At 29.6% G+C, this 72089-nt stretch overlaps 2 protein-coding genes and 1 long non-coding RNA gene across 6 annotated transcripts; 1 reads left to right on the top strand and 2 right to left on the bottom strand.

Moving 5' to 3' along the window:
* Nucleotides 1-14668: 14668 nt before the first annotated feature.
* On the bottom strand, nt 14669-29124 carry LOC107617580 (uncharacterized). 3 transcript variants are annotated; one of them, XM_088498220.1, is made up of 13 exons: nt 28922-29124; nt 27202-27396; nt 25217-25907; nt 17395-18218; nt 17224-17268; nt 17035-17076; nt 16894-16914; nt 16498-16590; nt 16189-16400; nt 15908-16118; nt 15588-15825; nt 15350-15503; nt 14669-15262 (listed from the first exon to the last, which is right to left on the bottom strand). In XM_088498220.1, the coding sequence occupies exons 3-13, from the start codon at nt 25555-25557 to the stop codon at nt 14954-14956; spliced, it is 2490 nt and encodes an 829-aa protein (XP_088354346.1). In that variant the 5' UTR covers nt 25558-25907; nt 27202-27396; nt 28922-29124; the 3' UTR covers nt 14669-14953. The 3 variants fall into 3 exon arrangements, with proteins under 3 accessions (XP_088354346.1, XP_016174850.2, XP_016174852.2); XM_016319364.3 differs by lacking the exons at nt 27202-27396; nt 28922-29124 and adding an exon at nt 26241-26521; XM_016319366.3 differs by lacking the exons at nt 17035-17076; nt 27202-27396; nt 28922-29124 and adding an exon at nt 26241-26513.
* Nucleotides 29125-33232: 4108 nt separating this feature from the next.
* Nucleotides 33233-37891, bottom strand: LOC107617581 (acidic endochitinase). 2 transcript variants are annotated; one of them, XM_021110892.2, is made up of 11 exons: nt 37396-37888; nt 35883-36928; nt 35712-35756; nt 35524-35568; nt 35383-35403; nt 34960-35052; nt 34651-34862; nt 34374-34584; nt 34054-34291; nt 33822-33975; nt 33233-33734 (listed from the first exon to the last, which is right to left on the bottom strand). In XM_021110892.2, exons 2-11 carry the CDS (start codon nt 36796-36798, stop codon nt 33426-33428), a joined length of 2244 nt encoding a protein of 747 aa, XP_020966551.1. In that variant the 5' UTR covers nt 36799-36928; nt 37396-37888; the 3' UTR covers nt 33233-33425. The 2 variants fall into 2 exon arrangements, with proteins under 2 accessions (XP_020966551.1, XP_088354347.1); XM_088498221.1 differs by lacking the exons at nt 33233-33734; nt 33822-33975; nt 34054-34291 and having other exon boundaries at nt 34441-34862; nt 35883-36923; nt 37396-37891.
* A 7451-nt stretch (nt 37892-45342) lies between these two features.
* LOC107617582 (uncharacterized) lies at nt 45343-46278 on the top strand. Its single transcript, XR_001614983.3, has 2 exons — nt 45343-45659; nt 45776-46278. It is a non-coding gene; the product is annotated as an uncharacterized LOC107617582 (long non-coding RNA).
* The last annotated feature ends 25811 nt before the right edge of the window (nt 46279-72089 follow it).

Below are 72089 nucleotides of genomic sequence, written 5' to 3'. Positions count from 1 at the left end.
ATCATTATTTATCACAGCACTGGGAAATAAATTAGAATCACAAAAAGTAACGTGTATGGATTCCTCTATAGTTCTATGTTCCTTGAGATAAACTCTATAGGCCTTGCTTGTGGTGGAATATCCAACAAACATTTCTTCATAGGATTTTGGATCAAACTTTCCAAGGTTTTCTTTACTGTTAAGTACAAAGCATTTGCATCCAAAAACATGAAAGTTCTTAAGATTTGGAGGAGTTCCTTTCCATAGCTCATAAGGGGTTTTCTTTAACCCTTTTCTAATGATTGTTCTATTCAAAATGTAACAAGCTGTATTCACAGCTTCAGCCCATAAAAGTTTAGGAATCTCATTCTCACATAGCATAGCCCTAGTCATCTCTTGAAGGCTTCTATTCCTTCTTTCAACCACCACATTTTGTTGGGGGGTTCTAGGGCATGAAAAGTTATGAGAAATTCCTAAGTCATCACAAAATTTTTCAAAATCTTGGTTTTCAAATTCTCTTCCGTGATCACTTCTTAAATGGGCAATCTTTAAATCCTTTTCATTTTGAATTTTCTTGCAAAGAGTGGAAAAGGCATGGAAAGCATCATTTTTATGAGCAAGAAAAAGTACCCAACCAAATCTAGAGTAATCATCTACCACCACAAGACCATAGTGTTTACCTCCTAAGCTTTGAGTTCTTGTTGGTCCAAAAAGATCAATATGTAACATCTCTAATGGCCTTTTGGTTGAAATTCCATCTTTGGGTTTAAAGGAAGATTTTACTTGTTTGCCCAATTGGCAAGCATCACAAGTAAGATCCTTATCAAATTTTATTTTTGGAATTCCTATAACCAGATTTTTCTTAACTAGCTTAGAAATTTGGTACATGCTTGCATGACCCAACTTTCTATGCCATAGCCATTTTTCAGATTCAAGAGATGTAAACCATGTCACATTTTGTTCTTTTAGGCCCTCAAGAGTCAATCCATACACATTATTGCATCTTTTAGCTTCAAATAAAATATCCCCAGTTTTCTCACAAACAACTAAACAAACAAACTTCCTAAAAATAACTTCAAAACCCAAATCACACAATTGACTAACACTAAGTAAATTATGTTTCAAACCATGTACAAGAAGAACATCATTTATACAAGAAGAAAAAATTTTACCAACTTTTCCAACAGCCACTATTTTTCCTTTCGCATCATCACCGAAAGTGACAAGTCCTCCATCATATTCATCAAGCTTTATGAAGAAGGTTGTCTTTCCGGTCATATGCCTAGAGCATCCGCTGTCCATATACCACATATTTTCTTTCCGTTTGGATGCTAGACATACCTACAAAACAAGCTTAAGTGACCTTAGGTATCCAAATCTTCTTGGATCCTTTCACGTTAAACCATCTCTTATGTCCTAAGCCATTATAATCAAAGACAACTTTACAAACTTTATCACCAATCATTCTTTCACCAAAAAAATATTGAATAAGAAAGTGTCCATTTCGATTGCATAGTCTACAAAATCTTGGAGTTGTTGTTTTGTTAAAGTAGGTGGGGTCTTGAAATCTTGTATCATTAGATGTTGAAGCAAAGTTTTCAAAATGAGATTTTTCAGCAGATTTATAAAACCCCAACCCAGCCTTATCATAAAGAGGTTTTTGACTAGCCAAGATTTGATTCAGATTTTCAGAACTTTGGGTGAACTTGGCTAAGTCTTCCTTAAGCCTCTTAACCTCTTTAAGCAACTCTTCATTTCTTTTAAAACAGTTTACATATGCAAAAATGGAATGATCACTTTCACAGCTCTTAATTTGGGCTTTTAACTGCTTATTTTCTTCAACAAGATCACGAGCAGTTTCGGCCTCCCTTACTTTTTCTTTAAGAAAACTGTTTTCAGCTTTAAGAATGGTGATTTGTTGTTCAAGTTCTTGATTTTCCAGCAGGAAGCATCTTATTTTTTCAAAAAGGTGGTCTATCATAAGATGAAGATCTTCAGTATTAGGATTATGAAAGACTACCTGATCTATGTGATCTGCCATGAGGCACGGTTGTGACTTGGTCTCGGATTCCTCATCATCATCATCTGAGTCATTTTCCAAATCTTCCCATGAAGCCATCAGTCCCTTCTTCTTTCCTCTTTTTGGCTTCTCGTCCTTCTTTAACTTGGGACAATCAGATTTGAAATGCCCCATTTTCTTGCAGTTGTAACAGGTTACTTTGCTAAGGTCTTTCTTCATTTTTCTTGAGCTGCTGCCTTTGCCTTTGAGCTTTACCATTTTCCTGAATTTTTTTGCAAACAACACAAATTCATTTTCAGATGAGTTATCACTGGATTCATCATCCAGAGGGTTAGTGACAGATGAAAAAGCTATTCCTTTCTTTCTTGAATCTTTTTTCAAGTAGGTGTTTTCAAAAGCAAGTAAATTTCCTCTCAAATCATCATAAGTCATAGAGTCAAGACCACTACTCTCAGAGATAATTAAAGCTTTTGTTTCCCACTCTTTTGTGAGACATCTCAACACTCTTCTCACAAGCACAGATTCAGGATACTTGATTCCCATAGCATCCAAGCCAACAATAATGGTGTTGAAGCGCTCAAACATCTCATCAATGGATTATCCTTCCTTCATTGCAAACATTTCGTACTCTCTGTTTAACATATTTATCCTAGTCTTTTTCACAATGGTTGTTCCTTCATGAGTAACTAGGAGTTTGTCCCAGATTTTCTTTGCTGTTGTGCAACGTGATACCCGTCGGTACTCCTCAAAGCTGATAGCACAGTTGAGCAGATTGATGGCCTTAGCGTTGAGCTCCACCTTTTTTCTATCTTCATCCGTCCAACTTGCTTCTGGTTTAAGAGAGACAACTCCTTCGGCACTTGTAACAGTTGGATATTGAGGGCCTTCCAGGATGATCTTCCAAAGTCTGTAATCCACTGCTTGTACAAATATCTTCATCCTCTCCTTCCAATAGGTATAGTTTTTCCCATTGAAAAGGGGGGGTCTGTTGCTTGATTGTCCTTCGGTCAGATTGTAGGACACCAAATTTGAGCCACTGTTTTCTTCCATGAGGATCTTTACTCCAAGCTGCAAAGCTTGATCTCTTTGAGACCAAGCTCTGATACCAATTGATGGTTATCAGTGGCTAAGAGAAGGGGGGTTGAATCTTAGCCCCATTTTTTTGCTTGATAGTACTTCCTGACCTTTGAAACCAATCTTGAAAACTTCTTGTATTTTTATCTCGTTACTAGCCACGAGACTTTTTCTTTTGTCTCGTCCCAACCACGAGACTTTTCTTTTTGTCTCGTCACTTGACACGAGATTTTTTTTTGGCTTTTGCTCCTGTGCAGTAAATACAGAAATGGAGTAGAGAAGAGAGAAAATTACACCCATATATATCCTGGTTCAGCTGCTAAGTGCAGTGCAGTGCAGCCGACTTCCAGTCTCCATCACAAACATGATGGAATTTTACTATAATCTTCCTTATTACAATCTGTAAAGTGCTAACCCAACTTACAAGGGGATTCCCACAGAATCATGAGACACAACATAGATGAACAAAGAAACTCTAAGGACATCTATGGCTTTTTCTTTTAATTTTGCACTCTCTGCCTTTTTCCACTCTATGGCTTTTTCATACAAACCTCACTATTTGCCTTTTTTCATGAGACTCAAGACATGACAAAATTAAACAGAAAAATTACAAAACAGAATACATTGAAGGAGAAGAGAAAACTGTTAGCTCAGGTAGCTCTGAGAATACTGTGCCTTGCATTCTCAAACTTTCTCCTTGAATCAAACCCTGACTGTTCACCCTTACTTATAGGGAGAGGCCTCCAAGGTTGAAACCAAAAATCTAGCCAACTTCTTCTTCTCCAAGTAACAGAAACCGGTTCGGCCAGAGAGAGAGAAGAGATAATCCATGCAATAACCAACATGCAATTACCTCTAGTCCTTCCTTGGTCATCACTCTTCATCAATCCGAGCTCTCCATCCTTGGCTTGCTCTCCAAGATGGATTTCTGGCCCTTGATGCTTCATGATGATGATGACTTCTTCTGCTCCACTTTTGCTTCCTTCCTCATGCAGCCACCCTAGCTACCTTCTGTGATGAGTGAACTCAAAAGTGGTGACAAGCCATCTCCTCCAAGATCTTCTTTCCTGCTGGCCGAATCTCCTTAACCATTTTTGGTATGGAGAGGCTGAGATCCCATCACCGTATTTTTTCTTTCATAGTTGCAGATCTTAGCCACTACATTTTTTATGTTTTCTTGCCATCATTGAGATGGTCTTGTAGCTTGCCTTCCCTTCTTTTTGATAGCTCAAAGTCTCCATGGTTTGCTGTGTAAGGACCGAAGAGAAGAAAAGAGATGAGAGAGAAGAAAGTATGAAGAAAAGCAATCAAGTGTGTTTGAATAAATTAAATAAAGTGAGTTGCTTTTACTTCCCTTAGGTGGAGTAGCGTGTAGTATTGATAATCACCATCAAATCAATTTGTCAATTTCTCTCTCATGTTTCCCATGCAATAAATGATAATTGAATGAATTTAAAATCCATCACATGGTTAGAATTGAGATCCGTTGGAATGCATAGGCAAATATCAACATTTGCTTTCCTGATGAATTATTTTCGGATCATGTATAGGAGTATCCATCCAAGATTTTGAGTTGGGCTAATGATAGTGTGAATTGAATCTGGCTCATTCAAAATATTTCAGCTACACTTCTTTGATTATTTATATCAAAGCTAATGATAAGATTAATTGGGCTTAATACATCAATTCTGGCCCAACTAGCACAACCATTATTTCAGCCATATAAATTCAGTTCTAAGGCTGAGTTTATAAATTGGGCTAGCTAATGTTTTTCGGCCCAACACTAAAATCTGCATTGCAAAAATATTTAAATCAACATATAAAAATTAAAATCAAAATAATAATCTTGCAATTAATCACATTAATAATGTTTGATCATCACTAAATTAAAAATAGAGTTTTCCAAACTCATCACTTTTTATAATATTACTACTAGAAATAAGATATTACATGTATAAATTTTTTTTTATCCAAGATACAAGTGATAGAGATTAGTAATTTCGAAAAAAGAAGGAGGAATAAAGAAATGAATTAAGGAAGAAAAGGAAAGTATAAACATATATAATAAAATATCCAAGAAAAAGTATATATATATATATATATATATATAGTGACGGAGCTTAGTTCCCCCCCAAACATTTTATAAAAAATTTAGTAGTACTTTTTCAAAAGATAAAAAATAGTTCAATTGACTTAAATACTTTACTATGACTTAAAATATCTAATAAGTTCAATAAACAACACTCTCTCTATCCTTAAGTTCAAATATAAAAAATTAGATATTTTTATTTATTTAATTTAATATTATTTTATATTTTACTATTTATTTAATTTAATTTTTTATATGATAAAAAATAATAAAATATTCAATAAGTATTAATATTATTGTATTTGTTTAAATTGATAAAAAAAATTCAATAAATATTATAAATTTTAATATTTGTCCTTCTAACTTCTTCTTTACATATTTTACAGGATATATATTCAAATTTTTATATAAAATAATAATAAAAAATCAAAGAATTGATACATTTTTTAAGAGAAAGGCTAATATTTAAGAAGGAGAACATATAACTTTTACAATATCAGCACCTGTAGATAGTTCTTCTACTTTAATAAATCACGAAAAAAGTGAGATATAATTTTCAAAAGTTCAAAAAGTTACATCTGATGACTTTAACCTTAACTTTTTGAAACGAGATCTTGAAAAACGGCTTTAAATTTGACAATATTACCCAAACAAGAGAGATGAGATTAGACGAATTTATCTTAAATGGAGTCCATATAAAAAATATTTTGACAATTATTTTCTATTTGGTCCCCCCAAAATTTTGTTTCAAGTTTCGCCACTATATATATATATATATATATATATATATAATAGCACATAATATCGTTGAAAGGTTAATGAAATTAAAGGTAAATATGTATCACTGAACACTAATGAAAAGTCAAGGAAAGTTTATATATATAATGTTTTTGAAATATCAAATGATAATACATGTATATCACTTAATATTTATGAACAGTTAATGAAAATTTAATATATTCTTGATAATTATTAAATGCATATAAGATTGTAAAAAAAAGCATTCTATAATGTTTCTTACAAAATTATTCTTCTATTAATTATTCTTCTGTTAATGTAATTGTACGTGTCCACAATAAAACTCATGGCATATGATAAAGGTAATCTTGGAAGAAAAATTAGTTTGCTTTTCCGCACCATTATTTAAAAATTTAAAAAGTAAATTACATATGAGCCAAAGTTTAGGAAGTAATTTTTATTTTCGTAGTTTATATTTAGGATAAATTTTTGGTCAATGAATTACAAATTTACAACCCACCTCCTTTCTATTAGATAAAAGGTAAGAACCTTTTGCTCTGAATTTCATAAAAATTCGATCATATTCCGCAATTAAATAGAGATGAATGATTGGAAAATTTATTAGTATAGGTTGTGTTTCACCTTCAGAATAGAATAATATAAAATATGATACTGAAAACAAGATATAAAAAATATAAACATAAAATTTAATATTTTAATATTTTATTTAGTAATAAATTAAAATTAATTATAAAAGTTCAATTTATTTTTATCATTTTTACAAAAATTAAAAAAATAATAAAAAATAAAATTATAAAATTTAATAAAAATAATAATAAAAATAAAAAATAAATTATTTTTTATTAGTATTTATATATTTTTTCTATTAAAAATAATATAAAATATACTAATTTAATATTTTTAAATATATTATTTTTATTTATATTTTATTTATCAAATATAATTTTATATTTTTATATTTCTATTTTAATGTTTTGTGTCTGTAAATAAACACAACTTAACATATAGAAAGAAAGACATTAATATATATTTGAACTTGTTAATAGTAAAAAAAAAAGTCAATTATTTAAAGAGGGTAATTTTAAGTTTTTCTTTTTATTAAAATATTTGTATCCAAAATACAGGTCCAAGACACTTTTGGTCCAATATAAAATATTATTGAAAAGCGATCCGCTAAGACCAATAAAGATCTTTAAGTATTGACACCCTTGACCAAAAAAAAAAAAAAGTATTGACACCTAAATTATCATATCCAAAACCCTCTACTTCTTTATAGATAGCCACTAAGTTATCATAACTCTAATTCTTGTAGATAGTGCATTTCTAGAGTCGGATGCCACCTAATTAATTTGGATTGGTTTAATAATTAATTTACTAATTTATTTAAATAAATATTGAGAATTTAAATTTTATATTATATATGTAATAATTTATTGATCAGCACTAAATTCTACTTAAATAGAATTCAGATGCGATGATATTGTCTGTGTTTGAATTTCCAAGAATGCCCTTTGCTTTATCTTCCAATAGAGACTATTTAATTTTGGGTTTAGAACTTACAATAATGAAATAATAGAGCTTAGCTTCCAAGGATTGGGAGATTGAAGAGTGGTGGATGAGTGTTACCGATAATGTTACATATGGATTCAAGATTCAAGACATACATCTAGTTGTGTTCAAATTATTATTTTCAAATTCCATAGCCGAACCAATTATAAAACGGACTAATCAAACCTATTTATCCAATTCAACTAGCTACTTTATTTTTGTGCTCCTATTGGATTCAATCAGTCAATAAATAAATTTGCTCAAATCAGAATCATAATATCTAATCTCTAAATATCTCTAATATAGATGACAATTAAGTATAACAATATTCATTCATTGCTTTATTTGGATAAAGTTTGAGTACAAATGCATACGAAAAATGAAAATGACTTAAATGCCTATTATTCATATATATATATATAATTAATAGGTGGTTTAAGCAAACCCTAATCAACATTGGTAGGAGCAATAACAATGGGGATAAGCGCAATATCCAACTGTTCCAATCCCTCCGTGAAGATTTTCACATATCGATTGACAAAAGTCAACTCTCTCGCACAAATAATTAGAGAAATTGTCGTGACATTCTCGACCTTCACCCACTTCAATTGTCACCGCAAACACAAAAACTGTAAACAAAACAACACACTTTATTTCATTCATGTACTTAAATCATTCAATTTTAGTAACACTTTTTACGTTATCTAAAATTAATATCACAATCTATTTGACAACATTATTCGCTATTTTTTTTTCAAATTTAAAAACATTTTCAAATAATAAAAATATTAGTTTAATTTTAATAACATATTTTAAGTGGTAGAAACTAAGGTGCAGTTAATTTCACAAGAAATTAATAATTCAGAACCGTTAATTAAATGAAAATTTAATCAAATCAGTCAAATTATTTAATCGCTCTCAACTATCAACTTCCGTGAAATTGACTGCGCCTGAGTTTTCACCATTTTAAATATGGTCAAAGATGTATAACCACTAGGGCTGGAAGTGAGCCGAGGTGAGCCGAGCTAGACCAAGCTCAAGCTCGGCTCACGAAAATTGAGCTTGGCTCACGGCTCGGCTCATTAACAATCGAGCTTATTTCTTAAGCTCAAGCTCGGCTAACCAAAAGCTCACGAGCTGGCTCGAGCTTACGAGCTGGCTCAAATAAGAGAACATAGATACATAATCTATAATTTTATATCAATAAATTATAACTTATATATTTTTAAAAATATTTGAAAAGATCAATTTTATATATTGTTTATCTATCAATAAATTATAAAATTTTTATTTATGTCCTATATTAAAATTATATGTAAAAAATAAATATAAATATTAAATAATTAAGATTGTTATAATATATATATATATATATATATATATATATATATATATATATATAATCGAGCAAGCTCACGAGCTAATGAGTTAAGCTTATCCAAGCTCAAGTTCGGCTCATTTAATTTATGAGCTCAATTTTAGGCTTAAGCTTGGCTCACCAGCTCACGAGCTTAGCTTATCAAGCTGTTAACGAGTCGAGCTCGAGCTGACTCATGAGCTGGCTTGACTCACTTCCAGCCCTAACATTAACCACTATAACGAGACGCATTTGTTAGTGGAGCTCCTTAGGGTCTAACAATTTTCATAAATAGGGAGTTAAAAGCTAACTCATTAAAATAAAAGCAATATTAATAAATGAAAATAGAAAAGAATGAAGAAATGATATATAAACCTGAAATCAGAAGAACACATGAAAACAAGTTTGCCATGGACTTAGCCATCTATTGAACACGATGAGAATTAACTTTTAGTTATATCAATATATATATTTTCTGAATTCAACTATGGAGATATATAGAGGGTGTATATATAGATGGAAATTAATTTCATTACGTGCTAGGAAAAAAATATTAAATTGAATAACAAAAAGGATAATCTTTTTACGCGTAAAGTTGCACAATTTAAATAAATATATGCGCTCAACTCAATCAAGGTTACACGCAACTTTAAAAAAAAAAAAAAAAGTCTTGTATATTCTTCAATCTTCATGCATGTGAGGTCTAAAGGTTAAAGACTTCCTCACTTTATCTTTATTATTATATTATATGAAGGTGATTATTAAGTTTAATTAACATAGTTATAAAGAATTGAATTGATAAAATTTTGTATTTTCATATAGGTATTTAAGGTAATCTCTTGGTGTTTATGAAAAGAACATTTTGCTCTTTCTACAATGAATGGTTTATTTTTTAGACGTGAATGTTGACTTAATTGTTAAGAACTTAAGATTCAATTATTTTTTATTATATTTATGTAAACATTTATATATTTTAATTCTAATTGAGTTACTAGCGTTTGAATTTTGTCATAAGAAACTTTGCTAATATGCCACGAATGTGTGTGTCTTGTACAAAATTTAATATTTAAAAGATCGCTCATTTTTTAAATTAATTTTTAAAAATTTTTTAATTAAATTTATTTTTTAGACGATATTTAGATGTACTATAAAGATAAAGACAAAAGACAATACTATATTTTGTAATATATTTAGTTTAAGAGATAAAGACAAAATAACATTGTACATATCTTTTAATCAAATTTTTTTATCAGCCTCTAATTGGGATATATAAAAATACGGAATTTAGAGATTATTTTAGTGATTTATTTCCTTTTTTATCTTAATATATTTTGTAAATATTAGACCTTGTCCTTCCTTTATCAAAATTCTAATTTCATCTTTTTTATTCTGCAGTTGCGCAACCAACAAAGAAAAAGAAAAGCTCATCCAATCTGATGTCATTTCTTCTTCTTCTTTATTTCATTTCTCTCTTTTTTTTTTTTTATCTTTTTTAAAGTGAAACTTCCAACTAAATATTTTAGTTTAAAAAAAAAATCAAAAGGTATATAATGTCTTTTGTTATGTATTTAGTAAATTGTATCTATCTTTTCAAACACAAAACAAAGACATTTGATAAATTTTTGTCCACTGCTTCCAAACATAATATAGAAACATAAAAATATTAGGTAGTCTTTGGTAAACAGACAGAGACTGAAAGACTGAGATTGAGAGATAGAGACTCAGAGACAGAGACTGAAATAAATCTCAATATTCTGTTTGGTGTAAAGTGAGAGATAAAAATTGAAACAAGAATGAAACTCTAATTTAATTTGTACAAAAGGTAAAATTAGAATTTTTTTTTGGTTTACCCAAACGGTAAAATTAGAATTAATTAATTGAAATGAGGGTATTTTACGTATAAAATGTTATTAAATTTTCAGTCTCCGTCTCTAAAAATTTCAATCCCCTGTGTTCCCACTTTTTGGAGGTACTGAAATATTGAAATTTTGGGGACATAGACATAAATTTTAGTACCAGTCTCTGAGGCAACAAACATGATACTAAGTCTCAGTCTCCCAGTCTCTATCCCAATACCTCAAAACAAACGCTACCTTAGAGACTGTCTCTGTCTTTCTGTCTTTGTATCTGTCTTTGTATTTTTGTCTTATGTACAATATCCAAACATAGCCTTAAAATTTTAAGTTAGTCATTTTAATCCTTCTGTCACTTCCATTGTTAACGGCATCAAAATTTGTTGATGTGACACGTTAAGAGACACCACAACACACATCTAATAGTCCTAATTAGCGGCTAACATAATAAGCTTATGAAATTAAATCAAATCAACCCCAAATTGAAGAATTTCACCTCAAGTTGTTCCATAAATTAGGTTTTGATTTGATTGAATTTTATAAACTTATCATGCTAATAGTCAATTAAAACTCCTATTTTTGTGTTGTAGTATTATTTAACATGCCACATAACAAATTATGGTGTCGTCAACAAAAAAAAAATGACAGAAGGACCAACACGATTAATTTAAAATCTTTGAAAGACGAATTTGATTAAAAAAATCTTGTAGAAACTAATTTGAAGAACAAGTGATATTTCAAAGACGAATTTGATTATTTAGCCAAGGTATAGGATTAGCATTATGTTTATTATAAAAAACGATTGGTTTAATTGATTGAATAGTTCTTAAAAATATGCCCTTTGTATTTACTAATAGTAATAGTGTACATTAACCTAACCAAATATTAAAACCTTATATTAGAAAAGCCAAATGTGAAGAAAACTTGTTTTTCTCTTTGAAACTATTTGCCCCACCTTCAGAAAGTGTCCACCTCCAATATTGCTTGTGTCTATATTATGGTTCAAATTAATTGTTTATGCCTTGTTATTTCACATCTCTATACTGAGTAGAAGTTTAGGATGAAGACTAATTTGGTCTAGCAACTAGCCAATAACCTTGGAATCATGACATGGCTTGGTTGTTTACAGCACTGGATAAAACTTAACAGATGTGATCATGCAGATAGACTCCAATTAACATAGCACTCAAGATTCAAAGATGATAAAACAGATGGAAACATAACAGTCTTTGCATCTTTATTTGGAGTTGGTGTAACAGACAAACAAACACATTTTCGTGCTCAACATGAATCTTATTAACAATCTTATTTTAGTTTTTAATTCATATTATTAACCAATTAACAGTCAGACAAAGTAAAACAATATTATTTTTCAGTTGAGGCACAGTTAAACCATTAACTTGGGCAGCACAATATCTAACTACATTACTAAGTTTGTGTGTACGAAATCCAAGAAAAGGAAAAGATGGAATTATCAGCAGTCAGGACCCAAGAAGGGCACACAGTAGAAATACAAATCAGTAACTTATTGGGAGTACACATCATGACATGCCTAGGTTCATTACCAACACTAACAACAAAAGTAGGTCACAATAAGAGATGTGCTCATGATAATTGTAATTACAGAGCTTAATGATGGAAGTATACTAATGTTAAGTATCATGGCTGAGAGCCCTCATTTCTTTCCACTCTTCTTGAGCCCAGAACCTCCAAATGAACCTTTCTGTTGCGCCTTGGCTTTCAATTCCTTTAGCGCCTGTTTAAGGGATGGAACAGGGTTAAGCATAAACAGGATTACCGTCCTAACAGAACAACTGAATGAAGCATGATACTAAATTAAAGTAAAATATCTAACCTTCTCCTCTTCTTTTTTCTTTTGGATGTTGGCCATGTCAACCTACAAAATAACAGAAATCAATTTTGTAAGATCACAAGCAGATTGAGAAGTTCAAAAAAGATAAATAACATTTGCACTAATTTGTGCAAGGCCTTGATTGCCTATCATACTTCAAGCATCATAAACTATCAAGCCAAAGATAAATAATTCGTTGTGAATGAAACCAAGGAGCAAGGTTTCAACAGTGAAGTCCTATGCATAACTAAATTTAGAACCACCCAACAAGTAAAACCCACTTCCATTTGTAGACAGTGCCATATTCATATACGAGCAACTGACCAGAAATAAGACTGGTTAAAGGAAAAAGAAGCTAACATGGTCATCATAATCGTAATCATCATGGGCAGACAGATCAAGGACACTTGCATAACAAGAGAGGAAAATGTTTCTTGAACATCTATATCATCACAGCGCTGTGCCAACACCTATGTTATTGCCTTAAGCTATGGTCTGAGCACTACTTCAACATTCAACCCTAGTTTTTCACCTTGGATCACGTAGGGTTCCCAATGACACGCTCTTGGATATTCATTTAAGATATAACATAAGAAAGAGCATCTTTTAACATAAAACATTGCCTTAGCTAAAAATAACCCCAAAGATTGAGCATGCTCGAGTCCAACCAACATCAAGAAATCATGAACTCCATTTTCCCTCTACTATGTCTAGGCCAGGAGATATAGAATGTAATATTTGTGAAGCCAACCAGAGACAGAAATCTTCTTACACCACACAAATAAGGTGATTTATAGGAGGCACCCAAGGTTCCAATCTTATTATATTAGTTCTAAACGAACACATTCCTATCTAGTTCTTGATTTTCAACTTAGTTCATCATCAAATAGCTAAAATCCACAAGAATGTAAATATGAATAACCTATCCAAGGTTACATATTAGAAACAATCAATAATCCAAAAGTACAAACCCTAAAGGCCCTTTGACCTTAGACTAATTACTAACTATAAGAACCAAAAGCGCATCAACCTTGGAAATTTTGTTTAAAAACAACAACAATCAAAATATGATATAGAAAAAGATTATTCCCAAAGAAAAGGGGTAATTATAGAAGTACCTCATCGTAGTCTTTCTTGTCAGACTTAGGTTTCTTCAAAGGCTTAGCCTTTCCACCTAAAATCCACACCAAAACATAAGAGAGAGAAATCAAGAATCAATCAATAAATTAGCCAATGAATTAATCAGATGAATTGTGAAATCAACATGAATAATGGTTAATTAACAGATCTAAAGAGGAAAGAAAGAAATCAAGAAGGAAGGAAGAAGAATGATTGATTGATACCTTGCTTGGTCGACATGGTTGAGATGCAAAAGGGGGATTAGGGTTGGGTCCGAATCGCAAAACCAAAGAACGTTGATGGCGCACGACACGAGACAAGCTTATACCCTCAGCGCTTCACGCTTTTTATTTACGCTTCTATTTTGCTATTTATAGGACTCACATAACCCAAACCACTAGATCCTCTTTCCATAATTCTATTTCTATCTATCTAAATTAATTATTTCTTAACCATCATTTTATAATTTTTCCTATGGAATTTTAATTTTTATCTTTTTAAGTATTAATAGAATTTATTCAGAAACCAAATATTTTTTATAAATTCTAAATTAAGAAAAAGAAGAGAATTCTCATAAATTAAAAAAAGAAAAATTGACTAATGTTAACTAACTAAAAGTTCATTTTTTATACTCTTTTTTAATTAATTGTATATTTAGATTTTTTATTGAAAAATAAAAATATATTAATTGTAAAGAAATTACTGATATTAGAATTTTAAAATAATATTTATAATAAAAAGTGTACGCTTGACAAAAAAAGTATAGAGAATTAACTTTCAGTTACTTAACATTAACTAATTTTGTTGCAAAATTTATAATTTAATGTCTAAAATTAAAGAATTATAATTTAGTATTTAAAATTTAAGATAAATAAATTTTTTTAAAAAAAATTAGCCAATATTGACTAAAAATTAACGAAATTCAAAGGTTAGGCCGTCTAAAGTAGAAAGTGTTACGTTTTTATGGAGTAGCATCCTTTTTTATTATCCACAAGGACTATGTTCGCAGCCACTAGTATAAAATGAAATATAAATACACGTTGAAAATAAATTAAATCACACATGTATCCACAATGTTAGTATTTCAGCAATATCATTCAAAAGATAGGTGACAACATCTATGTTAACATTTGAAAGATTAATGACAACATCTATCATAGTAGGTCTATATGTTGATCGTCTTTGTACACAATAATTAACCCATTTTTTTTTCCTCAGCAAAAAGCATGAAACAGTTATGAATGAAGAGTAACTTTGCCACTGCACTAATTAATTATCTAAATATTCCTCAAATTGCCATGTTTCATCTGCCATCCACATCAGATAATGTTAAACTATTTTTGGAGAAAATTTCTTGTGTGTTAGTATGCAATTGTTGTTGGTTTGTATCAACATTGATGAAGAATGCTGGCTGCTTTGGCTGAGCAAGTTGGATAGCATCATTTGACAAAAAAGAGACAACATCAACCATGGTGGGTCTATCTGTTGGAACGTTTTGCACACACAATAGGCCAATGTGGATACATCTCAATACTTCTTTAGGATTGCATGTTTCATTTAATCCATGGTCCATTAGCTCTAGAGCTTTACCTTCATTCCATAACTTCCATGCCTATAAGAAACTTAACATTGTTTATAAACTCTAAAATTGAGATAGTTGGAACTTGAATTTGATACACAAGAAGCTTTGAAGACTTACATTTCCAATGAGATTGAGTAGTGGAAAATCAGGGTTATAAGAGGAGTTATTCTTTTTTGCACTGAGAATCTCTAGCAGCAATACACCAAAGCTGAAAACGTCTACTTTTGGGGAGACGACGCCATTTAACATATACTCTGGAGACATGTAACCACTGAAAGTGATAACATACATAAGTATAAATATGTCATAGCATTTGAGACTAAAAAAGAGGTTATCAATGATTTTGCATACTTACTGTGTTCCAACAATTCGGTTTGTTTTTTCTTCAGAACCTGTTAGTCCTAGTATTCTAGCCATGCCAAAATCCGATATCTTAGGTTTCATCTCATCGTCAAGTAATATGTTGCCGGCTTTCAAATCACGATGAATCACTTTTAGCCTTGAATACTTGTGAAGATATAATAGTCCTTGAGCAATGCCTTCTATGATGTTAAGCCGCTTTTCCCAATCCAAAACATTCCTTCTTTCTGAATCTATTTGAGAACATAATGCATACTAATAAGCAATAAAACTTGTTAGGCTCATTCAAAAGTTAAGATAAAGAAGAAAGGCTACCAAATAAGTGCAAGTCTAAGCTTCCGTTGGACATGTACTCATAGACCAACATTCTCTCTTCTCTTTGGATGCAGAGCCCTATAAGCTTCACAAGATTAGTGTGCTGCAGTTTTGCAATGAGTTTAGCTTCATTCTTAAACTCTGTTAACCCTTGACCCGAACTTGTAGAGAGTCGCTTTATCGCAATTTCTTGTTGGTTTGTCAATCTACCCTGAAAGTGTCATGACATTACATACTTTCTTATGTAGATGGTTTCTAAACTTAATGCATCTAGGCAATACCATATAAACAGGTCCAAATCCTCCTTCACCAAGCTTATTTGAGCTTGAGAAATTGTTTGTAGCAGCGACCATGCTTTCAAAACTGAATATTTCAATCTCATCGCCTGCATTAGCCTCTCTTTTAAACTTTTTTGCTATGTAATTCATCCTGGAAAGCATTGCAGCACCTCCAATGTCATGTATTAGCTTCCTTTGCCTGTTTCTTGTATCCACTAGTGAAATGAAAATGGAGTTACATAGTATTCTTACTCTACAAGTCATCATAAGTTACTTGAGGATTAAAATTAGAAGGTATAAAGTGGTGATTACCTTCTGCTTTGTACTTCCTCCAACATACACAGCTCAAGTAGCAAATTAAACATATTGTAATGGCAGCTCCCACGCCAATAACTATCCTTATAACTGCAACTCATCAGAGGACAATATGCAGGTTGTGAAAGTATTTATGGCAACAATTTGAATTTACTTTCAAAGATCAGAAAACTATTGCAAAGAGACAACTGTGGATACTCCTCTAATCCTCTTCATCATTGCTTTTGATTTTTTATTATCATAGTTGTTTTAGCTTATTTGATTTCTGCAGTTAGCAACTATTGATTTACTGGTGACTAAACAGTAAATTAAATAACGAATTTTGTTCTAAAAGTGTACATTTCTATGAATAGTTATGGTTGTTTAATTAACCACTAATTGTTGTTTGCTCACCTAGATGGCGTTTTCCATTTCCTGCATACCAACCACAAAAACAGAAAACATGAGATGGTGAATTTAGCAGATAAATAAAGCACCAAAGTTCTTCTAGAAGTGTAAAAGACTATAAACTGTAAAACACACAGTGTTGTTAACCTGCATGAGGTTTGATGCTTTCCACAGGAATGGGTGCTTTCCCTTTTTTTAATTTGTACAACCAACAAACAAAGAAATAGTGAATTAAGCAGGATTGAATAACAACTTAGTTTTCTTCTAGACACAAAGTATACAACACTATAAACTATTGTGATCTTTCTATTAAACCGTTAAGTGCTATACACTAACCTGTGTGGGTTTTGTTCCTTTTGGCAGGCGTGGATGCTTGAGCTCCTGCATGCCACCAACAAATAGAGAAAAAAAGTGAACTTCTTAGAACTAAACAACAACTTTTCTTCTTCAATAATGCATACAAATTGTGGTGGTGGTTGTGTCAAAGAGCAAGTGTTATTTGCTGACCTGTATCGAATTCGATGGAATCACTATATCTGCTCTTAACATCGCTGTATCTGTCCCACAACATTATGCCTCCATAATTAGATGAGTTCCTTATGATAGGAAGGACCTGAGAATTTAACAAATTTGCAGGAATATAGCCAGATGCAGCTTCATCAGAAGATGCTGGCAACCCCAGAAATATTTTCTTCACTTTCAAATTGCTCCATTGGTGCCATGCATTTATGAAGCCACTAGTACTGCTACTCACAAAATTGCATGGAGGATTGTTGTAGAATTGTACCGAAAGATAATCGAAATATCCACTACTAAAGGTAGAGTTCTCAGCACTAACAAGGGGGCATTGAGGAGCTGCACCTATAGAAACATTTTGTGTTGAGTTGGACTTGAGGTAACGTGCAAGGTCCATCCAGTATATTGAGTATCCATTATCACCTGGGTTGAATTCTATCCCATCTAACACTGCATCCCCAAGAGGGCGCGAAGATGAGTTACCACCCAAGAAATTGTTCCAGAGATAATCAGAAACATTTTTAGCATCTTTAGAAGAAGTCAATTGGGATGTACTGGATCCTCCTCCGATCGAGAGCATGACCTTGATCCCTTGCTTCTGGCAACTTTTGATATCTAAGCTAAGACCAGTGCACCCTTTTGAAGAATGATTACAATGTCCTGCCAGGTTTAGTACCGGGGTTTCACCATTTCCAAATGTGGTAAGGAATGCTATGTTTACATAGGAGTACTTTCTTGATTCACATGTATTAGCAAGAGTTCCCTCATTACTATTTTGGCCCCAGTAAACACCAATATCATCAGCTTTTGTAGTGCTAATCAAGACACAAAAAAGGAAGTAAATGAGCAATAGTACATAGGAAAGATGAAGATTAACTCTGACCATGTATGGTCTCTATTTAGTCATCAAAGTCAGACAAATAAAATTAAGGATGAGATGTCATTAAATTGCAGGAGATGAATTAGATTTCAACTTGGTATGTCTTGAAAATTGTGGTTGCTAAAATCAAAGATCCACAGAACCTGTTCTGTCAATATATAACAAAACATTAGGCAAAAAGAACTCATTGCAATTTGCCAAAAGGTCCATATCTTTTTTTTAGCAGATAATTCTAATAAAGTTTTACTGCAATATCTTCAGAGTCTTCAATGCACTGGGGTGAATGGTTGTATAACATATTCACCAGGGATATTTCTATAAGTTAATCAATTTATCACTGATTTAGTAAACAAACGTATAACTATTTCTAAATAAGCAACTTCTGAAACGCAAAAACTGAAAAAGACTGAAACACTTTTTATATTAATTAATTGAGCTATAAGCAAGAAAAACAGCAAAGCTCTTTCTTTTTTAATTCATGATGAGATGCAAGCATAGTCAACATCCTCAATAGGTAATAAGAGAAATGCAAAAGAAAGAACTTTGAGTTTATGCTGGAGAATGATTGAAGTGAATCTGTGAAAATTAGGGATTGAAGCATCACGGTACCTTTACTTGGTTCACAATAGTTGAAGCTTCAGCGTCAAAACTAAGAAGGATCTGAATCGCTAATACCAGAAACCACAAAGTAAGTCTCAACACACCGCACTTTGACTTTATGCGCATTTCACTTCTATGATTTGGAAAATCATGTTCATACTTGGACCCGTTCTTTGACTTTTTTAGGTCAAATTGGGATTGGAATCTCAATGTCACTGTGCCATTAATTTAGACAAAAAAATTCAACACGTAAATCACCAAATACGAGAAAACTTTTGCCTTTTAAGCTGGTTTTTGAAGTTTAGTTACTATTCTATTCAATTCGTAATCTGTGTAGTCTAACAGCTAATAATCATAATCATAGATACTAGGTTTTTCTGTGTTTTTTAAGTTGCTTCAGGATGCAGATTAGATTAATGATTAGTACCAAATCATGAATTTAAAAAAAGAAATTAAATATTAGAGATCTTATGCTCAAAGTCAAAGCAAAAACATACTGGGTTGTTGTGTGTTTTTCAAAATGATAAGCATTTATTTCTTGAAAGAAGAGTGCTTCTGCACTGATAAGTGATAACCAAAGAGGCCATTGTTATCAAACTCTCGAGTTTACGAGTTTAGATATGAAATCGAGTTGGCTCCGACATAGACTTTATCCTAAGTAAACTTGGCTAGACTCGGTCAAACTCAGACAAACTCGTAAGTTTAGGACCAAGTTAGCGAGTTTGTGTTTTTCTTTATTTTTTTTTCAAAAGAGCCTCATTTTGAAACCCAAAAAAAAAATTATTAGGGTTTTGATAACACTCTCAAAAAACGAAAGAAAACTCATTCACAACTCACTCATATGTGTCGTTACTCTCAAGTCTCACTTTTTCTATGTTCTGTCGCAGTCGCTGTTCCCCGTCGAGCTGTCATTGTTCGCCTGCGTCTGCTACCTATGCTCTGATTTGCGCCATTGTCTTTGTGAATTTTACCTATGTTGCCCTCTGTTTTGTATTTCTTCACATCTCCACTATCCGCAACTCCATTGTGCTATCTCCACTATGCTCTGGTTTGCATCGTCATGAAATCTATGACTCTTTGTCGCCGTCGTTTCGTGCTGTGCTGCTGCACCCTTGTCTTCGATCTACTGTTGTTGGGACTTTGCCCCCTTCTTTTCTTCTGTATCTTCTATTTATTGTTTATGTTAGATGGCCAGATGGTTCATCCATTCATGGCTGATTAGTAATTAATTATTTTGACTAGAGTTAATTTGATTATTTGATATTGTTCGATGTTGAATTAAAGATTTAGTATTACAGATTTAGAATTTTTAATTTTGTGTGTTCTATGTTGTATTTGTATAAGAATAATTATAGAGGATTTGAATGTGTATTTTAAAATATTTGTTATAATGTGTGCTGTTATTTTAATTTATTATGTGCTTTAAGATTGATATTATTAATTTTGAAGGGTTAGAATTGAGTAAATATACATTATGTATGAATATATATAAAACAGGTGAACTCATACGAGTCTACGAGTTAACTCGCGAGTCAAGTCTAGGTCAGACGAGTTTACTTAGACTCGCGAGTTTGATAATCTTGAAAGAGGCAAAGACAGATTTTCATGGCTGATATTTTGTTGTTATAGATATAACTATGTTGTCTTTTTCTATGCTTAAACTTTTGAGATGAATGGTTTTATAATATGGTATTAAACTTCTATATCTGAAGGTCAAGAGTATTCGATCTTTAGTGACTATTCATATTGTCTCTTCTATCAGCTTAAATTTTTAAGACAAATGATTTAAGGATATAAGCTTTTGAATTTTAAGTACAAATATTCTTTGGGTACAACCCTTCTCTATACTCTTAATTTATCATATTATTTTATATATGTAAACTATGATTATTCTTGCATTCCACATATAGCTATGAGATATGGTGGATAGGATTTAGCAAAATTTTGATACTTTTCATTTACAATACCGTTAGGCAAATATATTATCCTTGCTGAGATTAAGATAGCAAATTTTTAGGTTGTAAAGTAAATTGTAATTTTTAGCATTTTTGAATCTTTGAATTAAATTTAAAATTCAGATATTACGTGCAAAAATTACAATGTGTCAGATTATGTTCTTTAATTTGTATTACTATTTTGTCTTTTTTAATTTGGCATGTGTCAAGTCAAGACTCCAGATAACCGAAAACATGAGAAAAATTAGTAATTGAGTATTATTAAATTAAATTTCATATGATGGTTCAAGATAAATATGATTATCTATCTGTATAGGTCCTTTTTTAATCATTACTATCCTAAAAACTGAAGCAGAAATGAAGGAGATGTAATTGAAAGTCATTTTGAATTCCACTATGGTCAAGTATGATGGTTTATAATGTTTTGAATTGATCTAAAGATCTAACATGATGGTTTATAATGTATATCACCTCTGTGTCATGTAATATAATGTAAATGTATCTCTAAGGCTTCTAAAACTATATAGTTATCATTGATCAGTTTCTTAAACTTAAGTTTAGTATTATCATATTATAATGTCTTTTTATTTGGGTTGGTCTTTGTGTGTTATTTTTATTATTATTATTATTCATTGAATCTTTTCTATATCAATTATCATATCAAGATTAGACTATGATTTTTTTTTTCAAATAATACTTAAACAAGATAAAAAAAATATCTTATCAAATGGTCCTTATATTGATTCATTTCTCCTTTCACCTTATAAATAAAAATAAATGAACTTTTCTAGCATTAGCACAAAATCTAAATTTGAATAGTAAAAAAAAAAAATCATGCATCATATGTACTCATCAAATCAATAGATTAATATGCACTTAATTCAACTAGAAAGTTATTTTTTATTTTTTTACGGTATCTCCTTTTTGATAGATTAAAGTCTAATTCGTCGCAGTACTGAACTTCATTTAAGAGTTTATTGTTGGCCAATAAATTACTATATGCACAAGACGGGATTCGAACCCTCAACATTTATTTAAGCGAGCTAATAAGCTCATCAGTAGACTAACCCAATTTGGTTCAATTAGAAAATTAAGGTCTTATTTGAATTCAAAAAATCATCGACCCTTGTTGGGTTTAACATTTTTATACACCAGTAATGGGTACGATAATCATATTCATATGTGCCTTATTATGTGATCATAATACACTAAAATAATATGGATTATGGTAGGTAATCAATAAATTTTTTGAACAACATAAACAATCACCAATCAAATCAAAACACACTAGACCTCTAAATTACTTATCTAAATCTTAATATTAGAATAATCATTTGCACACCTAGTAAAATAAACATCAAATATATCTATTGTTCACATTATTTAGTATTTTCATTATCTACCTATACTTTTCCAAATAATATTTATACACAGCTAAGTGTGCACTTGAAAAATATACTATCAGCAGATACAACTCATTTATATGAAGTTGCGTGATTTTACAAAATAGCCCCACTCGACCAACCAAGTGAAAACGAAGACGTTAGGCAACGTTTGTTTATTGTTTTTTAAATATATATATGGACGCAGACACAAATACACAAAGAGACATATACACAAAAATATACAAATTTTTTTATTGTGTTTAGTAATATTGGACAAAACACACCAATATAAATTAAATATCAATTTTATTCCTACATTACCACCAATACTTTATCACTACCACTACAATCACTATTACTTTTCAGTTTTTACCATCACCACCATTTAACATTAATCTAAATTATTTTCAACAAGAACCCTTTCAATAATCAATTCAACTATTTTTTTAGAAAAAAAATTTAAATTTGAAAAAAAATTTATTACAGGAAAAAATTTCTTTTTCCACGTTGTAACAATCTCCTCTTATTCTTTAAATCTGAAAAACAAATCTAAAAAAATAGATATGAAAAATTTTGAATCACGTAGAGAGATGAATGAGAAGGAGAGAACGAAGGTGGAATAGAAGACAGAGAGAGAAATGAGAAAGAGAGGACGACGATGGAATAGAGGCGAAAAAGCGAATGAGAAGGGGAGAACAAAGGTAGAGCAGAGGCGGAGAAAGGAGGGAGGCCAGGAGAGGAGGAAGAAGGTAGAGTAGACGCAGAGAGAAGAGTGAGAAGAGGAAGACGAAGAGAGGAGAGTGCGACGGCAATGGCGGTAGCAGTGGCAGAGAAAAAGGACAATGACAAAGGAAAAAAGGGAAAAGGAGGAGAGAAAAGGAGGAGGATAGAATCTGAACAGAAAATGAAAAAGGAAAAGAAGAAAGATGGATTAAAGTTAGGAATAAGAGTGGCATTTTAAAAAATTACTAAGGATAAAAGAGTAAAGATTTGTGTCTTATTCAATGTGTCTCAGTGTCTCATCTTTTTTTAAGGACACCAAATATATGTATTTTATGTATATTTGTGTGTCACCGTGTTCTTCAAAAATTTTTCAAAAATCCGTATCTCAGCAAACAAATAGTAGACGTGTATCACCATATCTATGTATTAGTATCTGTGTCCCATCAAACAAATACAACCTTAAAAAACAACAGAATAGTAACTGTACTTGCAACTTGCAAATGCAAGTGTCCAACCCAACGTTCATCTTTACAAATCTCAAAGCCAGTCAGTAGCAGGAAGCTTTTAGGGTGGTGAAAGTATTTTAAGGTCCTTAAGGTAGCGTTTGTTTTGAGATACTGAAACAGAGATTGAGAGACTGAGACTCAGTATCATATTTGTTGATTCAGAGACTGATACTAAAATTTCTGTCTCTATCTCTAAAATTTCAGTATTACAGTACCTCCAAAAAATAGGAACATAGGAGACTAAAATTTTTAGAGATAGAGAATGAAAGTCTAAAACTTTAATAACATTTTATACCTAAAATATCCTCATTTCAATTAATTAATTCCAATTTTACCTTTTGTGTAAATTAAATTAGAGTTTCATTCTTGTTTCAATTTCTATTTCCTACTTTGCACCAAACAGAATACTGAGATTTATTTCAATTTCTGTCTCTTAGTCTCTATATTTCAGTCTCAGTCTTTTCATCTCTATCTCTCCACCAAACGCTACCTTATAAGGACCAGGATATGTTAAGGAATTTAAAAAAATTTAGGGGTCGATTTATAAATATGACAATTTAGCATTAGCCTCCATTATTGTTGATGTGGACCGAAAATTATATCCTTAACTCCAATTAACGTTGATGTGATCAGAAATATTAAAATCAATGAAAGTAATAAACGGTGTTATTTCGTTTCTTGATTTCAATTGCAATGCTCGTCGTTCAGCCACCGCAGAACTAAGAACCCAGAGCAGTAAATCAACTTTACCCACTTCCGATCAATAGTGAAAAACGATAAAGAATCTCCTCCTTAAATGAAAAATAACCCAATTAATGACAGTGTTCAACGACACACTAACGCTTTCATTTTCCATCCCTTACCAGCAACAAATGATGAGATTGGTGAAAGTGTTCTTCGTTAATTTCTATAGAATATTGGGATCAGAAGTTTGAGGCAGCAAGTAAAAAGACGGAAATATAGCTGAAAAAGAAAGCGAGACCGATCAACTTAATGGAGTCATAAATTGAAGAACGGTCTAGAAGAAGTCATCATCATATCAGCAGAGGAAGTTTTCCTCAACCAAAACTCAAAGTCACCTCCTTCCGAGGTCATCAACGGGAGAGGATGGAAGGAAGATGCATTTGAATTTATTCCCCTTCAGTTAGTAGTTAGAGTTTAGGTGAGAGAATTAAAGTATTATGTTGAGATAATTATTTTGGGTGTGGTGTTCTTTTTTTGTGTTCTTCAACAGTATGGTGTTCTGGGTTTAGTTGGTGTGGTACACTCTAATCCAAAACAAAAAAAATCCCTTTAATCCAAGTAGCATTAACAATAAATCATGGCAAAAAAAAAAATATGCCCAACTGGACATTTTTAACAATTGTTGAAAAAAAATTTAAAATAATTTTATATAAATTTAAATCTTTTAAATTTTAAATTTTTATTTTAAAAGATAAAAATATAAAATATGATCTTTTATTTTTAAATATTTTTTTTTTATATTTTTTTTTATCCTATCTATAAAATAAATAATGAAAAATCACATCTTATCTTTTAAAATAAAATTCAAAATTTAAAAGATTCAAATTTATATACGGCTTACTTCTCATCCACTTATATAGCATCTTTTACTTTTGACCTTAAAGGTCCAACTTTCACACCATAGACAATTCCATTCCATAATTGCATGTATATAGTATGTAACAAATAGTGAACCTAATTAAAAGGACTAAACTACCCTTTAAAACCATTAAGCTTTAAGGAGTGTTGCGGATTACTAACCTTGTACTAGGGGCAGGGCAAAAGGTAATTGTGTAATCGGCATTCGCGCAAGTAAACGTGCTGGTCTTGTCGTCGTACGCGTAGCTATAGGCGCGTGGGCAAACGCTCTTGAATATTCGCGAGTAACTCGTTGGCTTGCAAGTCTCCGCCGTCTCATACGCGCCGGTGCAGCAATATTGAGGCGAACGGAACGCTTCACACGCGCTTTTACACGCGACTCCTTGTTTTCCATCCTCACTCATAACCCTCAGCTCCGAAGGACACGCGCCGTTCAAATCTCCAACGCATCCCGTGGCGGTGCAGTTTCCGGCGGAGGATCCGCCGATGGGTGCCACCAGCATGGGGACGTTGTAGCCGTCGACGAGGCTGACGTCGAAAAAATCGAGGCCGCCAAAGCTGCCAAGGGTGAACTCGGCCAGCGTGGCACCCGTGGCGCCGTTGCCGGAGCACTCAAGCTTTCCTGAGCCGCAGTCGCCAGTGACGCAGGAGAATTTCCCTGTGGAGTTTTGGGAGCAGAGGGTTCGGCCCCAGAAGCGGCCGCTCCAGCCAGCTGCGGCGGTGACTGGAGTGGACTTACCGGGTTGGAGGACGAAGCCGGTGGTGGAGAGAGGGGCTCCGGCGTTAGATTGAATTCCCGGCCACACTGTGTAGTCACATTTGTTAACCAATGTGAATTTGGTTGCAATTACTCCTGCATAATCAATATTCAATCATTCAAAAATCAAAACTGATTATTTCATCCTAATCAAATTGCCTACCAACTTTAGTTGTAATGTCAAATCATTTTACGGATTCAATGGTCATTCATGTTAACATGTTAGTCTTATTTGGTGGATTGTATAAATCTAGGTTGCACTATGTGCATAAAGTAACTTTTTATTTCATTAATTAATAATTAGTAGGAGTTTTATATAATTAAATGTTATAGGAGTATATTATTATTGTTAGAAATAAGTCGTAAAATAAATATATCAAAGGATGAAGAACAAAGATGGATGGGAGCATGGAGGTGTGATTTAATTACCTAATAATGAGAGATGAAGTGTTAATAACAAGGAAATGAATACCGAGACTTGACGATGATCCATATATAATACAAGGTGGGTGGGTTTGGGGAGAAGAAGAAGAGGAGGAGGTGATGAAGGAAGTTGTTGTTGCTTCTTCAAGTTGATGAGACAAAATAAAGGAGGGAAGAGATGAGAGAAGAATGGTATGAGTCTATGAGATCCAAACATTACTTATTTTTACCCTTTCCCTTTGTGGGTCCCTCCACCAGCTGACCAAAGTAACGTTGTTTCTTTCCTTCACTTCTTTTTATTTCTCATCATTAAACGGAAACATTCTTCTATCTCACTCCATAATTAAGAACTAGCTACATACTAGTTAATTACTCTACTTAATTTAGATAAAACTTTTTTTAATTATGTATATTAAAACTTTTTTTTATTATGTATATTATTATAAGAAGATGTTCATGTACGTCGATGTCCCTTCTTGAAATATGATATTTCAATAATTTTAACCATTTATATATAATAATTAAAAAAAATATAAAGTCCAAATTTGGCGAATCATATATGAACATGAAGGCTGGACCGTGCATGTAGGCATCGAACCGTTTTGTTTTTTTAACAAATTTTGTATGATTGAAGTTGTCAGTTTGTCGTTGTAGACAAATTTTAAAAGTCATTTTTTCCAACCGATATATGTAATATGTCTTGGCTGAGCTACACTAAAACATTTTTTGGATATAAAATGAAAAATGAGAGGAAAAAAATAAGAAAAATGAGAAAAAAATTAAAAAAAAAATATGTTGTTTAGATAAAAAAAAATAAATAAATAAAAGAAAAGAAAAATTTTCTTTTATAAAATACTTCCTCTGGAGTTCGTCCTTTCACATTTTTCATGCTTTCACAAGAGAATAAATAATGATGGTTACTTTCTTGAAAGAAGCATAATGGAAAAATTAAATGAACTAACCCAACCTTTACGTTCCAAGAACAAGAGTCAAGTCTTGCATGTGTGGTATGGTTCCACTCTCCAAGTCTTTGAGCAAGTCTATGTGAGTTTGTAATTATTGGTGGAGGAGTAACAAATACGTGTTGGAAAAAAATGTGTACCAATTTTTTTATCTGATTGAGATGTGTCAATGTGAACAGATCAAGTTGAAAGTAGCATCCCTTCAAGATACGCATAGCCAATGCAAAGCACCAAATTATTATAGTCAATGTCTAAGAACTTGCATCCTCAAGTTTAGGATTGTGCAGAAGATTTTATAATTAATCATACAACAACAATAATGAACGTAAATTTATTATTATATTAAAAAAAGGTTTTATTCAATACTCATGATATCAATGTTCGAAAAACCAGACTGGTTATCAAACCGTTTTAGCTACTGATCTATTGGTTTACTGATTCAACCGATAATTCAATCGAAAAAATTATTTTAAAATAAAATAATAAATAAATTATAAATAAACATCATAAAATATAATTATAGTCTAATATAAATTTTAAATATCTTCTAAATTTAAATATTACATGAAATGTCGTCAACCAAATCCATATGATCTTATCAAAATACAATCTCAAAAGTTAAATAATGAAAAGAAATATCTAAATATCATAAAGATTTATCAATCATCAAAATTCGCAAGAACTTGTTGCAGATTTACTTCAGTGAGACCATTTTTACCTTTATTTTTACCCTCTTAAGCATATGAATCAAGAGATGCAGTTTAAAAATCACTACTATCATTACCAAATATAAAAAATAGAACTTAACAGAACTAAAAAAAAAATCAACAACAAAAATTAAATCCCAACAATAAATAATCCATTAATCTAAAAGTATAATTACATAGTATAACTACCAACTTTGATGCCATGCCAATAATGTTTGCGATTTGTTAGTATATAAATAATTTTGATAAGTTGTTGATCACAATTAATAAGATTATGACTTTATTTCATACAATGTTAACAAATACAATAGCATCACATGTTGTCCCAAACTCCCAATATGCATGTCATATACATGTGTCAGTTTTCTTTAATATGCATGCAATTTATATGGTAGAAATAATAACATGGCTATTTTATACTCTATAAATCTAATATACACACGTGCACCGTCTAATACAGACTAATTAACCTCATATCGTTCCATTTGAAATAAAATACAAGAAGAATAGCTTTTATTAGATGCCATATATAACTTGGAGGAAAAGTAGTCATTAATTTCTAACTGTTGATGATGAAATCAATGGTGGGGAGTTTAGCCAAGAACAGATTGTGGTATATGCTTTATCTGTTGGGTGAATTGAATTCCAAAAAACATACTTGGATGGATCTAAGCAAGCACCTAAAATCTTGTTACACAAATAATCAATAACTATTTCAATGAAAATTCAAATTCAAATAATCACCCTTAAATTAATTTTTTTTTTTGGTGGCTCCCTTAAATTAATTTAAAAGTACAGCATAACAAATAATCACCCTAAATTAATTTAAAACAGGAACATAACAACAACAGCATAATAAATCACTGATCACAACTTTTAAAATTTAAAATATCACAAATTACTTAATTTCAGATTTAGAAATTACAAATCACTAATTAGAAACATTCAAAATTAAACTCAAAATCCTGAAACAGAATATCAGAGTCAACAAAAATCAGTAAATCACAGTGCCACTAACCTTTCACTAACAGCGGAAAGACGACGGCAACACCACGGACGACGTGCCAAACTAAAAGGGAAGGTCTCGCCGTATGGAATTGGGACAGGGGAAGGAGGAGGCTGCGGAGACGCCGACAACCACGGACGGCAGCGGCGGTTCCGTTCACAAAGCTGGGTTTTTGGTTTGGGAAGGAGCTAGGGCTTGCTGTGTGTTTCGATTTCGAAGGACGGGGTGTTTCGTGGGGTTGGGGGTAACTCGCGTGGGGTGGGGGGATTTTTTTTAACATCAACCAAAACGACGTCGTTTTATATGAACCGGTCGGTTTTTAATCCGTTCCAACCAGTCGATTATAGGCCGGTTCAACAATTTCTCTGCGGTTTGAAAATCGACGATTTAATGAGGAAAATTGGACTATTTTTCACGCTAATTTTCAGTTGAATCGGTTCGACCGACTAATTTGGTCCGATTCAGACCATTGCATGATGTAGTAAGTATTCATATTTCTTCATATAGTTGACCATATTTCTTGTATTTTTGTTTATTAAAGTATTTTTTTCGTCCCTAATATCTTGGGTGAAAATAAAAATCGTCCCCAACCTTTTTTTCTTATTAAAACCATCATCAACGTTACAAAACGTTGTAAAATCGTCATTTTTCAAATTTTTGGATTAAATTATCCTTTATCATCAACTCTCCCCTTTAGAAGAATGCAAGAGTTTATAAGAAAAAAATAAAAATTCTGTTTAATTATAATAAACACATTATAATATAATTGTATAATAAAATTGTGAACAAAACAATTTAATATTAAAGTCTCAGTAAAAAATTTAACTATAAAATTAAAATTTTAATGAACAAATTATTACCTTAATATAACAAAAAATATTTGTTATGCCATTTATTACAAAATTATAAAAAGATGGCGAAATTTTATTAACAAAAAACTACAATACAATGCAATATAATTATTACCGTATTTAGATAATAAACTTTCAAAAGTCATCATTTGAAATAAATAATATTATTATTTTTTTTTCAGTAGGTTATATTTTATTAATTTTTGAAAAATAAAATATAAAGATGTTTAAAAGCTGGACAGCATAATAAAAGATGGAAATTTCTTAAAAATACTGCACTGAAGGTATTCATCCAACGGTGCGTGATCGAAAAACGAAAAAAAATCTTAAAGAGAAGTACATGTGCAAATAAATCTTTCGTTTGCGGGAGTACGTACTCCTCATCTAGCCCCCATGAGTTCGTCCATGCTCTGCTAAGGTTTCACTGCGCCGCCTCCATGATTACACCTTTCATTATCTTTTCTTCGTCAAAGTCTTTTCCATCTTCTTCTACTTTTTTCTTTTAATTTCTTTCCCACTTAGTTCCCTAATTTTCGTTTCCTCTCCCAATTCATTCCTCTTTTAATTCATTCCGTTTTCTAATTCACTCATGCCATATATCTTATTTCTCTCTAGAATCATTAAATACCAATTCTGATTTTTTCTACACCATGAACAACAAATCAAAGACTCAAAACTCTCATATAATTGATAGTGATCAGGAGGATGATTTGATCATTTTAGCTTATGAAGATGTTTTCGAAGGAATTCAAGCATGTACACGGAGCCTGTCCAAAAGGATTTTCTCAGATCGGATCTTTTCCGTAGGTACCATGGAAGGAGCTCTCTATGAAATATGGAATAAACCAAAAGGATTCAGAGTAGTCGAAAAATCCAGGAACCAGTTTTAATTTTTCTTTGAGAATGACTCTAATGTGACTCGAATTGAAAGGAGTTCGCCTTGGTTATTTAAGAGTTTTGTTATTCATGTTCGCAGATGAAAGCAGTCAATAAACATGGAGGATAATCACATCTCTTCTTTTCCTGTATGGGCACAATTTTGGGGATTGTCTGAACAATACAAAACGCTTGAGGTTGGCCGAAAATTGGGTGGGAAACTTGGTCAAATTGAAGATGTTGCTCTATTTGAAGTTAGAGGCAAAGATACACGCATAGTGAAGGATAAAGTGGAACTGAACGATAATAAAAGAGTGAGGGATACACTGAAATTGCTTGATCCTAATTAGAAAATGCTGAAAATTGGAGTACACTATGAACGTATAGGTATGTTCTATACTTATTGTGCAAAATTGGGGCATGAAACTAAGAATTACCAATTTTTTATTGATGATTCTGCCCAAAACAATATCAAGGAAGATAGAGTTGGTGAACGGCTTAAGGCAGATCAAGTCGGTAGGCATTTAACTGAAAAGAGAGCGTCCTTCAATCCTAACTAACCTCAGGATGGTACTATTCCAGCTCAACCGAAGAAAAAATCTCCACCTGCTTGGCTTTTGATAGTTTCTCGAAATTGAGTGTGCAAAATGATCAGAAAAAACAGAATAATGAAAAAATTGCTGCCAATTCGAGTTCTAGAGCAGAAAATGAGGGTGAATCAGAAAACACAAGTATGGCTGCTGATACTAATTCTTCTTCTAATGTTTTATTGGAGATATCCTATCCCAGTATCCCATGAATAATGTCCAACACAATAACAACGTCATATCCAAGTTTATAAAGGAGAACAAAAAGTCAAACCTGAAACAACTTGCCAGAAAGTCTGTGATAGGTTTCAAACGGAGGAGTGGAGGTAATGGTACTGAAGATATTTCAAAGAAAATTTGTCTCAATGATATTGTCTCTGATACTATGATGGTGGAAGGTGCCAGCCTTCAAGTGGCACCCAAAGAAATATGAAACTGCTCTCGTGGAATTGTTGGAGTTTGGGGAGACCCCTGATAATCCACAATCTTAAAGGGATTTGCAAATCCTACTCTCCCGATGTTGGTTTTATCTGTGAAACGAAAAATCAATCTCGAAAAGTTGAAGGAAAACTAAGATCTTGTGGTTTCAAGGAATAGTTTATTGTGGATCTGGATGGATTATCAGGGGGTTTGGCAATGGCATGGAGGGATAGTTGCACTGTTCAGATTTTACAGCATGGTAAATTCTTCATTGTGGCATTAGTTCTGACAGCTGGTTCTAATGATTCCTATGGTGTTCTAGGTGTTTATCTAAGTTCAAATGATCAACATAGAATGGCTCAGTTTGCTGAATTAACTTCAGTCACCCAACAGTTCAATGGAAAGGTTGTGTTAATAGGTGATTTTAATGCCATTTCTAATTGATTGGAGAAAGCAAGTGGGGGTGCTAAATCTTCTTCTTCTATTGAAACTTTTAACAGTTTTATTGATGATAATTCTCTGATTGATATTGGTATGGTGGGAAGACCATTCACTTGGTCAAATAGACGGAATGGTGATGAGTTGATACAGGAAAGACTTGACCGATTCCTGGTAGGAGTTGATTGGTAGCAACTCTATCCCAATGCAATGGTTCTTAGACTGTCAGAATCAGGGTCGGATCACTCCCATCTTCTCTTAGACTCTAATCCGAGAACTGAGAGATCTAAATGGCGATTCGAATTTCAAGAAAGATGCTGTTCCAATGATGAAATAAGGCAGATTGTTTGAGAGGTTTGGTACGAATAGATTGATGGTTCAACCATGTATATCCTAACTAAAAAAATAAAGCGTTGTCGGCATAAGATTGTCAGATGGCAGCTAGAACACAGATCTAATTCGAAGGTAGAGATTGATTTACTACGGTTTGAATTAGAGGAACTTCGTTTAGCAGGAATTCATGGGGGCGACATCATTTCAGAAATAGAGGACAAACTTAAAAAAGCATTGCAAAATGAGGAATCTTATTGGAAAGATAACTCTAGAGTCAAATGGCTTAAATCCGGCAATCAGAATACAACTTTCTTCCATCAGAAATTTCAGAAATCGAACCCGAAGGAATAAAATTTGGCAACTAACGGACAGTTATGGTGAAGTGGCTACTTTTGCTCCTTTTTCACTATTCTTATTTTTTTCACTAATTATGTGTCTCTCCCATTATAAGTGAAGTTGCTTAGGTGTCAAGCAAACAAAATCTGTTATTTTTATTTAAGCTTATACAGTTAGTTAGTTAATTAATTGTTGTTGTTGTGTAGTTGTGCAGGAACGAATGAGCTATAGTTCAAATGACATAGTCTCTTTGTACTCATTTAATTACGGATTCCGAGTCTCCTTATCTTTAGTAAAAAAAAAATTAACATTTAAAATTTAAGATAAATAAAATAATTTTTAAAAAATTAGACAATGTTGGCTAAAAGTTAACGGAATTCAAATGTTAGGCCGTCTATAGTAGAAAGTGTTACACTTTTTATGGAGTAGCATCCTTCTTTATTATCCACAATGTTAGTATTTCAGCAATATCATTCAAAAGATAAGCAACAACATCTATGTAACCATTTGAAAGATTAATGATAACATCTATCATAGGTCTATATGTTGATCGGCTTTGTACACAATAATTAACCCATTTTTTTCCTCAGCAAAAAGCATGAAACAGTTATGAATGAAGAGTAACTTTGCCCCTGCACTAATTAATTATCTAAATGTTCCTCAAATTGCCATATTTCATCTGCCATCCACATAAGATAATGTTAAACTATTTTCGGAGAAAATTTCTCTTGTGTTAGTATGCAATTGTTGTTGGTTTGTATCAACATTGATGAAGAATGCTGGCTGCTTTGGCTGAGCAAGTTGGATAGCATCATTTGACAAAAAAGAGACAACATCAACCATGGTGGGTCTATCTGTTGGAACGTCTTGCACACACAATAGGCCAATGTGGATACATCTCAATACTTCTTTAGGATTGCATGTTTCATTTAATCCATGGTCCATTAGATCTAGAGCTTTACCTTCATTCCATAACTTCCATGCCTGTAAGAAACTCAACATTGTTTATAAACTCTAAAATTGAGATAGTTGGAACTTGAATTTGATACACAAGAAGCTTTGAAGACTTACATGTCCAATGAGATTGAGTAGTGGAAAATCAGGGTTGTAAGAGGAGTTATTCTTTTTTGCACTGAGAATCTCTAGCAGCAATACGCCAAAGCTGAAAACGTCTACTTTTGGGGAGACGACGCCATTTAACATATACTCTGGAGACATGTAACCACTGAAAGTGATAACATACGTAAGTATGTCATAGCATTTGAGACTAAAAGAGAGGTTATCAATGATTTTGCATACTTACTGTGTTCCAACAATGCGGTTTGTTTTTTCTTCAGAACCTGTTAGTCCTAGTATTCTAGCCATGCCAAAATCCGATATCTTAGGTTTCATCTCATCGTCAAGTAATATGTTGCCGGCTTTCAAATCACGATGAATCACTTTTAGCCTTGAATACTTGTGAAGATATAATAGTCCTTGAGCAATGCCTTCTATGATGTTAAGCCGCTTTTCCCAATCCAAAACATTCCTTCTTTCTGCATCTATTTGAGAACATAATGCATACTAATAAGCAATAAAACTTGTTAGGATCATTCAAAAGTTAAGATAAAGAAGAAAGGCTACCAAATAAGTGCAAGTCTAAGCTTCTGTTGGACATGTACTCATAGACCAACATTCTCTCTTCTCTTTGGATGCAGAGCCCTATAAGCTTCACAAGATTAGTGTGCTGGAGTTTTGCAATGACTTTAGCTTCATTCTTAAACTCTGTTAACCCTTGCCCCGAACTTTTAGAGAGTCGCTTTATTGCAATTTCTTGTTGGCTTGTCAATCTACCCTGAAAGTGTCATGACAGTACTTACTTATGTAGATGGTTTCCAAACTTAATGCATCTAGGCAATACCATATAAACAGGTCCAAATCCTCCTTCACCAAGCTTATTTGAGCTTGAGAAATTGTTTGTAGCAGTGACCATGTTTTCAAAACTGAATATTTCAATCTCATCGCTTGCGTTAGCCTCTCTTTTAAACTTTTTTGCTATGTAATTCATCCTGGAGAGCATTGCAGCACCTCCAATGTCATGTATTAGCTTCCTTTGCCTGTTTCTTGTATCCACTAGTGAAATGAAAATGGAGTTACATAGTATTCTTACTCTACAACTCATCATAAGTTACTTAAGGATTAAAATTAGAAGGTATAAAGTGGTGACTACCTTCTGCTTTGTACTTCCTCCAACATACACAGCTCAAGTAGCAAATTAAACATATTGTAATGGCAGCTCCCACGCCAATAACTATCCTTATAACTGCAACTCATCAGAGGACAATATGCAGGTTGTGAAAGTAGTTATGGCAACAATTTGAATTTACTTTCGAAGATCAGAAAACTAGTGCAAAGAGACAACTGTGGATACTCCTCTAATCCTCTTCATCATTGCTTTTGTTTTTTTATTATCATAGTTGTTTTAGCTTATTTGATTTCTGCAGTTAGCAACTATTGATTTACTGGTGACTAAACAGTAAATTAAATAACGAATTTTGTTCTAAAAGTGTACTAACCTAGATGGCGTTTTCCATTAAATTAAATAATGAATAGTTATGGTTGTTTAATTAACCACTAGTTGTTGTTTGCTCACCTAGATGGCGTTTTCCATTTCCTGCATACCAACCACAAAAACCGAAAACATGAGATGGTAAATTTAGCAGATAAATAAAGCACCAAAGTTCTTCTAGAAGTGTAAAAGACTATAAACTGTAAAACACAAAGTGTTGTTAACCTGCATGAGGTTTGATGCTTTCCACAGGAATGGGTGTTTTCCCTTCTTTAATTTGTACAACCAACAAACAAAGAAAAAGTGAATTAAGCAGAAATGAATAACAACTTAGTTTTCTTCGAGACACAAAGTATACAACACTATAAACTATTGTGATCTTTCTATTAAACCGTTAAGTGCTATATACTAACCTGTGTGGGTTTTGTTCCTTTCAGCAGGTGTGGATGCTTGGTCTCCTGCATGACACCAACAAATAGAGAAAAAAAGTGAACTTCTTAGAACTAAACAACAACTTTTCTTCTTCAATAATGCATACAAACTGTGGTGGTGGTTGTGTCAAAGAGCAAGTGTTATTTGCTGACCTGTATCAAATTTGATGGAATCACTATATCTGCTCTTAACATCGCTGTATCTGTCCCACAACATTATGCCTCCATAATTAGATGAGTTCCTTATGATAGGAAGGACCTGAGAATTTAACAGATTTGCAGGAATATAGCCAGATGCAGCTTCATCAGAAGATGCTGGCAACCCCAGAAATATTTTCTTCACTTTCAAATTGCTCCATTGGTGCCATGCATTTATGAAGCCACTAGTACTGCTACTCACAAAATTGCATGGAGGATTGTTGTAGAATTGTACCGAAAGATAATCGAAATATCCACTACTAAAGGTAGAGTTCTCAGCACTAACAAGGGGGCATTGAGGAGCTGCACCTATAGACACATTTTGTGTTGAGTTGGACTTGAGATAACGCGCAAGGTCCATCCAGTATATTGAGTATCCATTATCACCTGGGTTAAATTCTATCCCATCTAACACTGCATCCCCAAGAGGGCGCGAAGATGACTTACCACCCAAGAAATTGTTCCAGAGATAATCAGAAACATTTTTAGCATCTTTAGAAGAAGTCAATTGGGATGTACTGGATACTCCTCCGATTGAGAGCATGACCTTGATCCCTTGCTTCTGGCAACTTTTGATATCTAAGCTAAGACCAGTGCACCCTTTTGAAGAAGGATTACAATGTCCTTCCAGGTTTAGTACCGGGGTTTCACCATTTCCAAATGTGGTAAGGAATGCTATGTTTACATAGGAGTACTTTCTTGATTCACATGTATTAGCAAGAGTTCCCTCATCACTATTTTGGCCCCAGTAAACACCAATATCATCAGCTTTTGTAGTGTTAATCAAGACCCAAAAAAGGAAGTAAATGAGCAATAGTACATAGGAAAGATGAAGATTAACTCTGACCATGTATGGTTTCTGTTTAGTCATCAAAATCAGACAAATAAAAAATTAAGGATGAGATGTCATTAAATTGCAGGAGATGAATTAGATTTCAACTTGGTATGTCTTGAAAATTGTGGTTGCTAAAATCAAAGCTCTTCAATCCACAGAACCTGTTCTGCAATATATAACAAAACATTAGGCAAAAAGAACTCATTGCAATTTGTCAAAAGGTCCATATCTTTTATTGGCAACTAATAGAGTTATACTGCAATATTTTCCCTTTCTAGGCAGAGTCTTCATCAGGGACATTTCTATATTGTAAAGTGATCAAACCTTTGATAATTCTAATCAAAGTTAATCAATTTATCACTGACTTAGTAAACAAACGTATAACTATTTCTAGATAAGCAACTTCTGAAACACAAAAACTGAAAAAGACTGAAACACTTCTTATATTAATTAATTAAGCTCTAAGCAAGAAAAACAACAAAGCTCTTTCTCTTTAATTCATGATGAGATGCAAGCATAGTCAACATCCTCAATAGGTAATAAGAGAAATGCAAGAAAAGAAAAAACTTGAGTTTATGCTGAAGAATAATTGAAGTGAATCTGTGAAATTTAGGGATTGAAGAATCACGGTACCTTTACTTGGTTGACAATGGTTGAAGCTTTCGCGGCAAAACTAAGAAGGATCTGAATCGCTAATACCAGAAACCACAAAGTCTCAACACACCGCACTTTGACTTTACGCGCAAACCACTTCTATGAACTATGATCTGGAAAATCATGTTCATAATTGGACCCGTTCTTTGACTTTTTTAGGTCAAATTGGGATTGGAATGTCAATGTCTCCGTGCCGTCAATTTAGACAAAAAATTCAACACGTAAATCACCAAATTTACGAGAAAACTTTTGCCTTTTAAGCTGGTTTTTGAAGTTTAGTTACTATTCTATTCAATTCGTAATCTGTGTAGTCTAACAACTAATAATCATAATCATAGATACTAGGTTCTTCTGTGTTTTTTAAGTTGCTTCAGGATGCAAATTAGATTAATGATTAGTACCAAATCATGAATTTAAAAAAAGAAATTAACTACTAGAGGTCTTATGCTCAAAGTCAAAGCAAAAACATACTGAGTTGTCGTGTGTTTTTCAAAATGTTACGCATTTATTTCTTGAAAGAAGAATGTTTCTGTACTGATAAGCGATAACCAAAGAGGCAAAGACAGATTTTCATGGTTGATATTCTGATTGTTATAGATACAATTATGTTATCTTTTTTTTTATGCTTAAATTTTTAGGATGAATGATTTTATGACATAATATCAAATTTTTATATCTAAAAAGTCAAAAATATTCTATCTCTAATAATTATTTATATTGTCTCTTTTATCTATTTAAATTTTTGAAATGAATAATTTAATAATACTGATATAAGCTTTTAAATTTAAGTATAAATATTCTTTGGGTACGACCCTTCTCCATATTCTTAATTTATCAGATTATTTTATATATGTAAATTATGATCATTCTTACATTCTACGTGTGGTTATGAACTATGGTGGATAGTATTTTGTAAATTTTTTATACTTTTTATTTGCAATACTGTTAGGCAAATATATTATGATTGTTGAGATTAAGATAACAAATTTTTAAGTTGCGAAATAGATCGTAATTTTTAGTATTTTTGAATCTTTGAATTAATTTTAAAATTCAGATATTGCAAGGATTACAATGTGTTAGTTATATTCTTTAATTTGTATTACTGTTTTGTCTTTTTTTTAATTTAGCATGTGTCAAGTTAAGACTCCGGAGAACCGAAAGCATGAAAGAAATTAGTAATTGAGTATTATTAAATTAAATTTAATATGATGGTTGAAGATAAAGTATGATTATCTATCTGTATATAGGTCCTTTTTTTAATCATTACTATCCTAAAAGCTGAAGCAAAAATGAAGGATATGTAATTGAAAGTCATTTTGAATTCCACTATAGTCAAGTATGATGGTTTATAATGTTTTGAATTGATCTAAAATCTAACATATATCACCTCTGTGTGATGTAATATAATGTAAATGTATCTCTAAGGCTTCTAAAACTATATAGTTATCTTTGATCAGTTTCTTAAACTTAAGTTTAGTATTATCAAATTATAATGTCTTTTTATTTGGTTTGGTCTTTGTGTGTTGTTGTTGTTGTTATTATTATTATTATTATTATTATTATTATTATTATTATTATTATTATTATTATTATTATTATTATTATTATTATTATTATTATTCATTGAATCTTTTCTATATCAATTATCATATGACAAGATTAGAATATGATTTTTTTTTTTCAAATACTATTTAACGAGTTATAATTCAAATGGCATAATTTTTTAGACAATTTACATAAATAATTTTTTGTCTTTTAAATTTACGCAATTGCATTATATTCTTTCAAATATGAAGACGCAAATACATTGTTTCATATATTTACGTCAACACATAATCCGCTACAACCAGCCGCGGATTACATACAAATGGGGAAACACAGAAACCGCTAGAGGCTGTCGCCATTTCTATTTATTAATGCTTGGCCAATAGCGATTTATGTGTATTGGGAGACGTACGTAAACCACTAGAGGCTATAGCGGTTTAGGTGGAGAATGAATGCCTACATAAATTATAATCCCGTATTCACACATATCTTAATCTATCTTTATCTAATTCTAATCATTATTATTCCTATCATTTTACTTTAAATTATATTCATTAATATTAATTAAGAATATTATTACTATTTAAAGTTTATTTCTAACAAATAATATTACTATTCAAAATCTAATAATAAACAACAATAATTTTTTCATTTCTAATCTAACATGAAATTTTTTAAATTAAGTAAAAATTAATGAACTAACCTCCTTATTAATGTGTCTATTAAATTAGATGAAATCGTCTAGTCAATAAAAACGATCTATTTTATTTAAGATTCTACTTTCACACGATAATCGTATAAGTTCTTTTAAAATATTTTAAAAGAAAATATTTAAAATGGTATTTCGTCACTAAGAACCACAAACTTAAATTAAAGTTCTCTCCTCCTATTAGTTCAATACAAGGTTAGGTGAATTAATGTAACCCCTTCTCAAGTTAGTTAGCTGAGAGTAGAAAGAAATTATAGCTTCACGTAAGTAATAGGAACCTGCCACAAACAACTCTTTCCCTTCTATACTAATTTGTGACAGGATGTCGTTAATAATTCTAACCCTTCTAAATTATTTTTAGCTTTAAAAAATTATTTGTGATTTGTTGATTTAAATAATATGATATAAAATTCAACAAATTACATTTAAAAACTCATTTCGTACTAGCTTGCAGCAAATTATATAAAAATAAATCAAGAAATAAATATATCAAACTTTAGGACAATTGATTAATTTTGAGTTGAAAATATTTTATTTATAACATTTGTTTATTATTTTGTTTACAATATTCAAACAATATAACATGTTTAGGATGCTAATTATTTTTTATATCATAGATAAAACTGTGTAATACATTAATATAAATTTAAATTGGTGTATTCCACAAGTATAATATATAATATAAATTGCGAGTACCAATTTATATGACAAAAGAATTTATAATTTTACAATTTTATAAATTATAATTCTTTTAAATTAAAAGATTTAAAGAGTAAAGTATCGTTTTTGTCCCCAACGTTTGGAGTAAGTCCCAAAGTTATTCCTAACGTTTCAATCGTCCTATTTAAGTCCCTAACGTTTCAATCGTCCTATTTAAGTCCCTAACGTTTCAATCGTCCTATTTAAGTCCCTAACGTTTTAAAACTGACTCAATGTTGTCCTGCCGGGATCCGTTAACAAAATTGACGGCGAGACAAAATTGAGACGATTTTGAAACGTTAGGGACTTAAATAGGACGAAAACATTGAGGACAAAAATGATACATAGAAATAAATTTTAATTTTATCCTTCAATAATATCAATTTTTTAGTATACATAGTGTTCAGTTATTTTTTAGTCACATCTAAATAAATTACACTTAATCATATACTTTCATTTTAAATAAATTATTTTTTTTATTTTACTCTTAAAAATTTTTAGTTATCATGAAATGTTTGTAGAATGACTACTATATAAACTTGCAGAAAAGAAAAAAAAAATATATATACAATAAAATATAAATTATACCTTTTGTCTCTAATGTATCAATATTTTTTAAAATTATAAAAAAATAAATTTATTTAAAATGAAAATAATGTGATTAGTGTAATTTATTTAGATGTAATTAAAAAATAATTAAATACTATGTACAGTAAAAAAATAATATTATTGAAAGATAAAATTAAATTAAAATTTATTTTTATATATCGTTTTTGTCCCTAACGTTTCAAAATCGTCTCAATTTTGTCCCGCCGTCAATTCTGTTAACGAATCCCTAACGGCAGGACAACATTGAGTCAATTTTGAAACGTTAGGACTTAAATAGGACGATTGAAACATTAGGGACAACTTTAGAACTTACCCCAAATGTTGAGGACAAAAACGATACTTTACTTAAGATTTAAATTATGACTTACAATTTTTAATTATTTTTTGTTTTATTTAAAATCATAATTCATCATTTTTAATTATCTTTTTTAATTTTTTTTATCTTATTTAAAATCATTACATTTGTTTTTATCCTACATGCTTCTTGTATCATTATATTATATAATAATATTAACCAAAATTGTATTAAACCGCTGCTGCCTCCAGCGGTTTACGCACGTCTCCCAATACACATAAATCGCTACTACGAGAAGCGGTTTATGGCCAAGCATCAATAAACAGAAATTGCGACAGCCCTCTAGCGGTTTCTGTATTCTCCCATTTGCATGTAATTCATTGCTGGCTATAGCTGATTATGTGTTTACGTAAACCGCTATTGCCAACAGTGGTTTCTATAGATATGAAACAATGTATTTACGTCTTCATATTTGAAAGAATGCAATTGCGTAAATTTAAAGGACAAACAATTTATTTATGTAAATTATCCTAATTTTTTCATTTTCACCTAGAGATTTTGAATTTGAGTCAAAATTCTTAACTTAAAATATATATATAATATAAAAACATCTCTTATCAAATGGTCCTTATACTTTTCTAGCATTAGCACAAAATCTAAATTTGAATAGTGAAAAAAAAATCTCACTAATCAGTAATCACTTATCACTCATGTGATTTACCTTTCTTCATGTATAGTGATAACTCATATTCAACCTTTTAAAAGTCAAAACAGCTTCATATGATAGTAGTTAGTTTTCATAAAAAGCAATGGGCTCTCCCAAACCAATAGCCACATAGCAAACAGTTTTTACCATTTTTCTCCCAACAAAACTGAAGAAACATTAATTATTTAATTAGCCAAATAGTGTAAGCTTTTTTTGCCTCTTCACCTGAATAAATGTGGCATGTTATGCATTGCACCCACAGTTTTTATCAGGTGAAATTATCCTGGCATGTAGTTTGAAATTAACAAATCAACTAAACTAATTAAAGTGAAGATCCCAAACTATGGGGACTGTGTATTCTTCTTTTCTTTTGTTTTTTAAATCATCTAAAAGGTACATCTAAAAGTACATAGTAGTATAAAAGATTAAAAGTATCTAAAACAAGCAAATAGAAGAAGAAAAACAAGTGGCGGATAATGGAACTGATCTCAAATCTCAAACATTGTAATCTGCAAGGGCATTTAAAAATGCTGAAACAAAGGTATGCATATAATATATATATATTTCTTCAACATATGTTAATGATGTTATTATAATACCATCTGCAAGTAGGGTGGTAAACCGGTTTAAACTCGCCAAATCGGTTTGCGTAATCCGTAAAAAAAAGTGGGTTGGTCTGAAAAATTAAGACCGTCAAATAGCAAAAGTCCGCATAACGCACACCGCTTAAACCGCGGATTTTAGCGGGATGGAACAGACTTTTTCTCCGGGCTTAGTATTTTTTTTTTAGCGAAAGAGTATTTTTACAATTTTTTAGTCAAAATCCAATTTCCCCCGACCCAACTTACAAAACAAGAAAATGAACATGAAAATGGAATGTTTTGAATTATGTTTATTATATTTTGGAGACAATATTTATAATCATATTTTAGATTATGTTTATTTTGCTTTGAAAATAATATTTATAATTATGTTTATTAGATATTTATAATTATAAAGACTTTAATGTTTATGAATATAAAAATTATAAATTTTTTTATACTTTTAGAAATTATAAATTTATTAAATTAATTATAAAATTATATATATTATTTAATAGTTAATAATAAAAAAAAAGAGAGTAGGACAAAATTTTAAGATCGTCTTATTAGACGGGACAGCACAGGCCAGCCCGCCAAAAAACAGACTTTTAGCAAGGCGAGGCGAACTTTTTCGCTTGCCACACGCCCACACGTATATGCAAGAGAAGTATTTTATTATAATTCAAGTCATGTATTTTTTTTTTCTTTTTTAAATTATTTATCTTGATTTTTGGTCCATGACCAGGGTATTTATTTTCTTATAACAATAACTAATTTCTCGTTAATTTGTAAGCGCATTGATAAAGCAACAACCAACTTGAAATTTTAAATTAACTTAAGAGGAATGCTAGGGTCAGCAATTTTTAGTGTTTTGTAACCATCAATTGGTCATTAATAATATTTTTAATAGTGTGAGATTACATCTAATAGTAGGAGATCACTCACTTTTGTTTTGATAATTAAGTGCTGGCTAGAAAACACAAAAGTTGCTGGCTCTATACTTTTCCTTAACTTAATTCTACTACATGAAATTAATACATAATGATAAATATTAAATTTAAACCACTTGAACTAATCAAATATTAGCTTTTCAAAGATGTTTAACATTTATACGCTAATATGCATATTTTTAAGTCATTTTCAAATCGTTTTTAATATTTGATTTCTTTATCAAAGGTGGGAAAAAGTTACACCTGAAAGACTTTTAATCATGCTGTGATTTTTTTTTTTTATTTGTTTAATTTCAGCTCATAGTGGACCATTGAACTTCAATAAAAGGAAAAAGATCAGACATACTTCCTCGTCGACTCGTCGTCCATAAATACTAATCATTTTATTAGTTAAAAAAAATTCTTTAATATATTTCTCACTCTCATATTTAAATAATGAATGACTGAATGACAATTGAACAATTCTTAAATATATTATCAACATAATATTAATTACAAAAAATAATAAAAAAGTATTTTAATAAATTTTAGAATCAAGTATCAACCTTGATTTTGTGCTTTTGTAGAATAACACCTATACAAATGATTAAGTGACAAATAACATGAACCAAAATTCGAAAAGAATATCATATACTAACAATTTTTTTTAAATGTCTTTTTGTTATTTTCTGTTTTGTTTATACATATTAACATATAGTAAAGTATTTTGGATCCGATTTTTGGGTCCTTTCTCGGAATCGCCATCGAATTTGACAATTTTAAGATTGGGCCATCTTTACGGTCTAAAAACGGATTAATAACTTTTAATATTTTAACCCAATATTCAAATTCAAATCTATTTCTTATCTTACATAAACAAAGATAAGATAAGATAACTATTACAAGCTATATAAAGAAAAAGTCAAAAATCCTCTCAAATACTCACTCATTCATCACATACACACTTCTTAAATTTATTCTAACTTTAGTATCAGAGTATTTTTAAAGGTACCACCCCACTACTTCAGAATTCGAATCGCGCCATCATCTGGATCCGCAAATTTCCAATTTCTTACCCAACCAGTACGAATAACTTCCTATACACAAGGCATTTTTATTTTTGTACTTAAACAACTTGCATTGTGTGGTGAGGCTAGTGTCAAATATGAAAGCCTCATATACTATATCTTTAGATTTGGGTGTTAATGGAGACAATGAAATAAGAACCCTCAAGTAGAATGGAGTTAGTATGTAAGAGAGTTATATTATTATTATTATTATTATTATTATTATTATTATTATTATTATTTCTTACATTGTTGGTTGGTTATCAAGTTAAGACTATTAATGATTTTTTATTATTTTAATAAATTAAAAATTAATTCGTGGCAGTCTAAGTTCTACTTAAATTGATATATACATAAGGTATGATTTAAATTTTTTATATTTTTTTTAACAATAAATTTTTAATACTTATTTAAATGGAATAAGTGTGGGATTTTAATTTTGACTTGTATATATAATAACCTATTGAACAATGATAAATTTTTAAATAAAATTTAATTTTATAGCCGATATCCCGCGTCCTCCGATGGGTTGTTGTATGCATAAGGTAAAATTTGGACTCTCAATACTTGTTTAAGCGAACTAGTAAACTAACTACTAGACCAACCCAACTAGAATTGTAAAATAGGAGTTACTATGTTAAAAAAAAATTGAATATTCTATTTCGATAAGCCCTATGTTGGCAGCAACGAGGCCCAATTGTTGGCTTCACTCTTCCCCACACTCTCTCAACCCATTTTTGTTTTCTCTATATAAATTCTTGGCCACATTAGAGCACTCTAAAGTTTCCCACCCCAACACAGCAACACTTAACATTCTAACACTAAGCTTCTTCTTTGTTTTTTCTTTTTTATTTCTAATTTCTCTTTATCATTTTTCGGTTTTGTATTACAATTTGATTAATTAGATACATTTTTCAGGTGAAGTTGAAGGATACAATTTTTATCTTTCACTACTACTCTTCTCCCCTTATTCATAAGCATTATTGTGCTTCTTTCTCTTCCTCTACCATTCTTCTTCTCTTTGCTTTGATTTGGTGTCACCAAGTAGAAATTCATCAATTCCACATTATGATGAATTAATATATAAGACAACAATCACCATGGTATGTTAATGTTATAAATAAACTTCTTATAATTATTACTACAAATGTTATTATTATTATAGAATTAATTGAATTAAATTAAATAACATCCTATGTCTTAATTTATATATGTGCAGATTCTAATGGCAAGAATGATGCGGTCACTAGTGAAGCTAGCAAGATCACTAATGTGTGAACCAACATCAACACTCACAACCATTCTCTATTATGGGAACCTACTTCCAAGAAACCTTAACAACAACTTGAACCGGTTGGTCCGACCGGAATTCCTTCACCAAGAGAACCATTTCTTCCATTTTCTCATCGCTATATTAAGGTGTGTTTGGTAGTAGTTATTACTAGTAGCTTGGTCAGAGTTAAAATTAGGCCATGTTAGGTTGGGGTTCAGGTGTTTCATAAAGCAAGGAAATTAAAGGATACGGTCTCATCATAAGGTTAAGAACTTAAGACAAAAAACGAATTTAATTATTTGAGGAAACCAATTAGTAATGCATTTACTTTTTGAGGCACTCCATGTGGTAGCACAGTGTCTTAGTAAGAATTTTGGGAGCAACAAAATCATGCATCATATGTACTCATCAAATCAATAGATCAATGTGCACTTAATTCAACTAGAAAATGATTTTTTTGATTTTTCACGGTATCTCCTAATCCGACAGGCCAAAGAATAATTCGCTGCGACATTGAGCTATATTTAAAAGTTTGTCGTTGGCCAATAAATTGCCACAAACACAAACCGAGATTCGAACCCCGACAAACTAGTGAACTAACTACTAGACTAACCTAATTCGATTTCAACTAAAAAATTATGAGTTTGTTTGAATTTGAAAAATCATGAACCTATGTTGGGTTTAACATTTTTTAATTTATACAACTCATTCAATTAATTTAATCTTATAAGGCGCATACATATATAATATAATTAATATAATAGAATAATCAAATTTATTTATAATAGTATGATCAAATTTTTTTATGAATATTAACATGGATTTTTGAATAGTGACTAATTAATATGGTTGATTTTTTTTAAAATTTATGTAATATAATTGATTTTTTATTTAATAAATAATTATCTCAAATATATATAACCAAAATATAATTTTTTAAATATTAGACCCATGAAATCTACCCAATCAAATCTACCGATAAATATATTAGATTGGTTAGAATAAGGTTGAAAAAAAATATATAGCAAAACTTATCAAATCTAATCCATTAATTAAACAAATAGATTAGTTAAAAAAAAATTTCTTCAACGACCCACCTGAAGAACACCCTAAATTTCCTAATCGATATTTCCAATAAATTTATAATAATAACTAGCTGCTACCACCTCCATTTAAAAAAAAAAGGCTTAAACGTATATAATTATCAAAAAAAGTTCATATAGACATATACCCTCGGATCATAACTAGAAATCTCGACGATAGTTACTAGATTATTTTTTTTTTCGGAAAATGTTTGGTAATAAAAAAAAATAACCAAAAACAACATAATTTATCTTATTTAATATTTATTAATTGTTACGACAATTAATGAATGCTAAATAAAATAAGTTTTGACGGTTTTTTTTGTCTCCGTAACATTACCATTTTTTTCATTGGAAATCATAGTTAATTTTAAAGCGAGTACAAAAATCTGATTAATTTATGAAATTTTAAAATTACGTCAAAATATGTAAAAACATTAAAATCATGCTTATGATGTATAGTTCTGGGCCTTGGTGGGTTTTTTATTGGGTTCATTTAAAGGACCGAGTGACCAACTTGAACGTTGAGCCCAAAATCATAAACAAAATATTCCTCAACTTTACTAGATTGCTCTGTCCAATATTAACCACAAAAAAAAAAAAAAAAAAAAGATTGCTCTGTCCAAATACAAAAACTTGACTAGATTATTGAGAGACTCTGCCTAATATTGACCAATGAACAAGGACTGCAACTTATTTTAGTTTGTAGGCTAAAATAACTTATAGTTTTTTAAATATTTCATGTTACTTAAAGTCGAATTTGCTACTTAAAATATTTTAAAATTTAAAATTATAATTTAATAAGTAGAAAAATATAACTAAATTGAGTTAATTTAGACTCTAGTTGTTAGTTCACTAATCCTAATAATATATTGGTCAATCATAAACTCTTAAATAGAATTTCAATTTTCGTCTTTAATCTGTCGGTTAGTAAATACCGTAAAAAAATAAAAAATTAAATAAAAAAATATAATAAAATAATAGAAACACAATTTTATGACATTAAATTAAGTATATATAAATATTCTTTTAATTAAACAATATAATTGCGGTCCAATAAGAAAATCATTCATGAGCAATAACTTTTCATGAGTAGCAAGAGAGAAGTACTTTAATTTCATTAACACACCAAATTTTATTATTTTAATTTTGCTTATATATACATCCCAAAACGCATTGAGATTGGTAGATAGATTAAGCATCGTTATATTGAGAAGGGGCCGCCAATGGTTTGATAAATAATGGCAAAATTAAGCATGGCAAAGTTTTTTTCACTTTTTCTTTTGGTTTCAGGTTTGTTCACATACATATCTAATATCTTGATTCATATATCATGCATGTTAATATGTTCTTGTCCTAGTTTTATTAAAGAAAAAATGGTAACATTTACATGAAATGTGTTATTTATAAGAGTAATTGATGAATCGTAGTGTGTTTGCGGTGTTGTATGTGTCAGTGATGAGAAGTGAAGTGGGTGTGGGTCAAAGACTTGCTATTGAATGTCGGCGTCAGTTTTGGTACAGGGATAACTGCGTACGTGAAGATTGCCAGCAGCTTTGTCTAAGGTTTTCTGAACCTGCAGCAGTAGCTGTATCGTCTGAGTGCCCGGCATCTCACACTTGTTTTTGCCAATATTGGTGCTTGGACAAATAATAATAATAATAATAATAATAATAATAATAATAATAATAATACTCACCATACGAAGGTATAACTTGAAAAATATTAAGATATTGATAAATATGATATGTATGTGGCGGAATTAGACTAAATCGCCAAAAATAAATTTTGTAATATATGAAAAAGATTAAATTAAACATTTTAAGGGACTAAATTATTATTGTTATTATTAATTCATTTGAAATACCATAAACGATTCCTATTAATTCTCAATTACAAATTCTTCTTAAATGTTTTGAAAATAAATATGATTCAACAACAATAAAAGCATTACATGCAAGAAACATAAATCTCTTTCTTTTGTGGGTTAAAACTCTCTTTCTTTTCACTAAGACGATCATAAATTGCAAAACATCAAGAAAATCTTTACACTACGTGGTTTCCAAAGGGTTTGGGCGCGAAACCAATGCACCGTCGTTTAAGTAGTGTCCACCATGTCATACAATTGCGCTAGATCAGTATTCCAGTGACGAATAAGATGATCGCAGGGACAAGGCGGAGCCACGATTACAAATTTAGGGATTCTAATTGGGGCCAACAAAATTGTGAGGGATCATTCTGAACATCAACCCATATTTCAGGGACCAAATTGAGATTTAACTCATGAAAGAGAGAAGGAAAAAGATGGGTGGAGGTAGCGATAGGACTAGCAGGGTTAAAGTGACAAATTTGTGTGTGTTTAGATTAGCATTTGTCAAACTGGAGTTTGAATGAGAGTGATTTTGTAGAATTGATTTTGGATAGAAGTGAGTCTATGCCAACATGATTTATGTTTGGCAATTTTATACTAAAATTGATTTTGATAAAATTAATATTGTTTAGATAATATTAGTTAAAATCACTTTTAGATAGATAATTAGTTAATTATTAAAAAAATATAATATTAAATTATAATGTTATTTTTTTTAGTATATTTAATTTTTTTAGTATATTTTTTATATAGTATTTTTTATATCTATTTTAGCATGTTATAATTTTTATTATTATAATAAAAATTAATTAAAAAAATAAAATATAAAGAATATTAAAAATTGATAAAAAAAATTTAAAAATTTAAAATGACTTGAAACAAATTTAAAAATTTTTTTGGAAAAAACTATTAAAACCAATAATGATCATCAAAGTAAACACACATTTAAGTGAACGCAGAAGTAACAATTTCTTGCTTCAATTAAACATGATTTTAGGTTGCAAAATCAATTATGCATTTAGAGGAAAAAAGTTGCTAAACATAAAAAACAGCGTTCAAAAAATTTAAACGCACTCTTATCCTTTTCAATGCGTTTGCCAAACACACCAAGTCTAGAGACAACAGAGGCAGGTTTGTCTTGCACGTAACTTGAATTATCAGGTATCAATGTGCATGCCTAAAGTAGGTATTAGGGTTAAGTACTTTTTTCGCCCTTAACCTCTTGGGTGAAAATCAAAATCATTCCCAACCTTTTTTTGTTATTAAAATTATTCTCAACATTACAAAACGCTATTAAATCATCCTTTTTATATAGAATATTAGTACTCGCATGTTGCAAACTCGCAGCAATGGCGACAAGCCGACAACGATAGGAGCTTTTGTCTGACGATATAGCAAGGAAACGCCTGAGGCTGTGACTTTGTGAAGAATAGTTGTGTTGTGTTCTGGAAATTTCATCACTCAATTGTTTAAACCTCTTTCTGAACCCTATCTATATTTTGAAACCTTCTGATTAGCATCGCAACAACGATTCTGTCAAAAACCACATTTTTTACCCACCTTAAAGCCGTCGTGATACTGCACAAGCACCACCATCCTCCATCCTCCATCCTCCACGGTCTCTCCCCGCCTTCTCTGATTCTTCTCCCTAAAAGAAGCTGGCGCCGACGCAAGCACCAACTCTGCATAGAGGCTCCTTTCTCCGCCCTCAACCGTTCCCAACATCAACAATAGCAAACTCATAAATCGCAATTTCTTTCGTACTACTTGAACCCTAACAACTCCAAACTACCCCAATTTTTTTAGGGCCTGATTAGGGTCAAGACCTTCACGAATTGTTCCTTGTTTTATACTTGCAGTGAAGGTGGTGGTGTTATTGTTGCGACAGTGATGATTGTGGATTGTATGAGAATGTTAATTGGGGGTGGCGGTGCATGACAGGTGACCATGGGGTGAAGATAGAGATGGTGCAAAATTAGTGATAGGTAATAAATCTTGTGAAGAAGATGATGATGGAAGTATAGTGGTGGTGGTAATGGTAATGGTGATGATGACAGTGATGGTGGTGAAGGAAATGAGATGGTGATGAGGAATGGTGTTTAAGTTGAGAGAGAACAGAAAAGGAAGAACAATGGACTAGGTTGAAATTTTTTTAAAAAAAAAAAATTTATAATTATTAGAAGGGTAAAATCATCCATAAATTAATGTTTTGTACGAAAAGGATGATTTTAAAACGATTTGTAATATTGAAGATGATATTAATTAAAAAAAAAATGGAGATGATTTTGATTTTAACCCAAGACATTAGAGACGAAAAAAGTACTTATCCCTAAATATTATATATATGATTTTGATTCTACAAAGTTGAAAATTCGTTTTTTTTTTTTTTGTTCCTTGGAAATCATGGTTAATTTTAGAGCAAAGAGTACAAAAGTCTGATTAATTTTTTATGAAATTTTAAAATTATGCCAAAATATGTAAAAATATTTTTTTTGGATCAATGGATTGGACAACTCCTAATTCTAAGTTACACACTCACACATGCTACAGTAAAAACATTAAAATCATGCTTATGATATATAGTTCTGGGTCTTGGTGGGTTTTTTTATTGGGTTCATTTAAAAGGACCGAGTGACTGACCAACTTGAACGTTAAGCCCAAAATCATAAAAAAAAAAAAATATGTTCTTCAACTTTCTCTGTCCAAATACAAAAAACTTGACTAGATTAAAATACTGTGCCTAATATTGAACAATGAACAAGGACTACTAAAAAAAAAAAAAAAAAAAACAAGGACTACTAATTATTTTTGTTTTGTAGGATAAAATAACTTTAAAAACATTTTTTTACGAATTTGTTTTATAAATTTTGTTTTGAGTTTAAAAAATAATTACTACCGAATAAAAGAAATTATTTGTTCATTTAAGGATGAAAACTACTTACATGTACTTTATTTCAGTATAACTTTTTGTAAATACCAAGTGACAAGTACTTTATTAGCCTTTCGCACATACAAAGTTTTATTAATTCAATTGTTATTATAGCTATTTTAATAGGTTCTTTGATTAAGTGGTGTGAATTTGATTTATTCTAATAATAAATGCATGGACTGCATTTTGCTATCAGTGGATACTTTGAAAATTCAGACAACTAAAAAATTAGTCACCGATCTTCAAGGTGGATACTTGGCTAAAAAAAGTAACTATTTACCTTTAGACAATTAAATTAAAAAAAAATATCAATTAATTAAAAAAAAATTAGATGTGGTGAAATAATGAATTTTCACTTATATATGCACTAAACATCTCCCGGAGTCACATACAAATTAAGAGATATATGTTGACACTAATATTTGATAGATGGCTAAGTTAACTTTAACAAGCATGTTTTCACTTTTCCTTATGATGTCACGTACATCTATCATCTTCTAATCTCATTTATATTAACATGTTACATTTAGGGCTGAAAGTGAGTTAAGACGGTTCATAAGTCAATTCGAACTCGACTCATTAATAGTTTGATAAGATGAATTTGTGAGCTGATAAACTGAGCTTGAGTTTGGATTTAACCTCATAAATTAAATGAGCCGAACTTGAGCATAAATAAACTCAACTCATTAACTCGTGAACTGGCTCAATTATATATATAATATTTAAAGTATAGATTAAATAAATATAGGATATGCATATTAATAATGTAAAATATACATATAAAATAGTAATATACAATATTACATATATATCAATGTTTTTAATTGTTTAAAATTATATAGATATTTTTTATATATAATTTTGATGTAGGACATAAATAAAAAATTTATAATTGATAAATAGATAATATATTAAATTTATCTTTTTTAATATTTTTTAATATATATAAGTTATAATTTATTGATATAGAATTATAGATTATGTTCCTATTATTTGAGCCAACTCGTGAGCTCGAGCCAGCTTGTGAGCTTTCGTTGAGCCGAACTTGAGCTTATGAAATAGACTCGATTGTTAATGAGTCGAGTCATGAGCCAAACTTAATTTTCGTGAGCCGAGCTTGATCTTGGTCTAGCTCGACTTAGCTCTATTCACTTTCAGTCCTAGAATTATTATTATTATTATTATTATTGGATTAATAGTTAAGACAATTCTTAAAAGATTAAATGTTTTAAATTTATATTGTAAAAAATATAATTGTGAATGTAATTTAATCTTTTTATTAGTTAGATAATGTCACGTGACATAATTATTCTGTAATGCGTTATCTAATTAGTAAAAGAACCCATTTGATATATAATTATATTTTTTAGGTACCAATTTAGAACATTCGATCTTTCAATAGTTAAATTAATGAACACATATCTTTGAAGAACTATATTTTGAGTATTAAAGCTATTATATATTATTTTATATATTTTGTTCTTGTTCTATATATGATCTATATATTACTATACATCAAATTAAAATGTCTTCTTGTTTTAAATCAATTGACAGTTGTGTTGATGATGAGAATTGAAATGGATGCAGAAAAAACTGAAGTTTGTGAGGATAGTTGGCTTAGACTTAAATCATGTGGAAGTGTGATTTGTTACAAAGAATGTGTGAAAAAATGGCCTACCTTCATATCTGCACGTTGCACATTTCTCAATTGCGTTTGTGCCTACGCTTGTTAATTAATTGATTATTATTAACTAAGAATTTTGAACAATGAACAAGGACTACGAATTATTTTAGTTTTGTAGGCTAAAATAACTTAAACTTTCTTAAATATTTCATGTTACTTAAAAGTCGAATTTGCTATTTAAAATATTTTAAAATTTAAAACTGTGATTTAATAAATAAGAAAATATAAGTAAATTGGGTTAGTCTATATTCTAGTAGTTAGTTTACTAGTCCTAATAATGTATTGATCAATCACAAACTTTTAAATAGAGCTTCGAATTTCGATTTTCGACGAATTAATTCTTGATCTGTCAATTAGAAGATACCGTAAAAAAAATTGAATAAAAAAATATAATAAAATAATAAAAACACAGTTTTATCAAATTAAATTAAGTATATATAAATATTCTTTTAATTAAACAATATAATTGCGGTCCAATAAGAAAATCTTTCATGAGCAATAACTTTTCATGAGTAGCAAGAGATAAGTACTTTAATTTCATTAACACACCAAATTTTATTATTTTAATTTTGCTTATATATACATCCCAAAACGCATCGAGATCGGTAGATAGATTAAGCATTGTTATATTGAGAACAGGGCACCAATTTGTTTGATAAATAATGGCAAAATTAAGCATGGCAAAGTTTTTTTCACTTTTTCTTTTGGTTTCAGGTTTGTTCAAATACATATCTAATATCTTGATTCATATCTCATGCATGTTAATATCTTCTTGTCCTAGCTTTATTAAAGAAAAAATGGTAACGTTTATGTTACCTAGATTATTTCTTTATCAATAATAGGCTTATCATTGTAATTATTTTTTAGCGAGTGTATATAAAGAGTATATAGTATATAAAGTGTAATAACTCAACAAACATTCTTTAAGAGAGATTTTTCATTCTATTCAACAATAAGAAGAACTTACCATCAACATTACAACTTGAGCAGCTTAGAACATGAAATTTTCTCCAATTTACATGAAAATGTGTTATTATAAGACTAATTGATGAATTGTAGTGTGTTTGCGGTGTTGTATGTGTCAGTGATGAGAAGTGAAGTGGGTGTGGTTAAAGGAAACAAATGTGGGCTTAAGATTTGGTACCTGGATAACTGCGTACCTGAAGATTGCTCTCAGCTTTGTGATAGGGATTTTGTACCTGGAGTAGTAGCTGTAATCTCAGATTGCCAGGCATCCACTTGTTTTTGCCAATATTTGTGCCAATAATAATAATGCGAAGATTTATATGCAATTATTTTCATATAAAGTTAATAGGTAAAAATTGTTAGATAAATTGATAGATTTGACTATATTATTGTCTAATGATTTTTTATTATTAATTTCACATGAAGATAACTGTATACAAATTTTTATCTAATAATAATAATAATATTTACATACATTTATTTTTATATAAAGTTGATAAATAAAAATTATTAGATAATTTAATAAATTTGACTAAATTATTATCTAATAATTTTTTACTATTAATTTTATATAAAGATAATTGTATATAAACTTTTGTTTAGTAATAATAATGATGATGAGGGAATGAAATGTCTATTTGTCTATCAATGCAAGAAGCAAAGAATAGAGATTTAAATCAATCTTCATTATTACATGTGTTAAAGTGTGTTATTCTTTCTTGATATATTAGAATGATTAGAATAGATATATCTCCTTAAGTAATTTTCTGCTCAAATTAAAGGCTATAGTATATATATTGAAGGTAAATTTAGCTATCAAACATTTAAGAAAAATAAAATACTCACCATACGAAGATGTGGTATAACTTGAAAAATATTAAGATATCGATAAATATATATGATATGTATGTGGCGGAATTAGACTAAATCTTGGAAATAGTAAAAAATTAATTTTGTAATATATGAAAAAAATTAAATTAAATATTTTAAAGGACTAAATTATTATTGTTGTTATTAATTCATTTGAAATACCATAAACGATTCCTATTATTTCTCAATTACAAATTCTTCTTAAATATTTTGAAAATAAATATGATTCAACAACAATAAAAGCATTACATGCATTTCAATGTTAATAAGACTGAAGGTAGAAGCGAAAGTGAAATATGATAAAATTATATAACTAACAATTATGTTTAAAATGGAAGCAGGAAAAAAAAAAGAATAAAGACCTGTAGAAAAAAAGAAAGAGGAGTTAAATCTCAATTTGACCCTTAAAATTTAGTTCAATGTCCAGAATAATTCTTACTATTTTATTGGCCTCAATTAGAATTCCCAAATTTGTAATTGTGGCTCCGACTTACTTTTGTGATTATCTCCGTCATTGGAATGCTGATCTGACGCAATTACATGACATGACGAACACTACTTAAACAACGGCGTATTGGTTTTGCACCCAAACCCTTTGGAAGCTACGTCATTTCAGTTTTTTGTGGGTTAAAACTCTCTTTCTTTTTACTACGACGATCATAAGTTGCAAAACATCAAGAAAATCTTTACACTACGTTGTTTCCAAAGGGTTTGGGCGCGAAACCAATGCACCGTCGTTTAAGTAGTGTCCACCATGTCATGCGATTGCGCCAGATCAGTATTCCAGTGATGAATAAGATGATCGCAGGGATAAGGCAGGGCCACAATTGCAAATTTAGGGGTTCTAATTGGGGCCAACAAAATTGTAGGGGATCATTCTGAGCATCCACCCATATTTCAGGGCCAAATTGAGATTTAACTCAAGAAAGAAAGAAGGAGAAAGATGGGTGGTGGTGGCAATGGGACTAGCAGTGTCAAAGTGATAAATTTGTGTGTGTTTGTATTAACGTTTGTCAAACTAGAGTTTGAATGAGAGTGGTTCTGTAGAATTGATTTTGGGTAGAAGTGAGTCTGTGCCAACATAATTTATGTTTGGCAATTTTATACTAAAATTGATTTTAATAAAATGAATATTGTTTAGATAATAGTAGTTAAAATTACTTTTAGATAGATAATTAGTTAATTACTAAAAAAATATTATATTTAATTATAATGTTATTTTTTTAGTATATTTAATTTTTTTATACTTCTTTTAATATATTTTTTATATAGTATTTTTTATAATACTCTATTTTAGTATGTTATAATTTTTATTATTATAATAAAATTAATAAAAAAACAAAATATACAAAAATACTAAAAATTGATAAAAAAAAATTAAAATATTTAAAATGACTTAAAACAAATTTCAATTTTTTTTTGAAAAAAACTATTAAAATTAATAATGATCATCAAAGTAAACACACGTTTAAGCTAATGCAGAAGCAACAATTTCTTGCTTCAAGTAAACTCAGTTTAGGTTACAAAATTACTCATGCGTTTAGAGAAAAAATGTTGCCAAACATAAAAAAATAACATTCAAAAAACTTAAAGGCACTCTTATCCTCTTAAATGCGTTTGTCAAACACACCAAATTTAGAGATAACAGAGATAAATTTATCTTGTACGTAACTTGAATTATCACGTATCAATATGTGGATGCCTAAAGTAAATATTATATATATGATTTTGATTCTATGAAGTTGAAAATTCGTTCCGTTTTTTTTTTTTTTTTTTTTTTTTTTTGATTCATTGGAAATCATGGTTAATTTTAGAGCAAAGAATACAAAAGTCTGATTAATTTTTTATGAAATTTTAAAATTATGTCAAAATATGTAAAAACATTAAAATCATGCTTATGATGTATAGTTTTGGGCCTTGGTGGGTTTTTTATTGGGTTCATTTAAAAGGACGAGTGACTGACCAACTTAAACGTTAAGCCCAAAATCATAAAAAAAAATTATGCTCTTCAACTAAACTAGAATACTCTGTACAAATACAAAACCTTGACTAGATTGAAATACTGTGCCTAATATTGAACAATGAACAAGGACTGCTAATTAATTATTTTAGGTTTGTAGGATAAAATAACTTAAAAAACATTTAAAAAAAAACATTTTTTTACGAATTTGTTTTATAAATTTTGTTTGAGTTTAAAAAATAATTATTGCCGAATAAAAGAAATTATTTGTTCATTTAAGGATGAAAACTACTTACATGTACTTTATTTCAGAATAACTTTTTGTAAATACCAAGTGACAAGTACTTTATTAGCCTTTCGCACATACAAAGTTTTATTAATTCAATTGTTATTATAGCTATTTTAAATTTTTAATAGGTTCTTTAATTAAGTGGTGTGAATTTGATTTATTCTAATAATAAATGCATGGACTGCATTTTGCTATTAGTGGATACTTTGAAAATTCCGACAACAAAAAAATTAGTCACCGATCTTCAAGGTGGTTACTTGGAAAAAAAAATAACTATTTACCTTTAGACAATTGAATTTAAAAATAAAATAAAATAAAATAAAATAAAATATCAATTAATTAAAAAAAAATTTAGATGTGGTGAAATAATGAATTTTCACTTATATATACACTAAACATCTCCCAGGGTCACATACAAGTTAAGAGATATATGTTGACACTAATATTTGATAGATGGGTAAGTTAAGTTTAACAAGCATGTTTTCACTTTTCCTTATAATGTCAGGTACATCTATCATCTTTTAATCTCATTTATATTAACATGTTACATTTAGGATTGGAAGTGAGTCAAGATAGCTTATAAGCCAGTTCGAATTCAATTCATTAATAGCTTGATAAGATGAACTTGTGAACTGGTGAGCTAAGTTTGAGCTTGGATTTGAGCTCATAAATTAAATGAGTCGAGTTTGAACATAGATAAATTCAGCTCATTAGCTCATGAACTGGTTCAATTATATATATAATATTAAAAGTATAAATTAAATACATATAGAATATACATATTAATAATGTAATATATAATGTTATATATATATATATACCAATGTTCTGAATTGTTTAAAATTTTACAGATATTTTTTATGTATAATTTTAATGTAGGACATAAATAAAAAATTTATAATTGATAGATAGACAATATATTAAATTTATCTTTTTAAATATATTTTAATATATATAAGTTATAATTTATTGATATAGAATTATAGATTATGTTCCTATTATTTGAGTCAACTCGTGAGCCCGAACTAGCTTGTGAGCTTTCGTTGAGTCGAGTTTGAGCTTATGAAATAGGTTCGATTATTAATGAGTTGAACTGTGAACCAAGCTTAATTTTCATGAGCCGAGCTTGATCTTGGTCTAGTTCGACTCACTTCCAGCCCTATTATTATTATTATTATTATTATTATTATTATTAGATTAATAGTTAAGACAATTCTTAAAAGATTAAATGTCTTAAATTTATATTGTAAAAAATATAATTGTGAATTCAATTTAATCTTTTTATTAATTAGATAATGTCACGTGACATAATTATTCTGTTATGCGTTATTTAATTAGTAAAAGAACCAATTTGATATATAATTGTATTTTTTAGGTACCAATTTAAAATATTCGATCTTTCAATAATTAAATTAATGAACACATATTTTGAAGAACTATATTTTGACAATTAAAGCTATTAAATATTATTTTATATATTTTGTTCTTGTTCTATGATCTATTACTATACATCAAATTAAAATGTCTTCTTGTTTTAAATCAATTGACAGTTGTGTTGATGATGAGAATTGAAGTGGATGGACAAAAAACTGAAGTTTGTGAAGATAGTTGGCTTAGACTTAAATCATGTGGAGGTGTGATTTGTTACAAAGAATGTGTGAAAAAATGGCCAACCTTCATATCTGCACGTTGCACATTTCTCAATTGCGTTTGTGCCTACGCTTGTTAATTAATTGATTATTATTAACTAAGATTTTTGATTTGCTTGGTTGTGATAAAAAGCAAAATTTTTCTTTTAACTTTGAAGTTAAAAATTGTGGTTATTATCTAAAGTAGTAACAAGTGCTGGTATGTGTGTAACTTGATCATTGTTAAAGAAATAAGTTGGTGGTGGTGATTTGAATAATTAAGTTAATTAAGTTGTAATTGTTGACTTTATCAAAATTGAATGAATAACTAGTTTAGCTATAATATTTGACCTCCGTTTTGAAAGTTTTAAAAATAATTTTTATGAATTTTTAATTTATAAAAAGTAGTAGTATTAATGTCTGATGTAATTTTTAAAATTAAATTGTAACTTTTTAAAAAATTATTTAGGAGATTATAAAAAAATTAAAAAAAAGATTTCTTTCATAATACTATTACTTTTTATCATATTTTTATAAAATAAGCACTTTTAATACTAAAAACTCAAACACAAAATAACTTATTTATAAGCTATTTTTAATATAACTATTTATTATTTAAACTATATTTTTAAAAAGAACTTAATTAAGTTGTTTGCCTAAACTAAACCTTAATGATTTAGGGTGATAGTGGTTGGTCCTGGTGGGGATTAAGATTAGTTGGGATAGGTTAGGAACTAAGGGATAAGAATTAGGATTAAGGATAAATTAAAAAAAAATGACCATTAAAAATTGAACAATACAGATAAAATTAAAATTTAATTTTAACATTAAGAGTAAAATTAAAGCAAATTAAATATTAAAGATATATTTGAAAAGATTAAAAAATATTAAGGAAAAAAAAAACGTATTTTATCCAAGTTTTAGATGGGTTTTAGGTACCAAAACTTGAAAATATGCTTGAATTAATATTAAATGAACTTAATTCAATTCCAAAAAATATAATTTAAAAGATAAAAATTATCTCACACTTACAAAATATTTAAAAATTATATTCTTAAGAGATATAAGATTTATAATAAAGTGAAAGACTTAAGTGGGTGGTCATTCGGCGAGCAAATAAATTAGAAATATTATCATCACCAACAATGTATTTTTACTCTTTTTTGTTATTCATACCTAATAACCTAAAGCTCACAAATGACTGTAATCTTGATCATTGACTTGAGAAACAAGAAAGATAAATTTGTAAAAAAGAAGAAATCGGATAAGAACACAGAAATAAGATTAAATGAAAACAATTTATATGAATTAACAACAAATATTTTTTGGAATTTTTTCTCTTTATTCATTCATATATCTAAAAGTTCACAAAACATCGAACAGACACAATACTCAACTACACTAGCTAAATCACTGTGGACATTTTTTGCAACATACATGAGCTTGGGATGAATAAAATAGTTTTAGTAAATTTTGTTGATTTTTGTTAAAAAATAAAATGTTTTTCTTTCAAATAAAAAAATTGGTTAATAATGACATGATTTCAATGCACTTGCTATTTGTTAATGGTGCTTGTAACAAATTGTAACGGATCAAACAAGAAGATTATCGTCAAACAGCACAAAATAAGATAGTTAATGCCATAATATAAGTTAGTTTAACGCGTAGCCACAACAGCACAAATTAAAATGTAGTCATCATAATATATATGAGTATAGGTTAATCAGTGTATTCCTATGCATGTTAGAATATCATCTTTCGAATAAAACATTTTTTATTATATTGTAACTTCGTTATTAGTTAAATATTCACTTTTAGATATTTTTGAAATAAACAAATGACTAGCATAATGTTAGAAAAAAAAAAAAAACAGTGCGAATTTATTTTATTTAATATTTATTAATTATTATAATAATTAATAAATATTAAATAAGATAAATTATGACTTTTTATTATTATTTTTTAATTATTAAACATTATCACATGTTAATTATTTTCACAATTATAATAGTGCATTATAAATTTTATAATAGGTTAGATTTTCTATGTCTTTTGTTAATTCTCTCCATTTTAGATTAAGTTTCACTTTGAGAGTTCTCTCTCTATAAGAGATTTGTCTTTATTTAGAAAACAAATTAAATTTTAACTTTAAAATTAGGCCAATATATATTTTGATGATAGGCTAATTTGATTTAGTAATTTTAGACAATAAATTAATTTGTGGGTTAATTTCTAATTGCAAGAATTTTCAATCTTAATAAAAACTGACTTTAGTTTTAAAATTAAGCAAAAAGCATATGTATGGATGATGGATTGAATGATTGATCATTATGATCTTATAATTTTGAACTGTGTTACAATTTTTTATTATAATAGTCAATAAATAATTATTAAAAAATATTTAAAGAACAAAAAATAATAAAACATTCATAACATACATAACTAAAAAACATTTGAAAGTAAAAAAAATTAGGATAAAAAACTATAATATTTAAAATTTAGAATATAAAATTAGAATTTATAATTAAGTATCCCTAGTAACGGGTGGCTGGTGGGATATTATTGGCCAAGGATGGTAGTAGTTGATTGGCAATAGTGGATGAAATGATAGTATTAAAACAAAAAAATAAATAAATAATAAAAGAATAATTTTTAAAAAAATTATGATTAAATAAGTGATGAAATTTTTTTGTGAAGGTTCGCGATGTTGATGGTGGTAGTGCTAGTGGTTTGAACTTTGTATCGGATGACCTTCCACTCGCATTATGATCGTTGCACTGTGCTAGTTTAATGCAAGACATGGATGTTGAGGATGAGAAATCCGATGAAGAGTATATTGTTGATGGCCACAAAAGTGGTTCTTCTGACGATGACAACGACAATGAGTTTATACCTAAGACTCCTATTGGTGGATCAATTCGATTTTTGCTTGCTCCGCATCAAATTCCAGAGTTATCATCTGTACCTAGTCACTACTATACATTGAATTTGGATGCGATCCACGAGGAAATTTCGTATTTGAATATGGGAACCGATGATTAGAACACCGACAATGGTGTGGAGTTTTGTGTTGGTCACAGATTCAGGAGCAGAGAGGTAGTGTTGCAAGGCCTGAAGAATTACTGCATTCGGAGAAGTGTCGAGTATCGAGTAGTCGAGTCGGATCGGTTAACATACCACGTACGTTGCCGGCAATTTATGGAAAGTTGTTCTTGAAGTCTCTATGTCGTCCTCTGACAGAATATGGGATATTGGTGAGTGTTATTGTATTTTAATTCGTTGTCTTCTTCGTCGTTCTTATTTTGGTTAGATTTTAATTTGACTATATTTCAAATGGTTAGGAAGGTGTGTAAATTTGGTGGACCACACAAGTGTCTGGCCCCTACCATGTCACAAGATCACCAACAGTTGGACAGCAACCTCATATGCAGAATCATCCTGCCACTCATACAGTCTAGTCCATCAATGATTATTCCTGTTCTATAGAGTACAGTGAGACAGAGCTATCACTTTAAGCTGTCGTACAGAAAAATTTGGGTGGAAAACAAAAGGCACTTGCACAAATATACGATGATTGGGAGGAGTCATACAACAAGGTACCAGGGTTGCTCTAAGCATTGCAGACTTGTCTCCCTGGAACGGTATGTGACATCAGTGCGGTGACGTATTATCATGGCCACTTGATGGTGAGCGATTGTGGTCAGTTCGACAAGGTGTTCTGGTCATACCCTTTATGCATTGAAGCTTTCAAGCATTGTAAGTTATTCGTTTATGTAGATAGCACGCACTTGTATGACAAATATAGTGGAGTGTTGCTAATTACAATTGCACAGGATAGTAACAGTAATAACCCACAGAGGATATTTAGCAATTGCATAATTTGTGTTGCATTTCATATGTACTAGTAGCGTACTATTCATTTGAGGTTACATTATGTATCGTTGTTATTTTGTTTTATTTAGCAATCAAACTGCCTATGTTTTATGTTCTATTACGATAATTTGCATACATAACCTTAATTAAGGCATGGATAGTAACTAAAAAACAAGATACATAAAACAAAGACAAAAATAAAAGAGTACATCATCATTATAATGTAAAATTTTGGTACAAAATATTGTACTTTGGAGTAATACAGGATAAATTACTAACTAATCTAACAACATGTACTGTCGATTATGGATGCTGGTCCCTAGGATAATGAAGGTGATGTCCAGTGCCACAGGGGGAGAGACTGGGTTTGGCGAGGTGGTCTGCAGCCTCGCGAGTCCTGAGGAGCCAGTGGTGGTAGAAGGGTCACTGCATGTAACAGTGGCAGAGGAGGCTGTAGATCAGTCGGTTGTATCTGGAAGTGTGGTGGCGGTGGTGGATACTGAGGTGGGGGAGGTAACCAATGTGAAGTAGTCATCAGTTGGTCGTAGTAAACGGAAGGAGGTGTAGTATACTAAGACCCCCAGCCAGAAATTTGGTCCATAGGAGGAGTTGGCACCCGAGAACATCTGAGGCACCCAAACCGAAGTAGTCACTGGTGGGGCAGAGAAAAGTACACCATAGGCGAAACTGCTCTGCAATCTACTGCATCGTCTGCTGGTCAGCCGTCCGAACCTGAAATACCTCGTCAAACTATTTCACCCACCATGGATTTCTTTTGATGGTTGGACAAGACACCCAAGTCCACCCAATCAGGTAAAACCATGAATAAGATAAATCACTTAATAAAAATTCGTAAATACCCTCAAATTAACGTATATTCATAATTAAAATATTTATTTAAAAAAATCCAAAAATCAAGATTCATATTTCATTGAATTCTTTAAACTATTATTAGATATATCATGTGTCACTTCTAAAGAGATTAAATAAAATATTTATTTTCAAATATTAATAAAGTTATTTATACAGTAATCATAAGTTCTAACTAAAATATTTTATATTAATCTATCTTTTTAATTTATCGTATTTGTGTTTGAATATTTTAATCAATACTTAAGATATAAAACTTTACCAATAAAAGATTAATATTTTATATGTCTATTTCTCATTAATTTGTAAAAATATTTTGTCATAAGGTATAAACATATTACTTTATGATGATACTACGAATCTTCGCTTATATATATATATATATATATACACCCTGCACGCATCTACATAAAAGATATTGAAATTAGTAGACTAAATGGCAAAATTAAGCATGGCAAACCTTTTTTCACTTTTCCTTTTGGTTTCAGGTTTGTTCACATATCTAATATCTTGATTCATATCTCATGCATGTTAATATGTTCTTGTCTTAGCTTTATTAAAAAAAAAATGGTAACATTTACATGAAAATGTGTTATTTATAAGACTAATTGATGAATTGTACTGTGTTTGCGGTGTTGTATGTGTTAGTGATGAGAAGCGAAGTGGGTGTGGGTGAAAAAGTCTTTGAATGTGGGCGTAAGTTTTGGGACACGGATAACTGCGGAGGTGAAATTTGCCGGGACCTTTGTGTGAAGAACCATGGGATTTCTGAACCATGGGCAGTTGTATGGGCAGAGTGCCAGGGATCTCGCAGTTGTTTTTGCCAATATTATTGCTTTCTAACCGGGGAGAAAATATAGTAATAATGATGGTAGTAATTAGACGGAAATTCAGTTGTTTTTATATGAAGTTAATAGGAAAGAATTGTTAAATAATTTGACAGATTTAACTAGATTTTTATTTATCAATTTTCGACTATTTACTTTACATAAAACAACTGCATGTGAATTTCTACCTAATAATAATAATAAGAAGAAAAAAAATTCTAAACGATTCCTGATAATTACTTCAAAATACAACGAGGTCTTTGATAAAAAAAATATTCAACTCGACTCTTGGATTTTATTTTTATGAGACTGATTAATCTCTGTGTCAGTATTTTTTTTTTTTTTTTACACAAGAACTAATCAGTACTATAAAAATAAAAATAAGGAGTTAAGTTGGGTATTTTTTTTGTTTGAGGTCTTATAATCCCTTTGAAGTAATTATCAATAGTGGAGTTAGGTATTTATAATAATAATAATAATAATAATAATAATAATAATAATAATAATAATAATAAGTGAATGAAATGTCTATTTGTCTCGATGCAAGAAGCTAAGAATAGAGATTTAAATAATTTTTCATTATTACATGTGTTGAAGTGTGTTATTCTTTCTTGAAATATTAGAAGGATTGGAATAGATATTGTGTGCTATTATCACTCTTTAAGTAATTTTCTGCTCAAACTAAAGACTATATAATACATATATTATTGAAGGTAAATTTAGCTATCAAACATTTAAGAAAACTAAAATACTCACCATACGAAGATATGGTATAACTTGAAAAAAAAAATTAAGATATTGATAACTAGAATATGTATGTGGCGGAATTAGACTAAATTTTGGGAGGAGCAAAAAATTAATTTTGTAATATGAAAAAAGATTAAACTAAATATTTTAAAGGACTAAATTATTATTGTTATGATTAATTCATCTGAAATACCATAAACGACTCCTATTATTTCTCATCAATTACAAATTCTTCTTAAATGTTTTGAAAATAAATATGATTCAACAACAATAATAAAAGCAATACATGCATGCATTTCAATGTTAATAAGACTGAAGGTAGAAGTGAAAGTGAAATATGGTAAGCTTATATAAATAATAACAAATATATTTAAAATGAAAGTTTAAAAAAAAATAAAAAGAAAAAGAATGAAGACTCACAGAAAGAAAGAGAGAGAAAAGAAGAAAGATGCGTGGTGGTGTCAAAATTTGTTAATATGACACGTTAAGTAATATTATAATACACTTTTAAGAGTTTTAATTGACTATTAATATAATAAATTTATGAAATTAGATTAAATTAAAACCTAATTGAAAGAAAAAATCGAAGTATTGAAATCCTTCAATTTGAGATTGATTTGATCTAATTTTCTAAATCAATCATGTTAATATTCAATTAAGATTATTAGGTGTATGTTGTGATGTTACTTAACATTAACCACATCAATAAATTTTGGCTCTGTTAGTAGTAAAAGTGATAGAAAGACAAACATGATTAACTTAAAATTTTTAAAGGATAAATTTGATTAAAAATAATTTTTAATGACCAATTTAAAAAATAAATGATCGTTCAGAGATTGATTTGATCATTTACGTTTTATAATGTAATACTTAAAATTAAGGCAGTTTAATTCATTTAAAAAAAATTAAAAATATTATTTATTTATTAATTATATTTGAGTATAATAATTTAAAAATATTTTTTATTATTATATTAAAATATATTTTTAAATTTGTTAGAAAAAAATAAAAATGGTAACCTTTTGAGAAATTTCTTTTTTATTTTGTAGTATTTGTATTTTTGCTTGAGAGATTTACTAAGCACATACACTAATTTTTTTTTTATTTTAATAAAAAAATATTTTCCTTACCGCTTAATACAACCAATATTTAATTGACAAATATCATTTACAAACTTAAAATATACTAATGTATGAAGGCATGTGAGCTGGAAAAAAGTGTTAAAATTCTATCCAAGGGTTTATTTCTCTATTTTAAACTACTTACCGAATTTAATATTATAAGAATAAGATAAGACATTTTCGTCAGAATGATGAAGTGTATAACCCATTATATATTCTTTGAATTAAAAAATATCATATGCGGTCCAGTAAATAATAATAATATATATATATATATATATATATATATATATAAAATGAGAGAATCAAGTTGAGTTGGTCGAGTGATCAATTTATTCGTTCGCTTAAATATGTATTAGAGATTTAAATTTTGTTTTGTATATGCAGTAATTTTTTTTTATCAAAAATATAGAAAGACTTGAATTTACAATTTTTTAAATGAATATAAAAAATTATGTCATTTAAATTATAATTTATATTATTAATATATATGATAATTCATTGACCAATAAATTTTAAAAAAAAACTCATTAAATTATATTATAAATTAATTAATTTTTAATCTATATATATATATATATATATATATAGGAAAAGTATAGGTCAGAGTACCAACATATTATCTGCCAATTTCTGTCAATTCTTATTTATAATTGTATTTTATGAAAGTGTGTTCGTTGATGTGTCTAATAATTAATATATTTTAAATACATATATAAAAAGACACATCCAGAAAATATATCTATAAAGACACTTCTATTAAACACAGCTATAAAAAAGATATTTTTATTAGACACATTCACAAAGACACTTCTATAAAGCACAATTATAAATAAGAGTTGGCGGATATGCTGTTGGTAACGTAGCGAACCGATATATATATTATGAGAGATTGGAAGCTGCCCCCTACTACCTACGTACATGTTAACTTTTCATAGCAACCGATTAGTACTACTGTACTAGTACTTTGGTTAATTAATTTACTCACCAAATTTTATTGTTTTAATTGTTATAACTATGATAATATTAAATTTAATTGTGGTTAAATAACTGTAGGAGTTAGTGCTTAAATATTAAATAATAATAATAATAATAATAATAATAATAATAATAATAATAATAATAAACGTTTTCAAATAATCATATAGTATTATCAAATAATGTTATATCTGACAAGATTAAATAAGAGGAAAGAAAATAAAAAAAATAAAAATAAGTAGAATTATTTATGTATTATTTGAATGGATAAAAAATAAATAAAAAGATAATAGAAAAAAAAATTAGTTTAAAAAAAATAAAAAAATTATAATAATATAAAATTATATTAATATCTTTATTATAAATAAAGTATAAATATTTTTATTTTTTATGTTTTATTACATTTTATAAATATTATAAAATATTATAATTTTATATATTTATTTTAAATTATTTATCTAATACATATAATTAATATTTAAATATAAATCTCTATTATTACCATAATATATTAAAATTAAATTTATATTAATAATTATTAACAATAATATAATTAAGGATAGTATTAAAAATACAAAAAATATAATATTTTCTTTCTTAATTTTTTGTTTGTGATGGAATGAACATTTTTTTAGTGAAGTCTATACAAATTTTTTTTTTATAACTAAACAAAAAAATATTATTTTTCATTATTTTTTTATTTATTTTTTCTCCATTCGTTTTCTTTCCAACCAAACACAGTACATGTGTAGATTTCTACAACTAAGCTCATTTATATAATAATCATAAGTTTTAACAGGTATGTATGTATTGTTATTAAGAATCTTGGTTTATATATATACACCGACGCATATAGAAATTAGTAGACGACTAAGCATCTTTATATGGAGACAGTGTTTGATAAATGGCAAAATTAAAGATGACAAACTTTTTCACACTTTTCGTTTTGCTTTCAGGTTCAAAAATATCATCTTCATATATATATTGTTTTCCTTGCTCTATTTATTATTATTATTATTATTATTATTATTATTATTATTATTATTTTAAAATGTGTTATTTATTTAAGACTAATAATTGAATCGGTAATATTAGAAAAAAAAATCAAAACTTATTTTATTTAATATTAATAATTAATAAATATTAAATAAAATAAATTTTAGTTATTTTTAATTTTTTTATTATCAAAGATTTATGTAATTGAATTGTGTTTGGGTGTTGTATCAGTGACAAATGAAGGTGTTGTATCTGTTTTGTCGCCCTATTTTCTGGCGTTTTATGAAACTGTCGCGAAATGTTTTGCGGCGGTTTGAAACTGTCGCTAAACGGCTCCAAAAACTGCCGCTAAATGATATTTTTGTTGTAGTGAATGAGAAGTTGTCGCAATGATAACTGGCACGGCTTTAACTGCGAAACTGAAACTTCTTGCTACGAGCATTGTTTGAAGAACCAAGGGGATTCTGTGGCATTCTCGTCACTTTGTTTAGGACCTCACAATTGTTTTTGCCAATATTGGTGCCTACCACCGGGGGAGAAGATATAATAATAATAATATTACGAGAAATGTTTGAGGGTTATTAAAATTTTTTGTATTTGGTTATTATATTTAGTTGTCAATTTAATTTTTTTTTAGTAATTTAATAATATATTTTGAATTAATATTTTTAAATATTAATAATTAATTGATAACAAAAAAATAAATTCTGATAATTTTTTAATATTTTTTAATAATAATAACGAGTGAATAATGAAATGTATTGTATATTTGGCTATCGAAAAGTTAAGATTAAAGATTTAAATCATTCTTCGTTATATTATGCAAAATAGACAAATAAATTTTAGATTTTTTTATCACAAAAATAAATAATTTTTTTTATTAAATTAAAAGTAAATTTTGCTTTTTCAATATTTAGTTTTAATTTAGTTAGAATTTTATATTATTTTTAATTATTTCATCAACATAATTATACGAGTGATAAAATTTTATTAGTTATCTATTAATATGATACCGGTTTTATTTCATCAATCAATTTCAATGCACATTTTAATTCTAATTCAATTCATTTCTTTTTTTTTTTACCAAAGATATGGAGATTCGAACCTGCAATATCTTAGATGAATATGAAGAGACTATGTCATTTGAGTAATTCAATTCATTTCTTAAAAATATTCTCCATTAAAGATGTTTTTAGGATGAATCTTCCGCATATTATTTACATAGTACTATAATTTTTTTTAAAACAATGGGATCAAAAAATAAATAATATTTTGAACAGTAGTATAGAAATTGTTATCTTAGGATTAATTTTTTTATTAATTGTAATTCACATTTCACAGTTACAATTTTAATTAGGATTTATATTTATTTTTTTACAATCTTAAAGACAAGATTGTTTTGAAGAAGAGAGTAATGTTAGAATTAGTATTGAGTTTATAGCCCAATTAGATAATTATATTATAAATAAGAATAGAATATACTAATATAAATATACATAATGTAATTAAAAACTCTAATTTTTTTCTTGATCCTAATTCTAAAAAATTTTATTTTATTCTTTCTAAATTTCTATCTAATTTTCTCTATTTCTTAATACAATTTCGTACCATATATCTAATAATAAAATAAATTATTTATAATATACTCTTATTATTAACTTTTCATAAATATCAAACATTAATTACTTCTTGTAAATACCAAATTTTATTAATTCAATTGATAATATATCTAATAATTAAATCCAATCGATTTGGAGTTCTGATTCATTTTATAAATTAAATACAACTTTATGTATTAAAAGATTTTAAAATTTAAAATTATGATTTAATAAATAGAAAAATATAGTTAAATTAAGTTAGTCTAATAGTTAGTTTATTGGTCCCAATAATATATTAATTAGCCATAAATTCTTAAATGAAATTCTGATTCTCGACATATTAGTCCTACACTTGTAGATTAGAAAATTCCGTAAAAAACCAAAAAATAAATAAAAAAATATAATAAAATAATAGCAGCACAGTTTTATCAAATTAAATTAAGTATATATAAATATTCTTTTAATTAAACAATATAATTGCGGTCCAATAAGAAAATCATCATCAGCAATAACTTTTCATGAGTAGCAAGAGATAAGTACTTTCATTAATTAACACACCAAATTTTATTATTTTAATTGTTATAGACATGCTATTATTAAACTTAACTATTCACCTTTTTAGATAAAAAAAATGTAACAGAATCAAGGTAGCTAGTGGTAATTACGGTAAGTAGAATATCAAATCACTTTTCACCAGGATCAATCCCACATTACTGGTAATCTCAAATAACTTTAACTCGTGATTATTTAAGTTTAGTTATATGTCTTCTCATCGTGTTACTCCATCTAAATTATTATTGTATGTGCCCAATGAAAATATATATCAATTAATTTTACAATAATTTTTTTATGTGATGAAATGAAATTTTGCTTATATATACATCCCAAATCTCTAGTTGTTACATACACAAAAACGCATCGAGATTAGTAGATAGATTAAGCATTGTTATATTGAGAACAGGCCACCAATCGTTTGATTATAAATAATGGCAAAATTAAGCATGGCAAAGTTTTTTTCACTTTTTCTTTTGGTTTCAGGTTTGTTCACATACATATCTAATATCTTCGTTCATTCCTAGTTTTATTATTTTTATTAAAGAAAAAATTGTAACATTTTCATGTAACATTTACATGAAAATGTGTTATTTATAAGAGACTAATTGATGAATTGTGTTTGCGGTGTTGTATATATGTGTCAGTGATGAGAAGTGAAGTGGGTGTGGGTCAAAGAGTCTTTGAATGTCGGCGTAAGTCTTGGCACTACGCGATCGGTGATTGCGGACGTGAAACTTGCCACGTGACTTGTGTGAAGGACAAAGCAGTTTCTGAACCTGGAATAGTAGATGTATCGTCAGAGTGCCAGGGACTCACTTGTTTTTGCCGATATTGGTGCCTTGGGGAGAAAATATAGTAATAATATAATGGGGCCTTATAGTGTACAGATGTGGGTGTACAGATTTTTGTCTTTTTGTGGCTGAAAAGCGTGTCACTAAAAGTGTTACTTAAAGAAAAAGTGTTACCCTTAATCGTTAACTTGGCTCTGATACCACATTTTACCATTTCTATCCAATTTTTTACTAGTCCTTGATGTATATTGTGATTTCATTTTTATAGTTTTTAATCTTGTTTTAGTTTATAATATTCTTTTTTGCATGGATTATTGTATATAAAATTCTTTATCTGTTTGTCTTTTTCTTTAATATAATTTCTCAAATCCTCAAAAACTTCTTTTATTTCTACACTTTCTGTTGTTTCTAAATACCTTCTTAATTTTTCGACTTCATTCTCTATTTTTTCTTTCAACAGTTTTAATTCTTTTAAGTCATAATATGGTTTTCCAAGCATTTATAAATTTTTTAAATTTAATTTCAACTTGTTTATATTTATTCTTATTTCTATCCTTTTTATTATAAGGTCATCAATTTCGGTCTGAAGGTTATTTAATTCCCTTTTATACTCTTTTATTTTACTT

The sequence above is a fragment of the Arachis ipaensis genome, chromosome B9, assembly GCF_059453495.1.
Source record: "Arachis ipaensis isolate K30076 ecotype BB chromosome B9, ASM5945349v1, whole genome shotgun sequence".
Lineage (NCBI taxonomy): Eukaryota > Viridiplantae > Streptophyta > Magnoliopsida > Fabales > Fabaceae > Arachis > Arachis ipaensis.
The sequence above is the reverse complement of the archived record's forward strand: the minus strand, read 5'-3'. Positions and strand labels throughout refer to the sequence as shown.

Excerpts from the sequence above, each read along its gene's own strand:
- LOC107617581 (XM_021110892.2), bottom strand. The coding sequence starts at position 36,798 with ATGACTAAACAGAAACCATACATGGTCAGAGTTAATCTTCATCTTTCC. Across the intron at positions 35,053-35,382 it reads AAATGGAAAACGCCATCTAG|TTATAAGGATAGTTATTGGC; the intron begins GTGAGCAAACAA and ends GATGAGTTGCAG. Across the intron at positions 34,863-34,959 it reads GAGGAAGTACAAAGCAGAAG|TGGATACAAGAAACAGGCAA; the intron begins GTAGTCACCACT and ends TCATTTCACTAG.
- LOC107617580 (XM_016319364.3), bottom strand. The coding sequence starts at position 26,451 with ATGTTTGGATCTCATAGACTCATACCATTCTTCTCTCATCTCTTCCCT. Across the intron at positions 25,908-26,240 it reads ACTTCATCTCTCATTATTAG|GAGTAATTGCAACCAAATTC; the intron begins GTAATTAAATCA and ends TTGATTATGCAG. Across the intron at positions 17,269-17,394 it reads TTCCATCGAATTCGATACAG|GAGCTCAAGCATCCACGCCT; the intron begins GTCAGCAAATAA and ends GGTGGCATGCAG.